The sequence below is a fragment of the Aulostomus chinensis genome, chromosome 21, assembly GCF_037954235.1.
Source record: "Aulostomus chinensis isolate RoL2024-O1b breed Wild chromosome 21, RoL_Achi_v1.0, whole genome shotgun sequence".
NCBI classification, from domain to species: domain Eukaryota; kingdom Metazoa; phylum Chordata; class Actinopteri; order Syngnathiformes; family Aulostomidae; genus Aulostomus; species Aulostomus chinensis.
Window position 1 is genome coordinate 14,766,149 of NC_141340.1, and position 54,560 is coordinate 14,820,708.

General features: G+C 41.4%; 4 protein-coding genes across 13 annotated transcripts in view; 2 read left to right on the forward strand and 2 right to left on the reverse strand.

Moving 5' to 3' along the window:
* Positions 1-9,066, reverse strand: part of dcaf11 (ddb1 and cul4 associated factor 11) — a 12,610-nt gene extending 3,544 nt beyond the window's left edge. The window contains exons 1-12 of the mRNA XM_086192301.1: positions 8,662-9,066; positions 8,123-8,348; positions 6,460-6,587; positions 5,885-6,003; positions 5,679-5,743; positions 5,415-5,515; positions 4,958-5,104; positions 3,305-3,359; positions 2,926-2,994; positions 2,053-2,110; positions 640-825; positions 244-397 (exon numbers count right to left, since the gene is read on the reverse strand). Of these exons, the coding sequence (XP_086048427.1) occupies positions 244-397; positions 640-825; positions 2,053-2,110; positions 2,926-2,994; positions 3,305-3,359; positions 4,958-5,104; positions 5,415-5,515; positions 5,679-5,743; positions 5,885-6,003; positions 6,460-6,587; positions 8,123-8,334 (1,294 nt within the window). The 5' untranslated portion in view covers positions 8,335-8,348; positions 8,662-9,066. The remainder of the gene's footprint in view (positions 1-243; positions 398-639; positions 826-2,052; positions 2,111-2,925; positions 2,995-3,304; positions 3,360-4,957; positions 5,105-5,414; positions 5,516-5,678; positions 5,744-5,884; positions 6,004-6,459; positions 6,588-8,122; positions 8,349-8,661) is intronic.
* A 3,013-nt stretch (positions 9,067-12,079) lies between these two features.
* On the forward strand, positions 12,080-36,444 carry zfhx2 (zinc finger homeobox 2). 4 transcript variants are annotated; one of them, XM_086192297.1, is made up of 7 exons: positions 12,080-12,411; positions 13,137-13,260; positions 13,353-13,507; positions 23,025-23,183; positions 26,100-26,157; positions 27,779-31,986; positions 33,433-36,444. In XM_086192297.1, the coding sequence occupies exons 1-7, from the start codon at positions 12,130-12,132 to the stop codon at positions 33,868-33,870; spliced, it is 5,424 nt and encodes a 1,807-aa protein (XP_086048423.1). In that variant the 5' UTR covers positions 12,080-12,129; the 3' UTR covers positions 33,871-36,444. The 4 variants fall into 4 exon arrangements, with proteins under 4 accessions (XP_086048423.1, XP_086048426.1, XP_086048425.1 ...); XM_086192300.1 differs by lacking the exons at positions 12,080-12,411; positions 13,137-13,260; positions 13,353-13,507 and adding an exon at positions 20,984-21,110; XM_086192299.1 differs by lacking the exons at positions 12,080-12,411; positions 13,137-13,260; positions 13,353-13,507 and adding an exon at positions 21,303-21,455.
* On the reverse strand, positions 16,652-20,479 carry thtpa (thiamine triphosphatase). 5 transcript variants are annotated; one of them, XM_086192305.1, is made up of 4 exons: positions 20,338-20,479; positions 18,957-19,026; positions 18,075-18,641; positions 16,652-17,257 (listed from the first exon to the last, which is right to left on the reverse strand). In XM_086192305.1, exons 2-4 carry the CDS (start codon positions 19,024-19,026, stop codon positions 17,157-17,159), a joined length of 738 nt encoding a protein of 245 aa, XP_086048431.1. In that variant the 5' UTR covers positions 20,338-20,479; the 3' UTR covers positions 16,652-17,156. The 5 variants fall into 5 exon arrangements, with proteins under 5 accessions (XP_086048431.1, XP_086048432.1, XP_086048430.1 ...); XM_086192306.1 differs by lacking the exon at positions 20,338-20,479 and adding an exon at positions 20,188-20,329; XM_086192304.1 differs by lacking the exon at positions 20,338-20,479 and adding an exon at positions 20,108-20,165 and having other exon boundaries at positions 16,653-17,257; positions 18,075-18,644.
* A 328-nt stretch (positions 36,445-36,772) lies between the features above and the next one.
* pabpn1 (poly(A) binding protein, nuclear 1) lies at positions 36,773-53,056 on the forward strand. Of its 3 annotated transcripts, XM_086191411.1 has the most exons (8): positions 36,776-36,929; positions 37,064-37,253; positions 40,640-40,748; positions 42,331-42,398; positions 43,261-43,367; positions 44,208-44,295; positions 46,025-46,176; positions 52,312-53,054. In XM_086191411.1, exons 2-8 carry the CDS (start codon positions 37,119-37,121, stop codon positions 52,505-52,507), a joined length of 855 nt encoding a protein of 284 aa, XP_086047537.1. In that variant the 5' UTR covers positions 36,776-36,929; positions 37,064-37,118; the 3' UTR covers positions 52,508-53,054. The 3 variants fall into 3 exon arrangements, with proteins under 3 accessions (XP_086047538.1, XP_086047537.1, XP_086047539.1); XM_086191412.1 differs by lacking the exon at positions 52,312-53,054 and adding an exon at positions 51,214-51,331 and having other exon boundaries at positions 36,773-37,253; XM_086191413.1 differs by lacking the exons at positions 36,776-36,929; positions 37,064-37,253 and adding an exon at positions 37,517-37,672 and having other exon boundaries at positions 52,312-53,056.
* The last annotated feature ends 1,504 nt before the right edge of the window (positions 53,057-54,560 follow it).

Sequence of the window (54,560 nt, forward strand, 5' to 3'; positions counted from 1 at the left end):
AATGTAGGTTTTATCATTTTGTTTCTTAATCTCAATTACCCCCCCCCCCCCCCTAGATCTCTTGACTTCTTTTTCTGCTCTTTTCCTCTGATGTTCCCATTAGAGGTCTTATCCCCTTCCTCTCAACACACACTAGCATTTCACCTTTCTATTTCCCTGCTCTTCCCACATTCCAGCTTTTTTCTCTGCTTTATATTCCTGCATGCAGCTTCTCCTCCTCTGGTCCTTCATCTCCCTCCTCACCTCTCTGGGGAACCTGCTGCCAGCGATAATCCCAGTTCTGCTGGGTAACAGCCAAGCGTGAGGCTGCCAACCCTTCTTTGGGTGAGAACTTCCTGACGTCCCAGAGCTTGATGGACTGGTCCTTTGAGTTGCTGATCAGATAACGTGCGTCACCCTGGTAAAAACATAAAACAAGTAGAGAGGAGAAGATTTTCAAATGGAAACAGAGGGGAGAGACGGAGGGTGCAGCCGGCCTTTGATCCCCGGGTTCCACTTATAATTAACTGGATATACTATACAGCTAATTTTGGCATGAATTCACATCTTCACAAAATGCAAACCTCTTTCACTCAAAAACTTCCAAATATGAACACTGGGTAACGTGTCATTACCAGACAGATAAAACACTCCCCCCACCTTGCTGTGGATGAAGGTGATGCCGTCTCGGTGGCCGGCCAGCTGTCCAACAGGCTGCGGTCTGTCCTCCCGCAGCGTCCGTCTGTCCCACACTTTGCACAGCGCGTCGTCACTGCCAGAGAAGAGCAGCTGGGATGAGCTGTCAGCGAACGCCACCGCATTCACATCATCCTCATGGGCATCGATCTGGTGAGGAAAGAAGAGTCAGTGAACAAGAGAGGCATGCTAGCCAGCAGGCCGGCTGTGTGAGACAGTGTGTAATGTCGAACATGAGAGGGATTTACAATACGAACATGACAATACATCTTCAGCTCTCTGCAACAGATGAGCACAGGAGCGCTTTATCAGTGACTTATTAGGGACTAATTCAATCTTTTTCAGACAGCTCTCTAAGCGCTAAATTAAAGCACTTTCAAGGTATCTTAAACAAACCTGACCAGTCTCAAAAACGTGAGTATCACATCGAAATTGGAATTATAAATGCAAAGAGGAAGAACAACATCCTAACAATTTGGGCTTCAGGAGAATAACATGAGGAATTTCTTAAAGACTACAGTGAAGTCATTCACAGGACTTCAGCCTCCTTCACAGCAAGCGTTTCCTCAAAATCAATAGAAAAGCCTTCATTGTTTAAATAGGATTAAAAACAAGACTAAAACAATAATTAAAAAAGCAGTTTACGATCAGGACTATGAACTTCCTAGCATGCATGCTTTTAAAAAACACTCAAACTCTAACCACTGAGCCAATGCACCACTGAATACTCACAAATACTGTGATGGAATCATGTCGTTAGAATCGTGACAACATTGATGTCTAGTTGGAACATGAGAATGTTACATTTTTCAAACCTAAATAGAGAAATCGTCAACATTTTTTATGAAACTGTACAATTACTTGTGTCACGCCAACACCCAGAGAGTAAATATCAATAATGCTGGGAAATTTCCTAATATTGTTTAAAAAAAAAAAAACCTCGACAAAAGGTCAAAACGATTTGTTGGCTTTGTTGTCACTTAAGTGCTTTCAAAATGTTTTGACGAGAGCCATGATTTTATTTTTAATTTTTCTCCTTTTTTTCCATCAAAAGATATGAAATAATACCGACTTATCCATTTATTCATCCCCACACATGATACAGGTGAAGGAAGGACACAGTGAGGGAGACAGTGATGAAGCAGATGGTAGAGGTCAGCTACCGACTTGTACACAGAGGGGGTCATGGGAGGAAGAGGAGGAGGAGGATGAAGGTGAGTTTAACCCACCCTCGCTGTTAATTCATTAGTGACAACAGGGTGATGTAAAACTTGATGTGAGCTCACCTTGACCGCAGGATGAGGTGAATGTAATAAGGAAACAGGTAGATAGGAGCATGCAGAAGGAAAAACAGCAAAAGCACTCAGAGACACGAACCTTCAACGTCCGTTTATTCTGGTCCAGGTCGAAAACGTACAGGCAGCCATCGTTCGCTCTGAAAGGAAAGAGGGAAGGACTTTGAATGAACCGGTTTTGCGTCTCGTCTTCCCAGACTTGGCATTTTATAAGTCAGGACTCACGTTGAAAATTTATATAAGTGTGCGAATGAGAAGAAAGAATTCCACATTGAACAGTTTACACTTATGCCTTGGTTTCAGCTGGAAGTCTTCCCAAATCCACCTCGACCCAAAGTCTCAAGACCCAATCAGAGAGCCGTATAGGTTTGATACCGCATTTTATTAGAGTCAATTAGGATGGGTCAGTTCTGCTGTTTATCATTATGTGTAATCTTCTAAATGCATGGGGAAACGTAGTGATTTGTGACTCTCAGTACTCTGAAAATAATCAATTATCATGCTACATCCAACAAAATGCAAAGTTGTTTCTGAACCTGTTGTACAAGCAAGGAAGTGCATCATTTTGAAATGAAAGTCTTGCATGACAAGTGGACTTACACTGAAGGGATTAGTCATGCTGAAATAACAAAAGATGTGGGTTTATTTATATTACTAACGTTCTTAGCAAGCAATTAGATCATTGACAGATTTAATGAGTCACCTCACAATCAGGCAGCACCGGATTGGAAGGCTTCTACATTTGGTAAGACACAGAAGTTTTGTTTGATAGTGAATAAGAAATCGTGTCATTAAGGGGTGCGTGTCTCTCAGGGCTGACTGGGTCTCAGTTTTCTAATAATAAAAGGTGCTGTTAGATTTTTGAAAGTACATTTCAAGGGCTCTTTGGGTTCAGGAATTAACTTCAGAGCCCATGAAGGCCTTTAATTTAAACATAGAAGCACACCGTACTCACCCTCCCAGGATCTCTTTGCCATCTGTGGATGCAGCCAGTGAGAACACACAGAATCTCCTCTCATCTGGACTAAAAACCACAACAATACACATTCAAGTTGAGACCTGAGCAACTGAGCAACAACTGCAGCGTCCATCCAACACCAAAAAGCCTGATGAGGACATGCATCACCTCATCGTCACAATGCTTCTGTTAGCAGCACTATGAGTGTCATGGTTGCTGATCTCTCCAATTAAGCACACAGAGCAAGCGGATGGACGTCGGATGTCATGGCATCATTCAACCAGGGGGGTGATAAAGGGAGAGTAGGGTCGGATGGTAGGGAATGATCAATTACCTGCTCCGTAATGTTATAAGTTACTATGAGGGAAACACTAACTTGAGGTCCAGGGCGGTGTGGTTTTCACTGTCTCCATCTATACTGCACAAATGAACTGCAGGGAGGACACACAGAGAGAAACAGATCAGAGGTAATGTGGTTAGACTCAATCAAAGACTCTTCTGGTCTGAATAGTTAAAAACCCCAGCCATGTGTTTCCTGAAGCAGTTTAGCCAGTTTCAATCAGTCTGCCCCTCACTGGTATAAACCATTTTTTAATATATCCCTATTGATCTTGCTCAAGTCTCTTTACAAACAATGTGATAAACATAGTGTCCAACGGACTTTCAAATGGTGTACAAATAAAGAAAAACATTACTTTTCCAATTATTATTTGTTCCACAATGATGGCATACTTCATATGTTTATTTTCAGGGTTTCAGAATGGAAAACAATTTATATTGATTCTATTCAGATTAAATCATCATCAGTAAATATTGGAGATCAGTCATTTCCATTGTTAATGATCAGCATATCAGATATCCGAAGAAATGATATTCAAATATTGCCCATCTCCAAATATCACATAACAATGATGGCGCAATGGTGCCCCAATAAACTGATGACCAGACAGTTATGAGTGACAATGTCAGAACACAAATTGTTCATATCCAGAAGTGAATTCTTCAGATGCTGTATTTTAGTCACACCAGGCATTTAAATTCAAACAACTGACCAAATTCCTTTACAGTTTTTTTTAAAACCTCTAATTAATGCCAAGTCCATTGAGGAAACTCCCTCAAGATATTCCTGAGACATCCAATACAAAAAAAGGGACTTATGTACATACGGACAACTTGAAAACATGAAGGGCCCTCCCTATTTAAGCGATCTGTGGTGCCAGGCAGTTGGCATCATGTGTGCACCTAATTATTCATATGAGTGTTCCAGGTGTGACATCACTCAAACCAATCAGACTGCCTCGTGTCAATCCCTTTAAAGTCCAAGTTGCACCAGGACTTGGTGTGTTTCAGAGGCGCACACATTCCAACCCTGGAGAAGTGAGCACTTCTCATCTGAAGAAACGGACCTCCTCGTGCGCCAAGTGAACATGTGCAAGCCCGACTTATGTTTATGTATGGAGGCAGCAGGCATCCACCGAAGCCATCAGAGTGAAGCAGGCCTGTGAGGAGGTGGTGGCCAATTTTTCCATGTTTTTGGGAATCAATAGAACCCCACAGCAATGCTGCATATCTGCTCATCTGATTGATGCACCCTTTATATCGCACTTCACGCATAACACCATTGACCAGATACCATCCTCCTCTTGGTTTAGGGCACAAATATTCTCTGATGTCCCCAAATAACCATACTTCATTAAAATACATGGCACCTGTTGGCACATATTGAGCAAAAGTTCACTTGCTGGTTAAAGGGCGATGGGGCCTGGCATGAAAACTTTACAGCTTTAAACTAGCAATGACGCTCGCGCTCGACCAAGTGCGAGCTTGCGCCATGCTTAAAAGAGGGCCTAGTGATTACAAAGGTTATGTGTTATTAAGGTCAAACTTAACATACATAATAGTACATCTTAACTACAGTGAGGCGATGCAGTGTTTCTAGTTCAGTATGGAAGGTTCTCTGGCAGTAAACAGGACCATACAAAAACTGTCACAGCATCGTGTTGTGTCTCAAAGGGCGTCCTCGCCTTACTGTAGTCAGACCAGCTGGAGTAGAGCACATGTTGCGCGTCAGGGGTGAAGCAGACGTCCAGCACGCTCCAGCCGACGTCTCGAGCCTTCACCTTTTGCCGCAGGTGAAAGCGCCCCCTGGTGGTGTCGTACAAGCGGATGTTCTGATCTGTCGCGAACAACAGAAAAACAAACATTCCATTAAATATTAGCTGGATTGATTTTTTTTATAAGGATCTCAATTTCAATGTCAACCTAGAAAATAAAAAACTAAAGCAATTCATAATATCCATTGCACACATTTCTGTCAAATCTGCGTTTTTGAATAGTTCAGGATTTTGCTTGTTGCAGAGTTTGCGGCTACAAATACTGCAAGCCTTTACTGACCCTACATTCATGACACTATATAAATTGTCCTTATTATTCATTCTCATAATGAGTAATTTTCAGATAGAATTTAATTGACAGGAGTAATTTACCTTGGCAGGCAGAGAGAAAGATGTTGCCATTCTCACTGTACACTCCACAGAAGGCTTTCTGTTGGTATGTATCCTTGTGAGAGACATAGTTTGGCAGGAAACTGAAAGAACATGAGCGACAACATCATTTGACAGATGACAACACAAGTCTTCTTCAATGAGTCCCACCTGGAACAATGATTTACAACACAACACAACTGATTCTTGCTCTTCGATGCTGAGAATTTGGAGAGAAATTGTATTGTAAGATAAAAGAACACTTACTGTGTGCGGATACGACTGCATTCTCCGTGGGAAAAACTTGAGCCTCTACATCTTCCCTGTTCCCTCTATAACGTTGATAAGGAGAACAACAGACAACCGCTTTATATCTACTGGGAAATACACAACTGACAAGCTGGATGAACACTTGAAAACACACCATCAGATGCGTAAAATCGATCTTTTAGCTGGATTTCAGCCTCGCGTACCTCTGTTAACATGTGGGTGAAACTGTGTTTGTTTTTCAGGGCGGAGGACGCTGTTGCTAGCAGGATCTGAGTTCGGATCTCACTACAGTCCACCTCGTGGGTATCAGGTTGGGAGTCCACTGCAAAGATAACACAAAAAGGGTAATAATTATTATCTCACAACAAACTTTCAGAACATGCTATATTCAGTTGTGTCCTTGCAGCAGTAGTTCCCCCAAAATGCAATAGACAGTGAAGCCAGATTGTTTGACTGAATGCACCATCTGGTCACACTCGGTGCTACAGAGAATGAAAGATAAACAGAAAAAGTATTGTATTTTTGCTTGAGCTCAAATCACAGTGTTTGTGGATTACTGACCACACAATGCACTTGAGAGTTTGTAAGCTGATGGTTAACAACACCTTCACTGTAGTTAGTACTTGGTGGTTAAGTATTGCCATAAGCTTCAAGCTAAATATATGTCTGGCTCCTACTGCATTCTCTGTGGCAGCGAATTAAATGTCTTTGACCTCAAGACATCGATTTATCAGTACTTGACAGGCAAAATACAGTGTTAGGGTGGGAGTCAGAATACCTGGGGGATTGTAGCGGTCACCCAGCCGACCTTCCCAGGCTCCATCGCTGTCCTCATCAGAGTCAGAGTACGACTGGACCAGCTGCAGCCCCGTGGCTCCACTGCCATGGACCAGTCTAACCTGGCCCCTGCACACAAACTCCACTTTAACAGTCCATTCAGATGGGGATATCCCATTTTAGTTTCTCTCTATAGTAGTGGGATTAACACTAGTGAGAATTTCAAGGAACACTTGATAACAGTAGAACAGAAATCTAAATATTGATAATGGTGTTCAAAAAATCTGTGACTTTCTTGTTCTGACTCATCAGGCGGGTTATTATCAGATCCCCTTCAGCTGTCACAGCTTACAGACTGAACATTAACCGAGGAAATTCTGATATTCCAGCATCTTTAAACGCACTAAAATAATTATGCTGGTGGGAACATGTCTAATTCCACTCTCTCTCTCTATACACATATATATCACTGGAGCTAAAAGAGGACCTACATAAGGTACCACTCGCTACTCGATTATTCACTCTCAGACTCAGGTAGGTATTCAGTTGACCTGAGCCCACACAGGCACAGAGAAACGTCAGCCACACACTCATGGCGGCTGCAGACATGCAAAGTGGCAAACACAAACAATTAAAGGTTCAGCATCTTGCTCAAGGGCACCTTGAAACAACCACTGAGGATTCTGAGACCTAACCAGAAAATCTCACTCAGCTATAATTTATATTGATTGATCAGCCTCCTATTGTATTAACCAATATTTACCTCTTTGACTGGGGTCGGTTTAAGACAAAAAAAATAAAATACTGCTACTGACCAAATGGTAATACTGTACACCAGCATCCATAATCAGCATAGAATTGCACAACTGAGGTATCCCCAATATCTTACATATAATTTATGCTGATCAACACAGTTCAACGAATCACACTGGAATGATCATTACATGGTCAATTCTACATCAGTGTGTAATTTGATGAGGTCATAAACTCTGAATGTCAATTTTCAAGTCTTAACAATACAAATGTACCATAACAGAGGAAGGTGGTATCTAACCTCAGCAGTACCAGACTGATGTCCTGATCCTGCTCTAATAAAAAAAACAAACATATTAAGACGATTTTTAGGGATCAAAGAAAGAAAACTGTAAAAAAAAAAAAAAAAAAAAAAAAGGGGACTTCAGTATCTTCAGTGATTTTCGGGGAATTTTTCTATTCGTAAGCCTGATATTATTACTTTATATCTGGCAGGCCAAACATCACCTGCTGGCCACACTTTGGTCAGCCCTGGTGTACAATATTTGCCTCGTCACTCTCACTGCACTGTTCTTACATGTTAAAAGACCAGATCCACAAATTCCTGGACTAGTGTACGGTATATTGTGATTAATTTTCTTCTTTGAATCTACCCATCTGTCAGTTGTAGTTTCTTGGATTTCTCTTTATACATTGATGGGAAAAAAAAAAGATTTTAGATATGCAACAGCAATCTTTTTCTCTCTTCTCAAATGATGTGAAGCTGAAGCTTCATTCTTAGAAAATGACATTGGTGTGACGATGTTCTACTGACAAACAAAATATAACACACCGGTCTGGGAAAGCAGGTAACAATGTCATGACCCGAGTAACTGTCAGGGTGTTTGTTCGCCTCCCCCTGCACTATTTACCTCCTCAGTAGATAAGCCAGCACTTCAGCTAGATCTACGTCCTCCTCTGAAGCTGGCTGCCTGTCGCCTTGCTGCCTGTCAGCCGTCCTGCGGCCCCGGCTGCTGCTGCTGCTGCTGCTTTGATTCGGTTCTGCTGCGTCGGACTGCTCAGCTGGGTTGCCACTGGAGGAGCCCCTTCCACCAGACATCCCAGAACTGGACTGAGAGCCCATAGACTGTGGAGGGCCTGGCGGGGAGAAAGAGACGAGATTTAAGTGTCAACTGAACAATTACTGATAGGAAAGAGTCCAACTAAAGTGTTTTTAATGCGTGAGTGCACTGAAGAAGCAGACAAACACAACAATTCAGTACGAGTTAGATAATACAATATCAGTGTCAGGCATGTGGAAAACCGTGACACTCCCTGTGATTCATGCTGGAAAACTGTTCGTTGTGTAAAATGAAGTCGGCACGCATATTTGTACTGTGCGTTTGCGTAAATATTCAGGATGCGGAGGACTTTGGTAAGCTAGCAAACAATGCTAACGACCAAACGTTACCGTCAAACGGTCTTCTTGACAGCTCGTCGGCCCAGCTCTATGTCGTTTCCCGGTGAGCCGAATTTATCCGGTTTAATACCTTGGCTCGGTTGGGCGTATAATTCTAACGTTTATTAAAAAAATGCTGAGGATTGGCAGCAGTGTTTCATCACTCGGCTAAGGCCAGTCCGTGAATCGCCATGTTGTTTACAAAACTGTGGAAGAAACCCTGCGCGTGCCCCTGCACTTTCGTCGTCACGTGACGACCATCATAATTGTGCAATTAAAGTTGGTGTGTGTCGAACTCGGAACCGAGTGTTACCGAGGTGAACTACACAAAACAAACGATAAAAACAAGAACATGGGAATAAATCACGACAGACACGAGTCAAAACGGTGAAGCAAAATGCCTCAAAAGTTAGAAACATGTCGAGCAGCCGAGAAAAAAAATAAACAATGAAAAATAAACATCGGTAGACCACACAAAGTAATCGATTAAAAATGCCTTTCAGAAAATCATAATCAATCAAAATTCATGTTGCTTTTTTTTTCTTTTCATAATTTTTTCTTTTCAGAAAAATAAAAAAACAAAAAACTCCCACAAAACAAACAATACCATCCCACCTCCGCACTAATCTTAATGCCAAAAAGTTATGAGTGGAACTGATCAGATGCCATCTGCTATCATAAAACAACAGAGGTAGGATATATGAAGAAATTTGACAAGTTTTGTGTGTGTGCGTGTGTGGTGGGGGGCAAGATGAGAACATTCCAGAGACACTTTCAAATTTGAGGACAAAAAAGTAAAAAAAAAATAAAAAAAATTACAATTCAAAATAGTACACAAGTACAAGAATTAAAGTTAAACTGAAAAACAAAAAGGTAAGTTTTAGGTTTGTTTAAAAAGAAGTATCAGCTTTTATATTACACACAAATGTTTTCATACATACTGAGACTTTTTTAACCCATTAACTTGGTCTATTGGACAGGAAGTAAAACCTGATCCTGACATCTGCTTTGTACCTCTCATCACACTAAGCCTGTATAATTGCCTGGTATAAAGAAGTACAAACAAGATGTCAGTAGCAAGAAGTTACTAAAAGCAATCTGGCTTTGCCTCCTGTCTGCAAGACTGAATAGAGGGCTAAATAAGTGCAATCGTAAATAGGAGCTAATCCATGCATAAGAGCATTTCATGAATGAGGCCCATTTTCAATCAAATCATTTAACTTTGCTCAATACAGACTGTGTTGAGCTCCCCAATTTAACTGTCAGATTTAGTAATATGGGCTCAGAGGTAGAGTGGTCGTCTGGCAACAGAAGGGTCGCTGGTTCAGTCCTCACTTCCCCTGGTGGCCATGTCCAAGTGTCCTTGAGCAAGATACTGAACCCCCCAGTTGCTCCTGATGGCCCTGTGACGAACTGGCGACACGTCCAGGGTGAACCCCGCCTCTCGCTTAATGTCAGCTGGGATGGGCTCCAGCCCCCCCACCCTCCGCCCTGTGACCTTCAACAGATAAGCGGTATAGAAAATGGATGGATGGTGGTTGTGTAATTTTACCATGTTATACATCTTTGTTTGCTAAACTTTGTCTTTACAAACCTCAGAAAAATGTTTAGTTTCATTTTTCCTTTTTTTTTCTAGAAAAGACAGGACGGGTATAAAAAGGGTAGGCAGAATTGTGTTGTCTTACTGTCTTTATATTGGAGCTTTATATGAATTGCTTAATTTTTTTTTGATGGTTGTCAACATCACTTTCTGACTGAAATCATTTCAATTTCAACGTCTTGTTTTGTGTCAAAGGTTCCTGTCAAAGTTCTGTGACAACCTTCTCCATTTTTGAAGATGTCAGAAATAAGACACCTGCTGTTGCATTTGGCCAGACAGGCTTTGTGTCATCTGTGCTCAGGGTTTCATCTTGTATAGGCAGCTCAGAAACAATCTCATCAACTACAGTTCCTTTGTTGTACACGGCAGGTTTACGGGGGGGGGGGGGGGGGGGGGTCCCAAGGTTCACTGTGTGTTATTTAGTTTATAATGATTTACTCATTTGAGAACTGTGGATTATTGTGCTGCTGCGCCACATCTACTACAACGCTGAAAGCCACGTGACAAATCTCACTGCTGTTTAGTTCAGTTTGAGTTCCCTCAAGTGAAAATTCTTCTTTTGCAGAAAGGGAGCATTAAAAACTCCCAAAACATTAACACAGTGGTAGTAAGTTAGAACCAAGGTAGTTCCTACCAATTATATCGAGAAAAGGAACCGCATATCAACATTTGTACATTGAAGGCCACGGCAATCAGTTTGACCCCCTCGTGTTCTGATGTCTGTATGTTGGAATGTGTGCACGCTGTAATGGTTTTGCGCTGTTACAGCCCCCCTGATGACATCCAAGGGGTCCTGCAGTCTGCTCATGTTCACTGCCGAAGAGCAATCAGAGCTACTGGCTGATGGTAGTTTATCCCAAGTTGTTTATTCCAAGTAATCTCTGTTTGATCTCTAGAACCCAGACGATGTCACAGAGCATTAAATCTACCCAGGCGGAATCCCAACCCCAGTCTGCAGTTGCTGTTATCACCATCATCAGCCAATCACAATGCTTCAGTGGTTAGCATCTCCCCCAGTGAGTGAGTGGCTGTAGTGAGTCCAAGCATGTGATTTATTGCTTACTTTACATTCGCGTTGTACATATTCCTCTCCTGTCCTTTCCATCAAATTAGAGCAAACAATATTTTGGGGTGTTAAAGTTCCTGGTTGACGTACTGACATACTGACAGAGTGCAATGTGGGATCTGCGTGGTACTTACAGACTATTTGAGGAGGGGTTTCATAATTGACGGAGAGCACCAGGTACCTCATACAGGCAGATACCAGGAGCCCAAAAGTTCATTTTTTTGCCCTTAGACCCTACAAAGGGTTGGATCTCATGTTTGATTACATGTTTTGGACAATTTTAAAGACGATATTACCTGCATAAAGAATAAGACAACGCTATAATCAGACTATATCATTAAATGCACATGGTACAGTATGTAAAGGAATAAAGTACAGCAGTAGTAACTTTACAGGATTTTATAAATGTCATGCAAAAAAACAGAAAATGTATTCAAAAAGATTATGATTAAAAATAATTTATAATCCATGAAATTTCATTTTAAAACACAACACACAAAATATGATATGCAGTTACGGAACCACATATTTTCTTTGATTTTAGTTGTTATGTTTACCTCCCCTAACACAATCGGCCTCACACAATTAAATCGATCAATTGAGATTTACAGTATAATTTCAACCTAAATTGCTGTGAGTGAGGAGGGGCTCCTGTAAAATAATCCTTGATGGTGTGCATATATTTGTGACATCACAAAGTAGGGGGCCAATCATGCTTCAACCAATGTGGATATTTGAAACTTCAACAGTAAAGGTACTTTGGGAGAAAGGAGTTGGAGAGGAGCTTTGGTGTGGTGGTGAAGCAGCTGTCAGTATGACGGAATGTGCTGTTTTAGGATGTAGACCAGACACGAAGGCCTCATTTCACTATTTACCAAGGAACCCTGCGCTCAAACGGCGATGGCTAGACTTTATTTACCGATGGCGCTTAACTAGACCTTCCAATACAACGGGACTCCGCGTGTGCGGTGCTCATTTTAGGAATGACAATTTTTTGAATTTCTTCCAAAGGTCGATGGGGTTTGCCAAGAAGTTGGTTCTGAAACCAAACGCAGTGCCATCCATTTATCCCGGGCTCCCGCCAGATTTGGAACATGTAAGTTCAGTTTTTATTACTGCTCGAAGTTTCGCTCACTCAACGGGGTTTTTGATGCAACACTGTGTAATGATGACGGCTTCTCAAAGTCTTTGCTTACAGCAGCGAACTTACCGATGACGTCACACAACCCAAAAGCATATAGGTAATAAAACGCTCGTCTCTCGTGATATCAGTGATAATGCCAATCTGTTAGTACCACGTTTTAAATACTCCAATGCGCTCTCGGGGTTCTGGCTGCTTGGTGTTTTGTGGAACCGTAGCTGCAGATCTGACGTCATACGTAATGTAGACGCAGGCGCGTGTGTAGTGACGTGTTACGTACGTGGCTTAAAATCTTTTCTGTTCTAGCGACTTTTGTGGTTACCCGTACAGTATATGAGTAAACTCCGGTGTAAATTCACTGCCAATTTATTTACTTAAATGCTGTGAAATTGCTTAATTTAGTAGCGTTGTTTTGAGGAAAGTCAAACGATGAAGCTCAGACAAAACCGAACTCTGTTCGTCCAGTGGAGCTTCCTGATTCCTTCAGTTCTGTCATTGTAAACACCAACAACAGATGGACTCTTGGCCCTTTTAACAACAGCTGTAAACAAGCTTCCACAAAAAGATATCTGAGCAGAACTAACGAAGAGTAAATATGGACTTGGTTGAAAATATTAGCACTGGTAATAAATACACACTTTGTGAATGTGACTACAATGCTGTGTTTTCCTTTCATGAAGGGGGCAGCAGGATTGTGTCTACAAAGAGCAGATGTGGCTTGTCAGTGCAATCTTCCTGTGATTCGGACTCGGACTGTGGGAACCCAGCAATCACAACCAAGACTGATCTACAGGAGGCCACGCGGTGTGTTGTCCTTTTAACGATAGTTAAACAGTTCGGTACATTGTTGTGTGCTGCATTAATAGATCATTGTGTTCATTGTGAGCCTATCACAGGTGATCGGACGAAGCTCCTCGCAGCAGGAACTGGTATAAATACAGAGGAAACACGACTGGCAGGGCTAGGTTCAGCTACAGAGGGACCACCTCCATTGCCTCCGCCTGATTGGTCACAGCCTGAAATAGGAGATGACGACCAGTGTGTGACTGTGGTAACTCATCTTTTCTTAAAAATCGCTCTCATTAAATTATCAGATCATGTTGATAAAACTCCAGGAATAGTTGAGGGCTAGCATAGTTTTTCTTGTTAGTCAGTATGCATCATGTGATAGTTGTTAGGCTGGCACCATATTGTCTGTTCCACTGTATTGTTAAGGGGAATTATTTTACTTAATTGAGTTGCTTTTTTTTTTCCAACTAGAGTGACATTTGGGATGTTTCATTTGTCTTTATTCTGGGATCCTTAAACTATCACAGATCAGGCTCTGTCTAAAAAACTGGACAAAAACCTAAAGGCTAAATTCCTCCCTTCTCTTATCTATTATTTTGTTCAACTAGTCACTCCACTTCAGCACAAGATTTATTTATTTTTTTTTTTTTTTAATGGTAGTGGAAAATTTCTGTCGCAATAAAGGCTGCGCAATTCTCAATGAAACCCCCATTTAAATTATTTATGGTCGGATTTTTGTATCTATCAAACAGAGACATTTTATGCAGTGTGAAGTACTATTTTCAGGACAGGACATCATTGCAGCACCACAAAGTTTAATTTATAGTTAAAAGTATTCCATCCATTTTCTACTGCGAATCCTGTTCAGGGTCGTGGGGGGTGGAGCCTATCTCAGAAGCCTTCGGGTGAGAGGCGGAGTTCACCCTGAACAGGTCATCAGTCCATCTCAGGGCCAACACATAGAGACAGACAACCATTCACACTCACAGTCACGCCTACGGTCAATTTAGAGTATCCAATTTACACAACGTGCACGTCTTTGCACTGTCGGAGGAAGTCCGGAGTACCGGAGAGAACCCACACAGGCACAGAGAGAACATAGAGACTCCACACAGAAAGATTCCAAACTCGAACCCAGACCCTTCTTGCTATGAGGCGACAGTGCTGACCACTGCACCGCTACGCAGCCCAAATTAAAGGTATTTTTGACGCAAAATTTGCCTTGAACCAATTTTGCCCCTTCCTTAGATATTACACTCTTGATTATATTTCAATTAATTGCGCAGCCCTAGTCATAATATCACAGCAACGTGCTTTTGTTAACCAAATAGGCCCAACCCTGCACACTACATGCGTATGATTTACAATTTCATGTACCGTATGTGACTTATCAAAAACTTATTCTACAAAATAGAACCTGATCTGTTCATTTATGTCCCATTGACAAAAGGAATATTAATACTGATGGAAGTTTTTTTTTTTCAATTTAAGAAAATCAGTTACTTACTTATTATCAAGCATGTTTCTTATTAAAGCGACGCACAACTTTGGATTTCTCCCAACATTTTCAGTTTGCCATATTTTAAGGCAGACAGTTGAAAAATGACTTATTTCTCATCAACAACGTGTCCTATCATATTGTCTTAATTTCACTGAGATGGAACAGTCTCAAACACCAGCTGTCTTGGCTTTGATATGAAACAAAATGGGAAAATTTGGGTTTGATGGCGGATTTCGGACAGTTAATCTAACGACTGGCAAGGGAGTCTAATTTGATAAAAACAGACAGTCGCCTTGATTCTGCACAAAAAGAATGCAACCGTGGCTGTAAAAAGTAAGCACTTCAATGAAATATCTAGAAAGGGTTTATCACTTAGCTGATGAGTTGAGCAACAGATAAATAATCAGGAAATATTTGAACAGCTGATTAATTGCACAACTAATTTCTCAGGCCATAATGCTGAGCGTTAAAATGCAATATATTTAGGTTTTCAACCGTGCTGCCATTTTAAAATGTCGAAGTGAGCAGTGGGAAATTTTATAAATTAAATTAAAACAATTAAAGAAATAAGTGAAATTCTATACGCAGGTGATAAAGCTTTAGAACTTATTTTTCTTACATCAAAAGAACATTTCGTTTTGAAGAAAGATGACAGTTAAATCATTGCTCATACTGTGCAAGATCATATTTTTATAATTCTTTGCAGAAAAGTTTGAATTATTATAATGTTGTCAGGATAAGGATGCACTTTTCTTCCTCGGCTGGTAATATTTCTCAACAATAATGTGAAAGAGATATCCCCAGACCTAGAAATGTAAATCAAATGCTCCGTTGTGGAAGTTGTATGATTAAAAACCAGATCATCCACATAAACTGCACATCAGTAAACACTGAACATGCACCGACCAGTGAGAGAGGGCTCTAAATCCCCCGCTCCCAGGGACAGGGTTGAGACTTCTTGGGTCAGCAAACAAAGTTGAAGAATGTACTCCACATTAATTCAAGCTTTACGTCCTCCGTATACCAGTGAGACTCAAATTCACTTCATACACCTTCATTCTTATTCAGATTTTGCAGTTTACATGTCTGATTTAATGTTATGTAGTCTAAAGGGACAAAGCGATGCAAAAATGGTCGGCGACATAGACATATATGATGTTGTAGATGAAGGAACTGTTTAATACACAACCTGAATTTGACCATGAAGCGAAAGTAAAAAGAGGATTTCAGACATAAGTCAAGTAGAAACCATAAATGAAAGCAAAATGTAGTCTGTATTTATCCATTTTAGATCATCATGAGTGTCCGTGTTTTTCTGGGTATTTTTTTGTGCTCATTACTGTACAAAACAACCTGACACTGACATACTTGACCCAAAACCACAGTACGAAACCAAACCATGGCCTCGCTAACCTGCTTCACCCCCGACGGAGATTTTGAGGGCGCTACAATTAATGCCCCCGATGCATCTGTACATTGATGGAGAACATGCTGCTCTACGATAGAAGTTAAACTCTGTAGATGACATCACACTGACTGACAAGCTCACCAGTGAGCGGTTCACACAAACCCGCTGTTGAGACAAATACATCAATAAAGTCAAATCACAGCACAACACAACTTTTATTCCTTGAATTCAGTGTTACTACATTTACATTGTCCCTTATATATATGTGTATATATATATATATATGTGTGTGTGTATATATATATACACACACATATATATATATACATATATATGTGTGTATATATATACACACACATATATATACACATATATATGTACACACATATATATACACATATATATGTACACACATATATATATACACATATATATGTACACACATATATATATATATACACACACACACACATATACACACACACACACATATACACACACACACACATATATATACACACACATATATATATACATACATATATATATACATACATATATATATACACATATATATATATAAAATTATATATGGAAAGCACATAAAATTCCAACAGCATGTCACAATTTTAGGCAACTTTGACTCTTTTCTAGTCGGAAAACTTTGAGTTAAGCTCATGCATGCAGTTTTATTTTACTCCAACTGCAATCACAAAATGTTGCATTTCCAAAGATGCGACCCAAGCAACAGCGTCATTTTGCTTGAATCATGTGCTAGGGTTGTTATTAACAAAGTATAATAAAATAAGTCATTTTCGGTTGTAACTGTATTACAGAGTGGTTTGGTGGAATAACTTCAACATGTGAGAATATGTATAACCAGAATTAAATTTTCTCTTCAGCATAACACACTTTCAAATGACCTTTTAAACCAAATAATAGAGCTATGACGATCTACAACTCAATTGCTATTATTCTGTCCCAGATAATGTAGAATATCATTTACAAAACATGCATACTCAGCAATTTGGTAAGGTGGTCAGGGTTATGTTTTTTAAGGTAAACATTCATTTTCCCCTCAACTCGTTGATCTCCGGTCAGACCTGTGAGGAGGACCAAAAGAATCTGTTATGTTAGAGAAAACCACGCAAGGGTTGGGTTTCATTTAAAAAAAATGGAAAAATGTCATGACACGTTTGATAGCAAATCTGTGGTTTTAGTTTTAAGCACCTTTGACACTCATAAGATGAAAATGTAAACCAATTCACTAAAAGTGTGGATGGATTTAATTTGTGTTGTGTTCCGTTCCAAATCTTCAGTTTGATGTCTGTCGTTCTTCAACTTAAAGATTTCCAACATAAAATATAAGTGGCACCTTGGATATTTACTCTAAAGGTGTTGAAGTTTGGTCTTGAAAGTGGAGGCATTTTTGTGATGCTCAGCAGTACTGAAGCAGTTGGTCTGTACCATGTCAGAATTAGATACCCAGGCCTACCGAGAGTGTATGAATAGAGCGCTGCAGGGATGAGGTAATTAGCCCAATCTGGAAGCTAGCATTGCCATGGATTCCCTCAACCAAAGGCTAAGTGGGTATTCATCTTTACATTTTCACTAAAGAGAAGAAACTCTGCGGCATACAAAAGTTTGTGAGTCTACGTCATCAGGATGATGATCGTCCACAAGTGATTTGGAGGCACACGTTATAAGTACAAAGCAAATGTTATGCAATGAACAAACTACAACACAGACAAATAACTTCAACGTCACCACAACTAACGTTTGCTTCTTCAGTTTTTGGGCATGACGACATTTAAAATCTGCGGCAACCTCTACAGTCGTGGTTACACTGTATATAGTTTCAAGACTCATTTCCGTGCTGCTCTTTATGTGACGTGATGAATGGAAAAGCTCTGAACTCACCCAGCTTCAGTGCTGTTCGTTCGATCTTCTTGAGGGCGACCTGCATGTCTCCTCCCTCTGGTACGAGGACTTCTATCTCTCCCACATGGTAGCCAAAGTCAGCTTGGTCTAGATCTACGTGCACACCCTCCTCCTCGAAAGCAAATGATTGCCGTACCGTTGTAAACTCTGCAAAGCAAACTAGATTCATTTCACTCAGCCACGACTCATCCTCCTGTGTTTCAAGTTCATTTTGGGCAGGAACTGTCTGTCTCTGCTTCTGACGGCTTTCTGCTGTGGATGGCTTTTTTTCCTGCAGCGTTCTGTCCATGTCCTCATGAACATCTTTCATCACTTCTTTCAGTTTCAGTCGAATATCAGGGAGATTGGTTATTTCCTTGTAGCGGGAACACAGTGCAGCCGCTTTCGATTGTTTCCCGCTTGTCTCTTCTGTCTCTTTGACCCTTTGCATTGGACACTTGAGCTCCCAGCATCCTTTACGTTTACGCAGCCACACGTCTCTCAAAGTGAGGTCAAACTGTGGAGTGTCAAAATATTGGTCGTGAAACTGGCGTTGACCAATGCACACTGCTGAGTATAAAGAAGAAGAGAGAGAGGCATGTTTAGAAATAGATGATTTTTTTTTGCAATTACAGTATAAAACACACTTTCCCCCCAGTAAATACTAAAGAGGCTGATACAAATAATTGAAGTTATTTACTAACAAGGGACAGATGGCCAGTGTCACCGCAGTTACGGCACAAACAACATCAGTTAGTGCTATTAAATGCTTGAAAAGCCATGAGAGAGTTTTGTTTTTTTTAAATGGAGAGTTGGATCACAGCATTAGCTAAATGTCTCAATTCTAAATTTACCCACGTGAAAGGCAGATTTAACACATACCCCCAATCTCCTCCAGTCTTTTCAGCGTGTCAGCATTGCATAAAAACTTTCTCTCCACTTCAACGCACATCTGAAATGAAAGAGATCAACATCAACATCAGTAGTACTTCCAAATTACCCCTATACATATATCTCGCTACATGTTGTTTAGTATCTGGATTTAATGTGATTAAATTTGAATGCAGTTAGTTGGTCTTTGAGTCCGTCTAATATTCAAGAATTCAATTTTTTTTTTCCACAAAGTTGTTTTTTTTTCTTCTTCCCATTAACCGATAAGTGGATGAAGAGTTTTTAGGTTCTTAATTACTGCTCTTTCATTTCGATAAAATACATTCTAGAGTGCAGGAAAAGCTGTGGTCACAGGGTCGTTAACATTTACCTCCTGTGTTTAAAATTCATACACACAGACAGACAGAATTTGTATAAATCGTAATAAGATAGTTCCTTATGAGCAGAATTTTCATTCCTTTCTGGAAAAAATGTCCATAGAAATCTATGTCAAAATATACCACATTTTTAATGCAATTAATGATAAAACAGCTAGGTTTGATACAAAAAATCGATTTAAAAATGAGTTTATTACAGCAATATTCGTATTAACGATTACTGACTTTCTCATTTGACCTTAAATGTACCACATGCTACAACCGTACCTGTATTTGTGAAACAGTTTCACAACCCTTTCAAAGAAATCTGCTGTATTTATTTTTCTCTAGGCCTGAGAATTGCCCCTTTCCAATGCAATAACTTTTCCAAGTGTTTAGTGACCCTATAATCATTTAAATCAATTAGTAGAAGCTTGATTTGTACACCATTTAAACGCTGTTGATGCAGTATTGTAACAGTAATAATGCTAAAAGTGCTTCGTTTTTTTTTAAGTAATTACAAGAATTTTGGATGTTTTTTTTGTGAAGTCCATTTTTATCGCTTCATTTACTTTATCGAGTCAAACTTGATCTATAACTGTTTCAGCTGTAGTTTTCTTAAGTTGTTGTATTCTATCTATATAAAATACTCGTGCTCCAAAAGGTTCTAGATATTTAAATAAGTAATGCAATGATAGCTTTATCTACCTATTTATTAGCCTGAGTCAGTCATATGTGTTGTTACCTCCTTTTTTTTTAATCAAAATAAAGTAACACAGTTGTTACCTGGGGTAAACTGAAGTATGCCAATACAGTCACAGTTGTTCGTTTTACTACAAATCAAGGAATGGCTGTAGTTGCCGCACCTGTTCAGCTATAAACAATCGTTAGTCTGGAGTCCTCTAGCAAAGGAGCTACGGCCAAGGATCGTGCATGAACTGCATTTCCAAATCATTAAACTGGACAACAAACTGTTTGGTCATCACCAGGACGCAGCGAACTGCACCATCACACACCTTCTAAAGCCAGGTCCTCAAATCCACATAAATCGGCGTTAAAGGTTGAGGGACAGATCAATCCGTGCAGCCTCTACACGTCAGCAAAGTTAATTTTGCACAGGCGCAATTAGAGACACCTATTAGGGCATTCGGGAACATCACTTCCTGTCCCAGTAACGCAGAGGCATGCAGATGGTGCAGTTTTAATCTCCCCTGCTCTATCTATGTTTATTTCTCGTACTCGACTGTTAATATGCGTAATACCCTTTGTTGTTTTGAAAATAATTCTTGCGCAAAGCGATAGCTGAAGGTTTTTGCTGCTATACCTCAATTATTAATCATTAATTAACTCGTCTCACTCTTTGTGACAATCCAAACTGGCAGAATGGGGACTCATTTTTTATTCACTTTTAATGTGAAAATGACGACGAGTAATGTATTAAAAAGGATTAGGTTGCCAGTTTCCAGGAAATATGTGTGTTTCCCTGTTTTGTAAATATTGCTCAATAAGTAATCAGTGTTTCCGCATATATTAATAATCTCTCATATTTAAGGGGTTACATAAGGGATTTGATATCCGTGTGTCCCTTCTGAATGTCAGCAATCAGCCTTGGGGGGAGCTGTGGTCTGTTTACTAGAGGGAAGAGGGGAAGGAGAGAGGGATAGGGCGAATGAAGGGAGGGGGAGAACAGGAGAGAGAGAGAGGGAGGGCAGGCAAGAAAACTTTTCACTTCTGAGGATCCACAGAGGAAGCGTGTGAGTGTGTGCGTGCTGGAGCGGCGACCATGCAGGTAAAAACGCATTAGCTAATTGCTCCGAACTTAATTAAAACGCCAATCGTGATCGGTTAATTGTACCGATTTGAGTGCGGAGAGTGGCCTGCGACTGATAGAGGATCGAGCAAACGACGGATTGTGCCTCATACTAATCCGATCCTTTATAGAAATCCAACATTAAATCCCAAACTTTTTCTGCTTCTCGCCTCTCTTTCGCCTGCTCTCTGTACACCACCCCCATCGTCGAGGCGACCGCGGCGCACGTACTCCGCTCCCAAGTAGCTTTTCAGCGTTTAATTCCTTCGCCAATTACGACGTGAAGCTGTTAAAATGATAGTTTAAATGGCCATGTGTTGCACTGTAAGTATTAAAGGTATGGATTTGAGCGCAAGGACGCGTCAAAAGGAGGTCTGCTCGGCGGAGAGGGAGGAGGGGAGCGAGTGTTTTCTAACACATCTGTAAGCGGAGCCCACGTTCATTAATTAAATGGCTTTAGTCCGGCTAGGCCTCAATTTGCGCTGTTGAGCAGCAGGCGGCGGGCGGTGCAACACTAGATGCCCGATTGGCAGCCCACAATCAGAGGGGTAAGGAAATAACTCGAGGCCGAGGTTTTTGATCTAAAGCCAAGGGAGTGTATTTTCTACACTGAGTGAACTCAATCGGCGTATTGGAGCTGCAGTTCCCACCTGGAGCAGGCAGAGTTAGTAGGGAGTGGAGACTCAGCCAGTTGGAGACAGTTGGAGGAGCGGTTAATTATATGTGCCTGCTAACAGGCTAGCTAGCAAAGTGACACGACTGTTAACCTCGTTTTGTTTATTAACCGTGCAGCCTTTACCGAGAGCCAACTACACAATTATGGTGACGCCTGCTCGGTCTTTGGCAGATTCAGGGAAGTGTCTGGCTACTAAAGCTGCATAAATTTCAATAAACTACCAGCTAAGCAGCGTTTCCAGAGACACCTCTGTAATGCGACGTTACAGGGGGGCTGCTCAACCTAGCTCGCTAGCTAATTGATTCATCTCTGCTCGGCATAGCTAATTAGACTGCCCATTAATTAGCTCACTATGAGCAGAGAGACGTGTGTCTAGTTATATATTGGCTTTCAATTGTGAAACTCGTGACGAGGAGCGTTAAATAATGTACTGTTACTTTGCAGATATAGAGTTGGTGAAATATTATCTGGTGGTAGAACGCTGCTAGCTTGCTAATTGGCATGACGAGGAAGTGAGGATTGTTGCTGTGTAGATTTTTAGCTTGTATTACTTCATCTTGGAACATGAAAGATACATCGTAGCTTTGTGGTAAATGTAAATAAACTGTTTAGGCTCGCCTAAAGCTGTGTGGCATGAATGTTGGCATTTAAGTGACCATGTTTTTGAGCTAATGTATGACCTTAAATCTGATGAAGTATACTGGCCACGTGTTCCTTGTATTTAGCCAAGAAATATAGATTTTTAGGCGGTCTGTGGTCGTTGCTGTTTCGCTCCGGAATACATGTACGTAAGGCAAAGACGAATGAAATAACCCACAGCAGAGCACTGCAATGTACACAACACTGGGTGGATATTCCTTCACATTTCAAAGGTATCATGTAAACGATTGTATTACAATGCAGATTTATGTGGCCATGGCAGGCAAGTTGTTGTGAACCTGCCTACTAAGTGTTGAAACGAACTTGAAAGACTACAGCAGGTAGAGTTACCCTCTTAAAGGATATGTGAGCATCTTACCTGGGTTGAAGTTGCAAGTACAAATTGATAAACACAGCAATGCTTGATGAGTAAGTTCCCTCCTGATCTTGCAGAATCCCTCCCCGAAAATAAGTCCGCTTCATCCAATCTCTCGTGTATCAAAATACTTCTTGTGTCATTTGTGGTGAATATAAGTGGCTTCTCAAATAGTTTCTCTAACAGCATTTGTATTTGTTAGGAGGAGTCTGGAGAGAGGGTGAGCAGTGAAAGCAATGGGTCAGCAGAGTGGCTGTGCCCCCTGTGCCAAAAAGGGCAAGCAGACAGAGCCTCCCTGTCTCTTCACCTCACTGACCAACACAGCGTACTTCCAACTTGTGTTGACAGACTGCTGGATATTGTAAGTATGCCTGTGCAATATTGTTTAAAAAAAAAAAAAAAAAAGATTGTCAGTGCCATAATTTGTCTCAGAAAAAAATAGTTTATTTTGTAACACAAGGATTTAAATTCAGTGACTTTATATACATTTACCTGCCAATGTAATTGTTACTGAGTAACGCAGTATGACGTGACAGCTCCGACGTAAACCCTCTGAGAATACAAAGGAGTGTAGACCAGTACAGTTGGTTTAACCAACACTTCTGAGAAGTTTTCTTTATTTGCGGTTAATTCAGGACCTCTACTAAAAACTGAAAACAAGGTTGAAACAATTAAAGACATGTACTTTTGCCGACTGGTGTACCTTTTTTATTAGACGAAATCGCAAACAATACTGTTGCCCTATTGTAAAACAAATCAGTTGCAGTATACTTAACTTATTTCTGGCTGGCAGATGACAAGCCAGCATTAGAACCCTGTTTGTTGTCGAGTGATTAGGTTGCAGTTTTGATGCAGTAGCCGTGCCTTGGTGTCTCCTGTTAGATGCTGCTCTTTTTTTAAAACAAACAAAAAAACAAAAAAAAAAACAGCACAAACTGTTCTATGTTATAGATTAGAATATAATAAGTCATAACGGGGCATGCAGCAACCTGTTCTCAATAGGAGTGTTAATTGTTTTGCTCGCAGCGGGTTCATCGTTTGTTTTTCAGCTGTCGTGACTGTTGAGATCTCTAGTCTGGAGTCTATTAAAACCATCAAAATAATAAAAACATGACACATAAGTCATCAGAATCTCATCATGAACAGATCAGCACAGTTCTCCTCCAGACTTCCATCTGATGATTTCACACACAAATGTTTTACATCATTCATGTAGTACAGACTCTCTTTTAGAAAGTAAGCAATTGTTCTGTCGGTGTCCCTCTTGAGAGTCCGGTCAGACCCTGCTGCCCCGCTGTGACTTGTCTCTGTCAGTCTGCCAGATAATTTAATGTACATCGTGGACGAGCACAGCATTGAGGCCAAGCTCTTCTCCAACCTAGTGAATGATCTGTTGGTCCAGGCAACAGTGTCCTTCCCCTGCTGCTGGTTTGAGGGCTGGTCGAAAGCAACAGTGAAGCCAGCTTTGAGCTACTCGCGAACACTGACAATATGTTATCCAGCCAGATTTAGAATAAGTCTTGTTTCCCTGAGACCCTATTTATGGAAATTGCAAAAGACTAGGGAGCTGATTCCTGACCTGCTTGGGTTCCTGTATTAAACTCGGCAAAATACGGCATTGTAGCAAGGTGAGAAGTTTCCAGTAAACATGGATACAGAGATGGGTCACAGTTTGTGAGGAAAACAGTTTTCCTGGTAATGTAAACACAAGTATTGAATTTTCAGTGATATTACAATATTCCTTTAAAGACTTTCTGCTGAATATAGACGCAAAACAATTTTTTATTTTTTTTTTAGTTTCGAAAGATTGACACACAAACACACACACCCCCGTGGTTTGGTCCCCTGCCTTTGGTAGAAGTGTCTATGGAGCAATCAAAGAATAAAACATTATTGCAACATGGAAACAAGCACTACATCTAACTATTTGTTGCGAAACAATTTCTCATGTATCATCTTGATAGTAACTCAATTTGTAGCTAAATGAGAATCTTTTAACAAACTCATCACTGAACGTTTTTTCAGTAAGGTGATATTTTTGGGTTCATTTGAGGAGTGTGGTGGTGATAGAGGAAGCTGGGGTGTGGAGGAATATTTTGAGGCTACCTTTCATGCTCAAACCTGCATATGTTGTTTGCTCTCCCCAGCGATGTGGGTCGGGAGATTTGGGATTCTGTATTTTCATCAGTGTTTGAATGCTTTGCATCCTTTTTGTTTTTGTAAAACTCAAACTTTATCCACTCGTAGGGTTTGTGAATGTTCAGTGGCGCATAGTCATTTTCTTTGCTGTCAATTTTTTTTGGAAACAATGAGAAAGTGTGGGGGGCGCTTGTTTCAGTCAGGGATCAGCGGCAGGTGTCATGTCAGTCAGAGAGACAGTGGTGCAGGGCCAGAGAACAACAGAACAAAAAAAACATCAGCAGTTCGTTGCTAAATCACTGTAAATTTTTAATACATTAGAACTTTTGGTGGCGCCCCACATACATGCACACACCCACAGAACTGTGAAATTCAATATCTGCCCTTGGATAGAGAAAACCAAAAACAGGAAACTGCTTCAGCAAAGAGAAGCCACAAGTCAAATCAGAAGAATTTACATATTTTAAAGCATAACTCTTTAGAAAACACACTTCCCCGTGTCTGTGTTCAATGATGGGGTCCTACTCAGAAAAATGTTGTCAATCACCTCAAATATTGAAGTGCCATGTTTTTGTTTTACTGCTACAAATGGTGTAATGTTTTTTCTTGTACAAAAACCCTTGGACTGAAATATTTTCATGTTGGATAAGAGGTTATTTACGTGTAGCTACAGAAAATCTACACATGCTTTATTTTTCCATGATGAGGTTATTCTTCCGTAATGGCTCTAACAATGAAATGATGTGTGGAGGTTTATTTAAATTTTACTCAAAGCGAGTAGGACTTATATTACGCTGATGTCATTTAGAATATGCAGTTGTTTGGAGTTATCAGGTCCAAAGAAATTCAGTTTGTTGTCCTCAAATTTGAAGAAATTAAGCAAAGAACTGAAAGCGATGTTTGTGTTAAGAATCAGAGGGGAATTTATTGTTGGATTAATCAATGAATGACAGCTATTATGCCTTTAGGTCATTATTTTCAAAAGACTTGGCAGACCAGCTAATAAACAGACATCACACTCAAATATTGTGGCTCTCAAAAGTTCCACAGCACTCACAGCTCATCCGTTGGAGCTGTCACAGAGGTAAATTTGGCTTATTTTTGCTGACTTCTTCTTTTTTTCATTTTCTTTCAACAGGCTGTTCTGAAACATAGTGCCCGAGGAGAAGAGGACAAAGGTGATCCAAAGTCTGCTGGTGAGTGTCAAAATGACTTTGTTCTTTCTTTCTTTCTTTTTTTTTTTTTTTTGGTTTGCTTCATGAATAAATGAAAAATCACCAACATCAAAATTATAGTAAATTTGAAATTGTACACAACTTTCATTAGTCTTGCAATTAAAAAAATAAATAAATAAAAAAATTTTAAGCTGGGCAAATGTGAATTCCTTCATAGACTGATTTGTGAAATTGATAAGAACCCGATCTGCATTTTCTGATTGTTTTTGTTGTCAGTTGTCAATCGTGAATATTTGATCAGCCAAAGTTGAAGAAGCTCATTATATTCTCTATCTCCTACTTAGATGTATTCAGATGTCTTTTAGTTTCACCAACAGTCCGATTCAGTTTGCAGGGCTTGACACCAGTGATTCTCTGGGAAAGATAAATCTAAGTGAGTTACTCACTTGCTGGTGAAGTAGAACACGAAGGTGGGACATGGCAAGCTTCAATTTTAGCGGTTTATTTCCTTATGTTGCATTATTTTAGACTACTGCAAAGGAATTAATGGAAAAAAAACTACATGAGGGGGCAGAACGTGGTCAAACTTCACAGTAACTGTAGCATTGATCTCCTGGTTTCACATTCAGGCTGATTTAGATCAGATGACCAGTCTCCCACCGCACTGAGCTGTGAATGCCATGTTACATGGACTAGGAATCGGTACATTGTTCACATAAGACCAATAACAGAATTGTTTTGGATCGTTATCTTTGCAGGTTTTAAAATGAAACGCATTTTCTCCCCTTCTGAGGCAGATATCTCCCCTTCTGTAGTTTTTTAAAAACTTTCCAGTATTATTTCCCCATTTTTACTCTGAAAGTTTTAGCGAAGGGTTTGTCTGCATATCAGCCATAGACTGAGTTGAAGAACAACCTGTTCTCAAAAAATAGCAGAGAATATTTATTTCAGATTTGGGCAGAGATTTTGCAAAAGTCCCAACTCCATTTTTTTTTTAATTGACTCTAATTTGGCAACATAAAACGAGAATTTTGAACTTGGATTAACCATATGTTCAGATTTCTGTTCTGGAGGTTTATGCAAATTTAGAAGTGAACAAAGCTCTAAATGAGTTTTGTAAAGAAGGCACACGGAAAATATGTTTATTTTTTAGTTTAATGTCATCTGATTATTACTGGTATTAATGACATTTGCCACTTACTATCAGACACACTCCTCATTAGAGTAGCTATATTACGAAATCAAGTACAAGAGGTATGAAAATAGTAGGCATGAAGACTACTGCCACCTGTTGGTATGGCAAGGTTTTTCCTGATGTAGGCTCAGAATGTCTGTGGAACTGACAGGATAAAATGAAATCAGTTTCACCCCAGTGAACCACCTTGACAGCAGCAAATCCTATTTGAGGTCGAAGTATTTTTTTGTCTGAAAACTCGTCTAAAATGCTCGATTGGCATAATTAATATTTTTGTTGATTGACAAAAAAACTGTATGACAAAATACATTCTTGTGATGACTCAGTAACCTGTCACTGTTTGGTATAGGTTGTAAACTATTTTGGGCAGATTTTGTAGTATTATGTCCCGCTTCTCCAAAGCAATGTTTGGGGAAAAATCTGTTCAACATATATCCTTTTCGTTAGGTGCTGAATTGTTACAACTGAGGCCAGCTGAAAACGCCAGTTCAGAGCCCTGCCAGTCTAGTTCAGACGATACCCAGACACTTGGAGACAAAGAGATGGAGGAAGAGAGATTATTGGAACGGGAGGGAGGTGAAGCTGAGCCAGAGCCAGAAGATGAGGGAAATCAACTCACAGGAGCCAAACAGCAATATGCAGCTGAAAATACAGAAATCCCAGATGGTGGTGAAAAGTCAGCTGGTAAAAATGGTGTGCCAGCTGAAAATAACACCCGGTCATTCAAATGCAATGCCTGCCTGGAAACTTTCCCCAGCAGAACTGCCTTGAGTGTTCATTACAACTCTGCATCCCACATACAGAGAATGACAACAGGCTCTGCAAATCAAGGAGTGGAAATTGATCAACAAACTCCCTCAGTTCCTGTCCTGTCTCGGCCATATATATCAAACAAACCCTACCAGTGTGCTATATGTCGAGTCTCTTACAATCATTCCATCACCCTTGAGAGCCATATGAAATCTGTTTTGCACCAGACCCGCAGCAGAAATGCTGGCATTGTTGCAAATGCTGTAAGTGGTGCAGTGGCTGCAGGGGGTTGTGGGGCCAGCGCCACCAGTGCTTCAAATGTTGTGAGCACATCTGGAAGTGGAACCAGTCAGTTAGTTACTACAACCAACTGTGCTGCTCCTGGGACACTTATGATGACCACTGCAAGAGATGGAGAGCAGATACAAACTTCACAAGTGGCTCCCTCCCTCCTCACCTCCCCTGTGGCCTCAGCGCAGGCAGTGTCAGCCTTTCTCACCCTCCTCACATCTAGTCCCAGCACCCTTCCGCACTCCCTCCTCCCCTCCCTGTTTGCACCTGGTGCTGCTCCTGGTGCCCCTGCACCTCAGCTTGTGCCTCAACCGCAAATGGTCATGCCCTTGATCTTGAATGGGCTCCAAGCCCAAACCCAGCAGCATCCAGAGAACCAGCAGGGACAGCTCCTTACCCAGTGTGTGCCATTCGTAGGTCTCAGCACAGCCCAGCAAGCCCTCCTAGCCCAAAGACTTAACAGCTTACAGAGCCAGTGGCCCTCTGCTGGAGTTCCAACAAACATACAGCCTTGCCTGGAGGAGCAAAAACAGAGTATGAAGAGTGACAGAGAAGAAGACCAGCAGGACAGTGATGGGGCAGTTGAAGACAAGGTCTTAGATCAGATTAAAGATGGTGATAACTGGACTACAGAGAATATTAAAACAGAGAAAGGTGAGGAAGAGAACATTAGAGAATTAGCACAAGGCTCTAATACAGAAAGTAAAGTTAAGGTTGAGAGTAATGAAGACAGTGGGAAGGCACTTAAAGGTATGAGAACAGATGGAGACAGCTCAAATAACCAGATGGACCTGGATGTTGATAAAACAGCTAGCCTGAATCTCTCCCCAGCTGCCACTGAAAAGAGCCTCCACAATAACAACCTCTCGCCTTCTGCATCTATGGCCAGCCACTTGAGCCTCAGTCCTGTGAATTTAAACCTTACACTGAGCCCTGATTCTACTCCTCAGAAGTCACAGTCAGGCACTAGCCCTTGTGGTTCTCTTGCGACCCCAAAATCCAGCCCGAGTACAAATGCCTTAACTAACAACCAAACTCGGCCACATTGTAATACAATGGCATCCATTTATCCAGACCTTCCAGTGCTGTCAGAGTTTCAGACTGAGGTTCTTTGGGCTTTTTTTGAGTCACGAAGTGAGGCCGATGCTGCAAGTCCTCCACGCGAGGACTGTGAGGCACTGGGCAGAGAGGTAGGGCTCTCTGAAGAAGAGGTGCGTAAATGGCTTGGCCAAGCCCGACATGCCAAACAGAGGCAGAGGGCCACAGATCTGGAAAAACGGCAAGGCCTGACTGGATTTGGAAGAAGTGGAACTCAAAGTTCTGACAATGACTTTGATGATGAGGAAAACTCACTGATCATAGCTGAAGGTGAGGATGATGCTGAAGCTTCAGGTAGCCAGGCAATTGATTTGTCAAGTACAAGAGGGAAGCGCAGACAGAGAGGTTTGGGAAGAGATGGTCAGGGGGATTCTTGTCTGACGTCTGACTCAGAAAATGAGGTCTATACTTCGGTCATTGTGTCAGATGAGGAAAGTCAGACTGGATCTTTGAGGGAGGGTCCTGATAGTCCTGCCAAAGATGAAGCACAACGTGAAGTCCATAGCGATAAAGGGTCAATTGGAGGCAAAGTCTTGCGCTCCACAACTGTTTTTCTTTCGGATGCAGAGGATGAGTATGAAGATGAGGAGGGTGGAGTGGGTCAGAGGTCTAAGAGGAAAAAAAGAAAGGGGGAGTTTGAACGTGATGAAGTAGAAGCAAAGAGAGAGAGACAGGACCCAGATGTGGACCTTGAGTTGGAGGCCCAAGGGGATCCTCCGAGTTCACAGTCCCATTCTATCGATCAGATTCCAAGTGGTGCTCTTCACTCACTTCCTCTGTCTCTCACTCCCTTTTCTACTCAGTTTTTAAGCCCCTATGTCCTCTCTCTTACTCCGTCAGTTGTTGGAGATGGGACCAAAGTACCCGTCTTTTCAAACCCACCTACCATAACACGTTTCACCAGCTCTCTTCTCTCTCAGTCTCTCTCTTCCCATAGCCATACTTTACACTACATGCCTAATGGGGGTGACTGTGAGTCTGCTCTGGATCTCAGCATGGGGAAAAACAATTCAAAATCTGCTTCTTCCTCATCTTTAGCTGATAAAGTTGCGGCACAGAAAGGACAATTGCTGGATGGGCTTGGCCTTAGACCGACATCCAAAGGTCTTGTTGTGGTCCAGGTAAAACCTGAATCTGTTACGGCAATGCCCTCTTCCAACAGCAGTTTGAATCTGGTCAACTGTAATAACATGACAAAATCTAGTATTTACATGAGGGCAGCAGAGAAAGTGAATTCCACATTACTAGAGAGAGAGCGAGAGAAGGAGAGACCGAAAGACAAGGAGGGGGAGCGTGAACAACAGCAGAGGAAGGCCAAAGGAAAAAGGTATCGGGATATGCGACGTTCACGGACCATCATTCAAGCTGAACAACTTGACATACTGTATGGCTGCTATTTCAAAGACCCAAACCCTGGGAAGCATGAGTTTGAACAGATCTCAGAATGGGTCCATCTTCCAAAAAAGGTTGTTCAGATATGGTTCCAGAACATGAGGGCAAGGGAACGCAAGGGTGAGGTCCGATTCATTAGTGATGGGACTCTGGCAGCAGTTGGGAAACCTCTTATCAAATTTACTTGGCCTCTTTCCAAACCCATTTTCTCAAACAAGCCTGTTTCAAACAATACTGGATTTGTGACAACTTCACCAATTGTGCGCACCCTTATGAAGACCGAGCCTGTAAAGGAGGTGGGCAAACCAGCTCTGGTTAAAAAAATGACCCCTGTTCCTATCAAACCCAAAGAGATTGTTTCTTCAACTACAGTCTCTCCTCTGAGCAGCAGTGCCTCTGCTGTGCCAAAGACCAAGCTTGACACCACCACCAGCAATGTTACTATGGTCAAAGTTGCACCCAAACTCAACTCCCCTGTGCTTTTAGCACCACCCAAGGATCCCATTCCCATTGCCCCACGACCAACCCAGAAGATGAAGCTAGAAGAGGAGAGTGAGGAGGAAAAAACTGATGATGAAAGAGACCATGAGAATGAGATGGGTCCTGGGCCACGGACAACTAACCGCATGGTGCCCAAGCTGCCCACAACACCAATCAATAACAGGCCTCCTGCCACAGTGTTGCCACAAAAACAGAATGGGCTCAACTACTGGACTCCAAAAGTCCCCATTAAGATCAACACCCTGTCGAGGGACCAACTGGTTCTTCCCACTCACACACCCCCTCGCACCATCCCCCCTCCTCCGACCCCCAGCATTGCTCCAGTTAGCCCAAATACCCATAGCTCTGCCAAAGCAGCAAGCCCATCCACCCCAGTTGTAGGAAAATCGAGTCCATCCGAAAGCAGCTTTCTGACTCACTCCTCCAGCCGCAGGCCCCGCACCCACTTGTCTTGCCTACAACTGTCGATCTTGCAGTCCTGTTATGAGACCTGTGCCCACCCTAATGGCTTGGAGTGTGAGGCCATCGGCACAGAGCTGAACCTGCCGCTCAAGGTGGTGCAGATCTGGTTCCAAAACACCAGAGCTAAGGAGAAGCGCTGGAGGCTGCAGCAAGAGAAAATGGTAAGCTGGCAAGTACACATGCGGTGGGCACATAAATGATGTGATGACAACCTTTTCGTATTTGACAGCATATTAACCTAACTTTTAGAGAGAAAATAGCTTAGTTATTATAGGAAATTCATCTAGGTGCATAACTGACTGTGTTTCATCACCTGACACGTCTCTGTGTGTTGTCTGATTCTACCGAGAAACTTGAGAGCTGCATGTCATCCTACCGCTGCAAATGAGGAGTGTCTAATATTCACCACTAACATGAGTTTGGATTCTCAGGCAGATCATTCATATCAGGGAATTATTTAGACATTGCTAGTTCACTTCCTGATTTCCTTCCGAACGTTGCTGTTCAGATGAGCTCCATATATAAATGATAAATGTGCAGCAAATGAATGAAATATACACACACACGCACACACATACATACAGAGGCAGGGCCAAGAAGTCTCGCAGAGACATACATTTATTCTCCTCACATCAGTCATCTACAGACAATGAAACTATAGAGAAATCTTACCGGTGGATGTGAATCAGTCATATTCACTTCTGAGACGCTCTCATGCTGACAAGACACCACTTGGCACTTGCTGGAGTTCACAGGAGGCATAAATGTCCTAAGGGTTGCTTGTGGGTGTTGGTTTTACACACATCGGAGGAAGTTATTCCTTTGGGTGGGTGGCCGGTTGGCGAGTTACTTGTGTGTATAAGTGTGTACTGATGGGGTCAGAGCCGACCAATCTGCTTATCAGAACTCTGGAGATACTGACAGCATCTTATTTCTTATGTTGCCAAACTCTCTTAGTCGTCAGTTTTCTTCCCTTTTTATGTGGTTTTGTGGTGTAAGCCATCGTTTCCAATGCTGGAATAACAATCGTTCCTGCAAGATTTTCCCCACTGGTTCAAGCTCCCCACTGAAGTCACGTACACGCGACTGCTCAGTGGAACAGACAAAAGGGGCGTCCTCTCGCTTAATTTCTAGGCCATGTATCACACTGGGAAATCCTCGTACAATTTGTATAACTTGTGCGTCGCATTTATTGCATTATATGATTTTATTTTATTTTTTTTTACATTTGGTATATTGTGGTGTGACTCTGTCAAACAAATATACTTGCTGATGTTCTGATATTAACAGAAAATATTTGTCCCGATTGTGTTTTCCTCTCCAATTGAGAAAAGAACTAAATTCCGCATTTTTAAACTTGGCATGACATTGAACTCAAAATGTAGAGAATATTGATGTATTGCTCAATTGTAAAGATTCAAAAAATGTTAAAGTGCACGTTACTGTCCTGGTTACGACATATATGTGTCAAAATTTGTTTATGGGAGTCATCTGGAGGAACACAGTAATTCTCTGTAAATCTAAACTTAATTTTTTTTAAATGACATATAACATAAAACTTATTCTCTCTGGTTCTTTCTATCCACCCTTCTGTGGCACATTCCTAGTCTCCTCTGTCAGGTGGGAAGGTGGACATCAGTTCAGGGAGCTACCTGCAGTACAACGCTCTCAAAGCTAATCGTCCCATCCTGCCCAAACCTGTTCAGCTGACAGTTACCGACTCTCCAGTTTCTCCAATGGTTGGCCAGTCGGCTACAAAGGAGATGCTGACGGGCCGCTGTGATGCCTGCAATGTCTCCTTTGAATCCCGCGCTGCTGCAAGGGCCCATGTCTTCTCCTCACGTCATCTGGCAACCCTGAGAACCACTAACTTTGGCCAGCCGACAACACTTGTCAACAAGAACGGAACCGGTAATGGAGGCTCTGGCAGTGTTATGCCAAGCTCGCAGGTCTCTCATTCCTCTCCAGTGACCAGCTCTGGTGCTGTGTCTGGAGGGGAGATGGTTGTGGATTTGCCTCCATCAGCGGCCACCAGCAACAGTTAAAGACTCAGATCAGGATTGGTCTGCACACTGACTATTGGACCCATTTGGGCTCCTCAGATTTTAATAAACAAATTTGAGCACTATTCCTCAAAAACTAACTAACTACTTCTAGTTTTTGAAGTTGGCTCTCCTTGCACCCGCTATCCTTTGCTCAACCTTCGGAGACTCGAAATCTGTTAATCTATAGAGATCACCTAGAATCAAGTACAACAGCAAACAATTTCCACATCGCTTCTCACTTCTCATCAGTTGCTGTATGATAAGTGATGAGTACATCTCAAGTTTTCCCAAAATCCTTGCACACTTCTCCCAAACGTTTTTGGTCCTAACCCTGTGGTTCTATATCACCCTCTTGCAGTTTGTAAAGGCACTCAACTTGCCATGCTCGAACTGTCCTACCTTAGAGACTGATCTTCTCTGGAAGCGGCCATTTGACAGCAGGCCCGGAAATATTTTTGGGGATGATAAGATGAAATACTCGCAGTAATAACTCCCACTTTGCTCCTGTGGAATTGTTTTTCCTATGCTTTCACTTCTAGGGCAGAGATTGCTTGGATATAAGATGAACGGACTGAACCATAATGAGAGGAGGAACTGGTATTGACTGTCACCTTTTTTTATTTGCTATGGGAGTCTGATCTGAAGTGTTATGTCTACTCATTTGGGATATAAAAGAGGTACTTTAGAGAGAATAGGGCTGTTAAATTGTTTCCATTTACATGTTTATAGTTTTCATGACAATCCAAATAACAGGGCAAAAAGAGTATGAGGAAAGTAGAATCTTGGCATACCGCACTTTGACACATTTTACATTGTTTGAAATGTTTTTAAGCATTCTAATGTGAGTGTCTTTTTATGGAAAGATGCATTCATGCATGTTGGATGCCTTAATATAAATTGTGAAATAAATTGATTTTTTTGCTAGTCTATTGAACCATGCTTTAGGTGTAAGCATAATATTGTGCAAGAAGCTGACCTGGGTATATAGAAAGAGCTCTGTTCCCAATTGGTTTTACGTCTATTTTTGCAGGGAAGGTCTCTGAATGTCATACTTTTCATAGAACATAGCACATCCTGCCTGTAAAGTTGTAAGCATTCTCTTGGCCAAGGACATAATTACCAACAAACTTGGGGCAAATGTCTTTAATTCTGTCAACCCTCCCACTGATGTATATCTAATTTTGGAAAGCAGCTCTTCTAAACGGTTGGAAAATAAGAATTTCTGTTGGTATGTTTGAAATATGACCGCCTTAAGAGGAGACACCACCAGGTATATAAATTTCAAGCCCAGGTGTTCCTCGTATGTTTTTAATTGATTTCATCCACATCTACCCATGGAGGGTCAGACTGGTTTTACAATTTGCTTTGCCATGAATACAGTACAGAAAGTTGTGTATTCATTTTCATTTACTTCTACAATAACAATACAAAGTTTTTGGGGTTTTTATTTTTTTTTTTTTTTTAAAGTAGGTCAAAAGCCAAAACTCCAATATAAAGAGTGCAGGTCTTAAATGGGCTGTTTCCTGCCCCCCTTCGTCTCCAGTTTTGAAATAGCTACTAATTCTGGTAATGCATGTGCTGTGAAATGAGATCTGATATCTGGAAACCAAAACATGGGGGGGAAAGTTGGCTTTTACTAGTATCCTTAAGGGACTAATGGATGCTCAATTTTAAGAAGCGAATTGGGGAACATTAAATGTTTTGACTGAGAGCTACAGAGATGGTGCTGTGTTGAAGGACACATAACATACTAAAGATGTTTTCCTTCAATTTGATTTGTATAGTAATGTTAGTATTGATAGTTTTAACAAAATGCAAAACTAAAACATGAACTTTTTGTAAATGAAATATATTAAAAAATAACTGATATTCCAAAGTAATCCTCCCTTTGCTTTCTGTCATTCAAAAACCAAAAAGCAATCTTGAGGTTGACGGAGAGCAGGAGAGGTGTTCGCAAATGCAAACTGTAAAGGACATCCCACGGCTTGACACTTGCACTAGTCCACTATTTTTGCACAAGCTACAGACATTTCAAACGAACACAGCCATTTTACGTAACATGAAAAGTCACTTGATGTGATTTTTGAAATGAGGAGGGTAACCATGTCCTTTCATGAGTAATAATTTGTACACCTGTTGTATCTTGTCTGTAAAGACTGGACTGGAGTGCTTGAACCTCAAGACTGGGATTATACACACACGCACACACACAGACACGGTGTTGCACTGTCCAAACTAGCTAGGTTTTTATGGAGATCTGCTTTTTATTCTCTTATGTTTCATTGTCACTTTGATTATCACTATTGTTATAACTGTACTACTACTTATACAATTTACCATTACTACTCATCACTGTTTTTGATTATTATTGATCCATAATTGTTTTTAAATGCCACCTCTCTGCTCAAAATGAGTATGGTATTCCTATGAATATTGAACAATAATAGTGGCAGTGTTATGAATTGTTAGATTTTTGATTAAGTTTATTTTTTTCCTCACCTGTAACTGCCTTTTTGTGTTTGGTCTCCATTATGCTTTCTTTGATATACAGAAAAAGAAATAAAATCAATTGAACAACATGTCTGATGGTGGTGGAACTTGTTATATATCTCTCGAATTTAAATCCTCGATCTATTTTCGTGAAATAAAATCCAGTTTTTACCTGATTGGGAAATTTTAAGAACGGTAATCGCGAGAGACAATAGAATTGGTGCTAAAGCTCTAAACCGCTCAAGCGAGAAGATTGACGAAGATTTGATTGACAGAATTGTAATCCAATTAAAGGGACAGATGTGATTTGAGAGCAGGAACGCTTTGCTTGATTATCCAATAAAAGCGCCGCTGACAGTGTCCAATGACCAATGGGGTTACACGTTACGCCCGCAGTGACGCATGACTCTGCCCCCGACTTCCATTTCTGAACGGAAGGGACGCCGCCGCTCTCGCGTAGTCTTCGCCTTTTTTATATACACACTTGAGTCAATAAAGTAGCGTCCCTGTCGTTAATTAGGGCCGTAGCCGAAAGGTGTGGAGTGAAAGATTAGATTTTGTTAATAGGGGTATGTTGATTTTTCGGTAACTGGAACTGTAGCTAGCATTTTAATCCTCATTTTAACTTTACTAAGCGGCGTTTTCCGCCGTTTTTTTTTTCTTTTCGCCGCCCCACTCACTCTCCCCCCTTGTGTGTGAGTAGGGGCCTGTAACGTTGGTTTGGCCACGAGGCGCTTCGGTACAGTCGGAACAGGGCGATGGCGGAGTTCGGTAACGGACTGACGGAGGAATCCCTACTAGATTCGGACCCTGGACATCCAGAGTTGGAAGACCCGGGTGTCGGTGACGAAGAACCGGGGTTAGAAGAGGGTGAGGCCGCAATTGAAGACCCGGTAAGTGAAGGGCATTGTTTCACTTGCGATAGACAACATGGATGCCAGGACACATTATGGTCATTAAAAAAATACTCTTTGTGGGTAGGCCACCATCGTATTGATTTTTTTCACAAATATTGGGTCACATGCTGTGTGTGATACTGCTATCACCAGGTCGATATAAACCGCCATTGTGGTTCACGCAGTGCAGTAGAAATGGGTGGTGACATGCGTGCTATCAGCAGCCATCTTGGCGCAAGAGCGGCGCTAGTTTCTCTGCGCCAGGGAGCAGCTCGAGTCGTTGAGGCTGAGAATACTCGCCGCAAAAAATGCGAGACGGAGATGTAGGAGACAGTCAGGGGCGAGGGTAGGACGGGCCGCAGCCATTATCCACCGACGATTGAGTCTATCTGCTTGAGAAAGCAACCTACCTAACGGTAATGACATTTATCTCCTGTATTTAACGTCAAATTTACCCGCACCATATGTTGGCCGCTGCGGTATTTGAAGCCCCAATGTGTGTGCATGCTAATTAATGAGCGACTACTGGCTAACTTTAGCTTATCGCAAACACCAGCATCTAATGCTGCAGCATGAATGACCAAGAGCACTTGCCACCCGTTATTGCCAGATGAATTTCGGCTTTTTTTTCTTTTCTTTTTTTGGCTAGCTTCCTCTATTACAACCATTATTACCACAGGACGACGGCTCTGTCATTGGACAACATGCTAGCAGGTTATGACAAAGCTGGGGTGGAGATGGTAGACGTGCACCTGACGACCGTTTATTTTGGACGATGGTCGATGGCGCCAGCGGATATACGGTCGCTATGCCCTGTATTAGCCGTGAAGACGGATCTTGGTTTGCATAGTTTGTATTTTTACAACACGCGCACGTGCGCTCGTGCACGCTGTTTGATGATGTCTGTGCAGCATGCCCAGGTGGGTTTTTGGGTTGTAAAAGACTGTTGGGCAGTGAGAGCGCGGATTACAGCAGATGCAGGGGGTTGCGGTATTTTAGGGGTTGGGTTAGGTCCTTCATTGTTTTGCTATAGCAAGATAAATGAGAGATGGGAGGGGAGTGAAAGAGGTTGCACTGAATATGCGACAAAAAAATAGGACGGCGTGTTAGTATTGGCCGGCTTGCTGTAACTGGAGTTTATCTTGTATTCCTCCACGCAGTTGTACGTGTCTTTTTCAAGGTTGTTGACATGGATTATAAATCATATGGATTCAAGGAGGCTGGTGCCAATATGAACACGTGCAATTTTTCATCGTGCATTTGTACTCCCCTCTGGTAAGGACCCTTAAATTTTATATGAATTGTGTCACTGCAGTCACTTGTAGGTGTGGGTATGTGTCAGCATAGCCCTGGATGGAGCTGGACTGAAGTGACTACTACTGTGCTGCAGTGCACCATTCTACTGGATGGTTCACTGCCATCTGTAGTTTATACATATATATTTTGTTGGCTTTGTTTTTTCTTAAGAGCTTGCCACTCTTGGAGTTTGGTGTTTCTATATGCTGTTCATAAAATTTACTTAACATCTAGATGGCAACAACTCAGTTTTCTTAGTCATACACCTGTTATATTACATGATGGCGTTAATATTGAGTTATTTTCAATTAAAAAACAAAGTATGTGCTGAATGGGAAGGGTGTGAAAGAGGTTGCACTAGAGTAGGACTGGAAAGATCTGATATAATTAACTTTAAAATGGTGTTTGAAAAACATTGGTTTGAATATATGTGATGTGTTTTAGTACATCAAGTACACAAAAGATGAAATAGAATGTTGTCCAATTGTCATATGACCATGGAGCTCTCTTGCCCTCTTTACCTCTCTGAGCTGTGATTGGTGCTAGAGGGCGAATTGAGAACACTTCATCTCTTGGGGTAGGTCTCATGGATGATTTACAAATAACTTATTCAAAAGCCCAATATTTATATAGGTTCAGAAATAATAATTTGTTTTAAAAATGGCATCTGATGTGGCGTTGATGCAGTGAAGCCCAGACCACACAAGAACCTGCAGGCTGGACTTTCTCACCACAATTCAACTGTACTGTAACATTCAGATTTAAAATTGTATAATGCCTTATGATCTGTGCTCGTATTAACTGCACATCAGTCACACTTAAGCAGAAAATAAATTATATTTTCATAATTGCTGCAAATAAAAAAGTATACAAATTTTATTTTCTTATTGTATATAAAAATAGACTACTCTTCACAACAACAACAACAAAATTCACAGCACTTTAGCTCAGTCAGCAGTTTTTTTGTAGATAATTGAGCAGGTCTATCTTTGTAGGCATGATCCTAGAAAATTTGCCAAAAAATCACTTGTATTGATTCCCCTTGCAAAATACAAGCATCCATGCGTTTACATTTTATCAGAACTGGCTCTGAGAGCCTTATATTGTGAAATTATCTGACTGGAAGTTGGGCGATTCTGTTTGTTGCATGACAGTATTTTAGTAATATCCCTTTGGCTGCCATCATATGGTTTGACAACCAAATGGTCCTAGAAACATTCTAAAACTTAACAATGTCGCGTCTGTGTTCATAACATAATCCGTTTGTTCCAATAACTCAGAGTATTCACACACAGCACTGTTTTGTTTGCCATTGACATTCAATACTGGGTATATCATCTGCTCTGAGGAGCGATTTAAGTAAAGCCCCTAAATGTTCTGCTTGTGCTTAAAAAAAAAAAACTCAGTTGGGAGCTACATTGTTCCCTGTGTATATATATATATATATATATATTTTTAAAAAATGTTAGTTCGATACCCTGTTGCATGTTTTATCTACCAGCTTTAAAAAAAACAAACACCTGTTTTGCCTCCATGATTGCGTCTCCTTAATATGATGAGCGGGGAGGGAAGAATCCCACCATCTCCACTCACCAGTGCTTACACCACTGGGGAATATATCTGTGAAAATGGCACATCACCCAACACTAGATTACATATGTATCTCTATGTATTTGAGTATGTAATTTATTACAGCCATTAAGGTGCTGGAAAAGCATGAAAATGTGCATTGAAAGTGCTTGAAATTGTAAACAGAGTAAGAATCTCGAAGAAGTTGATGAATGCTTTATTGTGGTGTATTTTCAGTCACTTTAAACAACAAGAACAAAAGTGGTCATCCTGGCTGTTTAGAGTTAACTATGCCAGGAAATGTAGAGAAGCCTAGCGAAGTGGTAGATGAGCAGCCTTCTGTGGTGGGTAACTGGGATGAACTAAAAACTTAGATGTGTAGGTCTGAGCTTCCTTTTATTGGCTCTTGTTGCTGTCTCATTCATCATCCACCCAGTATGGCTATAACACATTCTAATCAATATTTCCATGTATGACACTGGACATATGATGGACTGACACTTGAGTCTCTATTGCAGGAGCTGGAGGCAATCAAAGCCCGGGTGAGAGAGATGGAGGAAGAGGCAGAGAAGCTCAAGGAGCTACAGAACGAGGTTGAGAAACAGATGAATCTCAGCCCACCACCAGGTGTGTTTTTGTTTTCTTTTTTGTTTTTTTGCTCTTTAAATGTAGTATTTCTATCCTGTCATATTGACTTGAGCCGAGTTCTGATTTATTAGTTTGGTTTACAGGTCTAAACTGGTTGAACTTTGTCGCGTATGAAATAATTTTATTTCCATTCTTATTTGAAATGTTAATCATCGTATTGCAGTCATTAGGAACTGCACCATCACCTTGTGAATTGAAGAAGGCTTTCTCTCGTCCATGGTTCCTTTTTAATCACTGTTGCGCTGCTGATGCGCGAGTTTGACTTCATTGTTTTTGTAACGTGCGAGTTGTCAAAAAATGTCAGCGTTATCGTCATCAGTTATCGCTATTTTGCAGTGTTCCTGACGCATTATGAATAGAACACACAATCTTTGTCTTTGTCAGTCTTTGTCAATCTTCTTTGACCACTGTTCGCATTAACCACTACAATGTGTGTTTAAATATTAGATACTGACACCGTGACCTTGACACGACAACAGGCACTGTGGTGTGTGGGCACTTGCTTTAAAAGATTAATTAGAATAGTCAACTTCTGTATGCAGGTGGATAAAATATGGAATTTAGGAAGCACCATTGGTTCTTACACTTAAATCGTCAGCAGAGAAATTGCATTTTGCCAAGGGAAGACTTACTTTCGACTAATGTTATAAAATGTGTATTGCACGATTGCTGATATTGTAATGGCAAATGTTCGTGACATGATTTGGACACAAATGTTCTAGTTGGTACAAAGTGACTGCATTGCTTAAGCAAAGTGTGTGTGTGTGTGTGTGTGTGTGTGTGTGTGTGTGTGTGTGTGTGTGTGTGTGTGTGTGTGTGTTTATGTGTAAATAATACAATATCATATATGGGTCATCATTATGGGACAACCAGTGTCTGGCAGCAGATATAATATGACTGCTGTCTGGGTGTTAGACATAATTCATCCTTGTGAATTAAAAAGCATTAAGTTAAACAGCAGGGATACACCCTACATACATATCACAACAGAAAACCTATCAGTCTTGGCGTCAGCTATTTTCCAGATTGTTCTGGTAAGCGTGTGTATCAGTATCAATCAAGGATATCCCAATCAGTTCATTTCTAATGTGCAAATACATGTTTCTCATTTAGTATTATGTAACATGTTCAATTTTGATTAACATAGGTTAACATTTGATAATGATTGAGATATAAGATACTACCGCTCATATTCAGCAAATTTTAAATCACTGGATTTTTCAGGTTAGTACGGCAGTAAACAAGGATGCAAGACCAACAGATGATGATGAGTTTGTATGCAGTAATCTAGAACCCACTGCCGGACAGAAAAGCAACAGAATAGTTCTATCAGGTTTTCTGATTCAACAGTTTATGTAATGCTAATTTGGTTTCAGCTGCTGAAAAATGCCAATTCACAACTCTGTCATTGCCTTTGGAACTGTTCTGTACACAATAGTTGTCATTTTATGGGTTTACAAGTCAGACTCACTTTGTCACAAGCAGTTTCAGAAACTAGATTGGATCATAAAATATTGTGGTGCTCATAATGTTCCATTTCCACCCTCTTTTGCCTTTACAGTCGGCCCTGTCATCATGTCCATCGAGGAAAAGATGGAAGCAGATGGCCGATCTATATATGTCGGAAATGTGAGTAGATTTCTTTTCTCGTATCATACTCGTTCTGCACTTCACTACTGTTTCGGGCAGATTTTAAGCCGTTGACCCCTTTTGTTTTTGTTTTAATTTGGCATTTGGAGGTAATTTACTAAATAGCTGTTTGACCACTCAGATCCCGCTATTTCTAATCTAATATTACTGTGTTTATAAGTCAAGGTAATGACAAACAGTTGCTCGTTTCTATAAATTAAAAGTAGCATGTTTTGTTAAGAAACAAACCTGTCCACCGTAGTAGTCAGCAGTCCGTGTCACAATCATGAATGGTGTGTTTTTTGTAAAGCATTTCTTTTCCATGGAACACTCCATACGCTGATGGAGATGGCTGCATGCAAAGTGCCAACCTTGTAATTTGGAGGGATCGTGAGATCACCTGCGCTGTGGAGCAAAATAGTACATTTTCCCCTATTTGAAGAGTTGCATCAGTGCTTTGTCTGCCTGTGAAATTCAGTCATAGCTCAGACGATGTAGCCTGATGTGCCAGACGGTTGTTACACAGAACCATCTGGGAAGTCATCCTCTGGAACTGTTTTGAAGTGATTAATGAACCATCTATCTGTCCTGGGTTTACTTGAGCCAGCCAGGAGTAGAGTGAAAATGTAATTTCCATTAAGGAAAGCTGTTATTCCCTCTCCATTCAATGAACACACACCTATGTTCTAGAAGTGATACTTAGGCAGCATCTATGTAGGAGTTGCCATTGTTTTTTTAGCGAACAGCCTCCTTTTCCTGTCAGCATATCTTTTAAAAGTAGAGATTTATCAGGAAGTTGAAGAAGATTCACTGCTATAAATGGTGATGCATTGTTCTCTGACATGAATTCTTTTGTCTGCAGGTGGACTACGGTGCAACAGCAGAAGAGCTTGAGGCCCACTTTCATGGCTGCGGTTCAGTAAACAGAGTCACCATCCTATGTGACAAATACACAGGGCATCCCAAGGGGTAACACATCTACCTCAAAACTTTTCACTGTGCAGTTAAACAGATTTAGACGAGTGAGTGGATGACAAATTTAGTTTAGCATTACAACAAATGAAGACTTCCCACAGATTCATAAGAGCTGGCTAGTTCCACTCTTGAGGAATGTGAAGGTCTTTTTTTATTTTCAAACAAAAGCCTCGGCTCAACATTAAAGTTTGCCCAGAACAAGATTTGGATCACTGTCAGAACATTTTGTAAAAGGAAAAATCTCCACTTTGGGGGGAAAAAGGCAAGAGGATGCAGTCCAGCAGTTCTTTGTTGCTGTAACTGTATGGCCTTATCTTAAACAAGCAGTTGAAACTAGGGATGCTACAGTTGCCCAGCCAGGGATCGGAACCTGCTGATTTTCAGCGTGAACGGCCCTAACTGATCACACTCCACCTCATCGGTAATAATGGCAAGTTGTTTTTTTGATGGGCATGTCATCGTGCACATTGCAGATCGAGCAAGATAGGAAATTTCCACACGACCGGCATGGTATATCCAGTAACCCCTCAAAATGAAATGCCACATGGAGAAAAATGCAATCTGTGCATCTCTTGGTGAAACTGCTGCCATCACATCAACTCAGACTAGAATGACTAACCCTAACCTGGAAAAGTTCAATACAGTGAATATAGTATAGTTTATGGTTAAGATAAGAGAAACTTGAAGTGTGTGTGTGTGTGTGTGAGAGAGAGAGAAAGAAAGAAAATGTTTCCAGAAATTGTTGGTCATGAAAATTTTCCACTTACATGTGGAAACATGAGAATTTATTGGCAAAATATGTCTGAGTGGTCATTTTGGGGTATTTTCTTCCAGGTTTGCCTATATTGAGTTTGCAGACAAAGAGTCTGTTAGGACAGCTATGGCTTTGGATGAGTCGCTGTTCAGAGGAAGGCAGATAAAGGTAAGATCTCTAAATTGCTGATTTTTTGTTGTTGTTTTTGTTTTTCCTCTTTTTCCTGTGTGTGGATGTGTCTCCTGGACTCACCCTGACGATTTATCACGTCACTGCTTGGTGTGATATTGGCAAGAACTACTTTGATTATTGTGCTCGTTCTGGCAAAGTAGTCATCTAGAAGTTGGGCTGATTTCAGACTCCCTCTATATTTATGCTTTGCTTTCACTCTCTAAGCTTGTGTTTAGTTAACTGTTGCAGAATTGTCCCGCAACAGTGTTTCCCATACGTAGACTTTATTGGGTGGCCTGCCCAGGTAAACTGAGACTCAACCAGGAAGATAAAATCAGAATTCCACTTTTTTATTTCAATCAATTATGTAGTTTTAAGTAATGGGGTTGAGACACATAGACACTAGCTACCGTTCGAGCGCGTGGAAATGAAGATGAAACTGACTGTAGCTAATGAGTGAGTAGCTAACATTTGGTACAGTGGCCTAAAAATGGTCAACAGCTGATTTTTCAACCGTGAATGGCTGGTTCCAGTTTAAGCCCCATTGCTTTAACACATCAATTGTATTTAGTTGCTCTTTGTAATTTCTTCATTGCCCCGCTGTCACGTTTTTCCTGCATCATGTCGCCTCTCCCTACGACAGGTTCAGCTACTGTAGCTACTTCATCGTATTTATTCAGCACCTGTCATTGTCAAACATCACTATATTATAGTGTATTATTTAACCATATTTTCCGATTATAAAAATCTATATATTGTTTATTAGTAAGGGTTAGTATTTGCGTATTTTGTGTATTTGGGTTTTATATTTGGGGCTTCGTAATTGTATACTTACCTATGTTTGGCGTCTAGAGGCTTGCTCCTACAGTATTTCACTGTACTTGTACAATGGCAATAAAGACATCTATCTGAATAACAGAACTGGGTTAAGGTGCGTTTTCCTTCTTTCAGCCATGAAGCCAATTGAGATCCATAGTGGCCTCCAGGAAGTTTTTCTCAATGCAAAGAAAGATTCATTGCTCAGACAGGAATTGTCAACTAAAAAGAAAATCCATCCATGTGTGCATTTTCTATACTGCTTATCTGTTAAGAGTTAAGTGGGGGATTTGGGGGGGGCTGGTGCTGGGGGAGAGGCAGGGTTCACCCTGGATGGGTTGCCCGTCCATTACAGGGCCACTGGGAGCAATTAGGGGTTCAGTAATCTTGCTCAAGGATACTTGGACATGGTCAATGGGAGGAGTGAGGGTCGAACCAGCGACCCTTCGGCTGCTAGACGGACACTCTACCTCCGAGCCATGCAGGCTCTTACATGAAAATATTGAGAAGGCCTATTTTTTTGTACTAAATAGAATCCCAGAATCCTTGTTTGCTAAGTTTATTCTGAACCAGCTCATCACATTCCACATTTACGATGCCCATCACCACAAGTAAATTCTCAAGCTGTGGGAAACCCTAAAAATAACACTGTACAGCTGTTCATGATAAATTTGCCACTAACTGAAAGTGGCTCCTGTGTACTTGTACGTTTTTATCACTGAGATGCATAAATGGATTAACAACTATATTATCCCACTTAGAATATAAGATATGCCACATGTGCCAAGTGAAAGAAACAACTTAAATACATTTTCCTACTTGGCTGTAAGAGTTTGTCTTTGGTTTGTGAACACACGCTGTTGAGAGGAGAGTTTATGTAATAGTCCCTTGCTCAAATCTGGGCCCTCAGGTTGGTGCTAAGAGAACAAACAGACCGGGCATCAGCACTACAGACCGCGGCTTTCCACGGGCTCGATTCCGATCACGGGGAGGAAACTTTTCATCGCGTGCACGCTACTACAGTGGCTATACACCCCCCAGAGGCAGAGGACGGGCCTTCAGGTGAGTTCACACTGTGGGAAACACTTGAACACCTGCATGCAGAGCATCTCTCTCACTGTCACCACTGGAAAAAGGATAGACATTATGAAAAGTACATCACTGCGGATGGTACAGTCTAACATGGACCCAAAGTTCTGGTGTGACTATTAATTATACAAATGAAAAAAACAAAAACATGACTGTCAGTTCTGTACAATGCATCCTAAAGACAGCATATTAGAATATTTCTGTTAACTTTGGACTGGCCTCAAATGGACAACTGCATACCTGCTTGCCTTTTCTGAAGTGTGGAAATAGCTGATGTGGCCTTGAGTATTTCTGCCTTGGTCTGCACAAGCATTAAAAAAGCTGAGGGAATGGTAGCCTGCAAAAAAAGCACATGATGGGAGATCATCCAGGGGTGCGTGGAGCATTTGTGTGTACATGCACTTGTGTTTCGTGGCTCCCACTTCAGTTTTCAGTTTTCAAAGTGCAAGGCACTAAAGTTTTAGGTAAGGCTAAGTGAATGGACGTTAATGTTATATTTGGACATATAGGACAGCGAATGCAATTTGATGAAAGGTGGTTCAGAAGTTGTACACTCCTGTGTAGACTTCTCACTCTCTTAAATTTTGAAATCAAGTGACTTTGGACAGAGCTTTTACTCGTGTTTGGTGTGGTCTGTTATATCAGGAAGTGACGTTAGACTTCATTGGCTCAAGTGTTAATTGTCTCCAGGGTCTGATAATGTGATCCCTCAGGTATCCAGATGTTTCCGATCAATCTTGTGCATGGCACTGTTCCTGAATTGATATGATGCACAGAAAGGAACTAGGAATATTACATGGTATGCCAGGTGGTGCCCCAGGGCTTCCTTCAAGGTTGGCAGGTATTTCTTTGTGGAGAGCCAGTTTTTTTGCCGTGCAATTGGCTGGCTAAATTTAAGATAGTCAACAAAGAAAAATGCTTCATTTTCAAGAAGTGTATTCAAATGCATGTGTATTCCTTCATTTAAAAGCCTTCCTTGGGATCTAGTTAGCTATCAAAAAGTAGCTTGACTTGCGTGTAATTTAAGACTTTATCTGCAACCACATTGTATTGTAATATAACAGCAACGTTTGCTGTGCAGGAAAATCCATCAAGGCTAGAGTATGTTGGACCAACATGGCTCCATGACTGCCAGAGTCCAGTGGTTCAGGAGCTAGCATACTGTATGTCTCACACTCTCTCCAGCTGTAGGCGGGTACAGTTTAGTTTTTTTTATTGTAATTAATTGATGATTAGATAATAAAGAGAGTGTGAGGACATAAAGGAACAATCCTAATGGGTGGAGCTCAAATGCTTTGATTCTTTGAGGATGAAATTGGAAATAATGTTCTGTGCTAAGATAACCACTTATGCCCACCCTCACATTGAGTGGAAAGAGCCCAATATGATAGAGATAAAATTATATTTCTGTGATAACCGCTTCAGTATTGCCTGTAATCTGGTCATTTTATAGTTTAATGTTGTGTTATTAGAAACCTTTTAGATTATTTTGCCCAGAGACACGGGGTAAAATAGGCTCCCAGTCATGCCATTTAGTCTGTTAATGATTGTCTTAACATCAGCTGTGGGACCAAGTGGGCTCATTGCATGCAACATCACACAACCATTCATATGGAGGCAAAGAGAATCCACGCACATCAGTTTGTTCTCCCCGGGCTGTAAGTTCGTTTGTATTTGAATCGGTGCTAAAGCAGCCTCTGCTATTTAAGAACATGTACTAGTTATCATCTCCTGCCTTAAACGGTTCAGATTTTTTTAAAAATTGTGTATTTGTGATGAGAGTATCATTGGCACAGAGGAACAAATCCTCTGTTACCTGAGAAACTGTGGTGGTGCAGGACTCATAAATGTTTCTGGCCATTACTGGGATCCCAGTTGGACATATTCAGCATATTGAAGTTGAACAACAGGAAGAGCCTGGTGTTGATCAGAGTGTTGTGCACTGGATTCTGGTGACTCTCCACACGCTGTGTTATTAAGATTTGCTTCATTTGTGCTCTGCAGTGGAATTCTCTTGTCCAGTCACTACAAACCTGAAATTTTTACATAATTTAATCAAAACCTCTTTAAGTTAACATGCAAGCTTTTGAGCTGTGTTTGTGGCGAAGATTGTAAGTGTACTGGAAGTGCTCGTCCCATGGTGGAGCTCAATCTGTGACGCCATCTTGTGTTAAGTGCCAAGACTTGAGTCTGGAAACTGCCAACCTCTCACACATGCGCTCAGCTTGGAAACAGAGCTTCTGATTTGAGCATTCCTGCAAAGCACCTGGAACCATCAGACCTTAACACTAATGCTGAATACTTAATACTTAATAAACATTTCCTGAAAAGACTCTTCAGCAGTAATTTTGGAAAGAGCCTCAAACCCTCTAATACAGAGGTCTTGATTTCAGTGACTTAACAGTTTGCCAAGACTAGCATTCAGGCCGTCTTATCTTGCATACTTTTCTTGTTTCATTATGACTCAAGTAGTTGTGCAATGAATTTCCATTCCAGCGAGTCTGTTTTTAAATAATCATCAGAAAGAGTTACATCTCTTCTCATTCCTTTGTGTGAGAAAGTGTCGGAACCTCAAGGTCAGAATCGCTCTAATCACTCTGTACTTATCCAAGCCACTCCCACACATACCAAGAAACCCTAACCCTGCCAGTTTACTTACTGGGAGTTTGCCAGAGCTGCAAGACAAAGCACACAAAGGGGGGTTTTATATGAAGTCAAGTCTCCATAAGCTAAAAGTACTGATAATGGGGTTTTTACGAGTTGCAACATTAATTTTCTATTTAAAGCTTACTAGACTTGCTAGTTTGTTTGCATATGTGTTATGTTGTGACCTTTAAACTTTAAAGGCATATCTGATTGCATAAAGAGAATGAAAGTAATGTTCTTTTATTTAGCAGTCCAGCCAAAAAAAGAAGGAACGTACATTGACCTCAAAATACATGCAAAATAGCTGTAAAGGATTTTAATTATGTTTCTTTAGTTCGCTAGATTAAGCTGACCGGTCCAAGGTCAGGACGGGCTGAATTGGTTTCATTGTTGGTGATCTGAGTTTAAGGATTGTACTGGTAATAGCAGAAAACCCCCTCGTGGGTATTGTTGATAGCTGCGCTGTTATCTACCCACTATCTAATATGCAATATTCAGCTGCAGAGAATAGGAGAGTAGAAAGGCTGTCAACATCAGGAATTCATCACTAGTCCATGTAAGAATGCAGCAGTTGAGCAGAATCGGGCTCAGATGTGAACAAAATAGCCCCTCTCACTGGTGCCTTGTCTTGTTGTGGGAACACATTCATAGTGAACAAAAACACAGTTTGTTCAAAAAATGTTTGAGTTTACTCAGGCTGAGATCTCACAGAGCTCTACTGTGCTCTTGTACTTCAAGTCATGGGTTGCATTAAATCTTTTCATTTAGGTCTGAAACAATTTGTAATTTTAGTCTCAGATTAGTTATTTTAGTTGATAACATTAAAACTGCCAGGCATTTGTTCAAGGCTTCTCAGATGCCGAAGAATTATTATTTAAAAAAAAATTTTAATAACCTTTTGTGTGTATTTTGGGGGGGGGGGGGGGTCACCAGTTAGATTGAGAACTGTCTAAAAATAAGTGCATTTGGCTTGTTTCATTGAAATCAAAATACCTGTCCACACCAACGAATCCAAAATAGCAGAGCAAATCTGTACATTTATAAGTCTTGAATTGTTTAAAAATTTTGCTAGAAAATGGCAACAAATGATTAATCAATGATCAGATTTTGTTCACCGCCATGTTCTCTCAGTTGGCTTATTAGTTGCTGCTCTACAAACAATTGAATTAGAAAAAATATTGCCAGATTAATCAATTAACTGTAAAACATTATTGGTCAGTTGCAGCCCTAGTTTCCAAGTTGATGCCGTTCATTCCCAAACAACTAAACTGGAAGTCATTTTTGTTAAGCTGAACTTCACAATGTGGCCACTGGGTGGCAAAAGTGATTTCATTATAATTGTGTCCATTAAACATCATGTTCATCATCCTCCAAAAGTCAATGTTGAAATAAGCCCGAGGACTCATGATACTAAATTCATGGAGTAAACATGTTTGTTTGTGTGTATCCTTGCATGTACATGAACGAACACACAAACATGCACACACTCCAACCCAGATTCACCTTTTAATATATTCACTCCCAGAAACGAAGGTTCATTCCTGCAGCCTGACCTCAGCATCTAGACTTTAACCACTGGTTTCAGTCCCAGTGTGACCTGTTTGTGTTGTGTGTGTGTGTGTGTGTGTGTGTGCGCACGCATGCACGAACGAATGCGTGCCTACGAGAGAAACAAACACCGTTGCTCCGGCCTGACTTTTCTGTCATGTGTCAGGTTGCATTTGGAGTGTCCACAAATGATAAGTAATTGTGAGGTGTGTGTGTGTGTGTGTGTGCGCTGTCTTGCGGGGGGGGGGGGGTATATCTGTGTGGTGCTGTTTGTCCTCAAGGTCTTTCCCCACAGTGACCCCCGAGGCGGCTCTCGCACAGAGAGACAGAGAGAGAGAAAGAGGGAGAGGGAGTGCCTTTGCTATCCCCTCACACACACACACACACACACACACACACACAAACACACACACGCGCGCACTCTCACACGCACACACACGCACTAATCATCCTTACTTCTAGAAATCAAACATATTTTCTGCCATGGCAATTTTGCGCTCCTCTTTTCTCAGCACTGTAGTTTTTTTCCAGATTTATTTGTTGTAACCAAACATTTTGTAAGATCAAAGGCACAAAACCGTTAAGATGGTGCGTCTATTAAGTTGTTGTCCTAAACGTTCTGTCATTCCTTTTTGATATATACAATATTCTTTCCCCATTAAGTTTACCTCTAGGGCTGAAATTTCAGCAGACCCTTCTTCTGCCCACAGTCACACACACATCACACACACTATAATATCACACCAGGAAATTGGTGTCCATCTTCGTAAAGCCAACCAGAAAGAAACTCACCCTCTTTTTCTCTCTCTTTTCCAGGGGCCGAGGGCGAACAACATCGTGGTATTCCCCTTACTAAACACCCCACCCCACCCCCACCCCTCCCCAACAGTCCCCTTACTATCAACCCTCTCCCCTCTTTTCCCATTTAAAAACACACCATGAAAAAAGTGATCCCCAACAATAAAAGAAGAGAACCCCAGAAGAGAAAAAAAGACAAAAAAGGAAAAAAAAAACAAAAAAACACCCACTTCTTCTGGACAGAGAGACTGACTGGCCGCAGTGTGCAATTGTGTGTGAGCGTGCGTGTGCGGAGGTTGATGCGGTCACCTGGTAAGGTATAAGTTGGCCATTGGGGGCAAGAATATGGTGGCAGTTTTTTTCTTTGTTTTTTGGAGGGGCGGGTAAATGGGAGGTGGGGGAGATGATGGTATCTCAGGCTGCAGATGTGTCTCCTTTGGTCTGGCTGTGACCTCCTGCTTTCACACCATCACCAACACAGCCCACCCACTCACCCTCCACCACCACCACCAAACAAGGGAAGGGGGGGGGGTAACCAGGGTTTTTCATGTACTGTCAATATGTGAAACTTCTTAGCCAGGGAATTGTTGTTTTTTAAGTTTGTGGTTTGGTATATCATCAACTCCCCTCCCACCCTCCATCCCTTCTGTGTCTTCTGTTCTGTGCTCCTCCCACCTCCCTCCACCCCCCTCTGTATTTTATAACTTTTTTTTTTTCCCCTCCCGCTCCCTTCACTTTGGCTCATCCCACCATGGATTGGTTCTAGATACCCACACTGCTCTTTGGAGAGTGACCGACCTGTGGTCCGTGGAATTATAGAAGCATGATTTTATTTCCTCTGGAGGGTGTGTGTGTTTGTGTGTGTGTGTGTGTATGGGGGGGGGTCCTTCATTGTGACCACCGCATGTCCATACCCATCACCTCTAAATCAGCCCCAGCTGGTTTTATTCTTTTGGCAGACATCTGTGTTTTTATTTCGTGCACCCCCTTCATCCCACCTCCTATCCCCTCCCCTCCCTCCTGCTGTGCTCCCTGTCTCTGCCCCCCCCCTTCCCCCCTTCCCCCCATTCTTACCCCTCCTCTCTCTGTATATTAGACCACTTCTTGTCGTTTCAGGTTTCAGGACCAGTGGAGGCTGACGACCCCTCCCCAGGTGGCGCCGGCCCCCCCCACTGTCTCTGCAGCGTCTCTTTCTCTCTCTGCCCCTGCTATGCACACTCACCCCATCCTGTCCGTGTGGGGGGGTGGGGGAGGGGGGCAGGGCGACCACAGGCCTGCCACAGGGGGCATTTACTACAACAGCAAACGCTGATGCTTTTAGTCTTTTCACTCAACTCTCTCACACACACACACACACACACACACACACTGACACATACACATACACACACACACACACACACTGACAACAAGGTCACACACCTGTTCAACACACAACGGCACACTGCAGTACAGACGGCACTTAACCGGCCGCCGACCCAACACATGATTTTATACAGAGAGCTGAAGCCAGCAGAGCGGAGTGGCAGGCAGGCAAGTTAGCGTGAGTGGAGGGCAGGACCAGAGACGAGGGTATGTCTGGGGGGTAAACGGTGTGGACCTTAAGGTGCCCCTTTTCTCTGACGACACGCAGTGCAGTCAGGGCTTGTCTGAAGAAGGCTAAGTTAACAGCATTGATTAATTTAACGATTGAGTGGGCTGGAGCTGTTATAGGGCTGGGAAAGTTAGAGGGAGGGGTTTGTGTGGAGACTTTTTCTTTCTTCTTCTTTTGAAAAAAGGGGAGTGGGTTTGAACAAATGTTTTGCTTTTTTATTTTTATTTTTAACCCATGAGTCTGTAATTAGAAAAAAAAATAAAGACATTGTGTAAAAATGAGACTGAGTTTGTTTTGAATCTGCTCATGTCTGATTTAATTGAGTTCAGGAGGCTACATTTTATTACACTGGTTCTGGAAGAATAAAATAAGCCTTTATTTTAGGTTTCTCAATTTCGAATGGAAGTGAATAGTTTGATTTTGGACTCCAATGTTCACACGTTGAATATAATTATACTTTCAGACAAGGCTAAATCGTGTTGGACTGACATTTGATGCTGGACATGAATATTAACCCCATTTGTATCCTCATGTTTATATTTTGTTCACCCTGAACGGGTCACCAGTCCATCAATCAGCCTCATCCCCTCTTGATGTCTTTGGACTGTGGGAGGAAGCTGGAGTACCAGAGAGAACCCACACAGGAACAGGGAGAACATGGAGACTCCACACAGAAAGATCCTGTGCTGGAGCCGGGACTCGAACCTGGAACCTTCTTGTTGTGAGGGGACGGTGCTGACCACTGCACCACCGTGCTGCCCCCTATTTTAACAGTTGAACTATTATCACAGCAGAAAAACTACTGTAATGCAAACCTGTAGTGTTGAGTGCACTCAGGGTTGACATGGTGTCTCCATGTCAGCTTACAGGAAAAAAAAAGAAATAAATGAATAGAACTCAACTGTTTGAGCCAAAAAACTTAGATAAATCAACATTTTTTCAGTTGTGCTAGGACCTTGTGGTTTCCCTCCACACTGCACCACTCTCACTGTCACGTAAGAGATGTCAGGGCAACTGTTGGATCTGAGATCAGTGTTACCCCATCAACACTGTCCATCAAAGGAAATTAATTCCCCTCCTCGTTCAAACTTGGCACTTCCTGGTGGTACTAGCAGTACTTGTGCCAAATCTGACTGGACTGGATAATGAATCAGACGCACACAATCACACAAACTACTGTGGGCAGTGTTACTGATCTGTTTCAGTCTGAACACAAGGTCCAACTTTGCACAGTTTAATGAAACGTGACAAATGCGTAATTGTTGCGGGTGTGAGTAATGGGGTAGCTGCAGGTTTAAAATCTGAAGGACCTGATGGGTGTGGGAGCTTCAGATCCTTCTGTCAACCTGAGATGTTGGAGGTGCTGATGGGCTTTTCTTCACCGGGGTTTGAATGTGGTAGGACCGTGACAAAGTTGTGCGTACGTAGAAGCGACTGAAGATCCCTCCTGTCCAAGTGGGCAGGTGGTAGGACACGGCGTCATTGGTTGACCTTTCAGGGCAGTGTTCAAAGTGCTTGTCAACCAGGGTTGTAGGTAGGAGGTTTCAAATCTATAAAGGTGGTTAAAATCGTGTTAATATGAGAGCAGTCGAACTACTCATTAAAATTAGAACATGACAACTAAAGGGGAGCAACAGAAAGTCGAAGGTTAATCCTGCCTTTGGCCACTGACTCTATGCATAGGTAAAATGGAAAGCAGAAATATGTGGTGAATTTGTCTGATAATTATGGCCGTCATTACTGAAAACAGATGAAAAGTGCCGTGAATACA

What these genes read in the sequence shown, in the direction of transcription:
- zfhx2 (XM_086192297.1), top strand. Translation starts at nt 12,130, where the DNA reads ATGACGGAATGTGCTGTTTTAGGATGTAGACCAGACACGAAGGCCTCA. An exon ending in ACGACCAGTGTGTGACTGTG is followed by an intron (nt 13,508 to 23,024) that starts GTAACTCATCTT and finishes TGTATTTGTTAG; the next exon opens with GAGGAGTCTGGAGAGAGGGT. An exon ending in AGGTGATCCAAAGTCTGCTG is followed by an intron (nt 26,158 to 27,778) that starts GTGAGTGTCAAA and finishes CCTTTTCGTTAG; the next exon opens with GTGCTGAATTGTTACAACTG.
- thtpa (XM_086192304.1), bottom strand. Translation starts at nt 19,026, where the DNA reads ATGTGCGTTGAAGTGGAGAGAAAGTTTTTATGCAATGCTGACACGCTG. An exon ending in AAGACTGGAGGAGATTGGGG is followed by an intron (nt 18,645 to 18,956) that starts GTATGTGTTAAA and finishes CTTTATACTCAG; the next exon opens with CAGTGTGCATTGGTCAACGC. An exon ending in ACGAACAGCACTGAAGCTGG is followed by an intron (nt 17,258 to 18,074) that starts GTGAGTTCAGAG and finishes TCCTCCTCACAG; the next exon opens with GTCTGACCGGAGATCAACGA.
- pabpn1 (XM_086191411.1), top strand. Translation starts at nt 37,119, where the DNA reads ATGGCGGAGTTCGGTAACGGACTGACGGAGGAATCCCTACTAGATTCG. An exon ending in AGGCCGCAATTGAAGACCCG is followed by an intron (nt 37,254 to 40,639) that starts GTAAGTGAAGGG and finishes TCTCTATTGCAG; the next exon opens with GAGCTGGAGGCAATCAAAGC. An exon ending in GGCAGAGGACGGGCCTTCAG is followed by an intron (nt 46,177 to 52,311) that starts GTGAGTTCACAC and finishes TTGTCGTTTCAG; the next exon opens with GTTTCAGGACCAGTGGAGGC.